The sequence below is a fragment of the Asterias rubens genome, chromosome 6 (assembly GCF_902459465.1).
Source record: "Asterias rubens chromosome 6, eAstRub1.3, whole genome shotgun sequence".
Classification (NCBI taxonomy): domain Eukaryota; kingdom Metazoa; phylum Echinodermata; class Asteroidea; order Forcipulatida; family Asteriidae; genus Asterias; species Asterias rubens.
In genome coordinates this window covers 8167609-8239697 of record NC_047067.1, presented here as the reverse complement: position 1 = coordinate 8239697, position 72089 = coordinate 8167609, and the positions used below count along the sequence as shown (strand labels likewise).

Genomic DNA, 72089 nt, shown 5'->3' with positions numbered 1-72089 from the left:
TGGAAATTATGGAGAACTCTTCAAGAAAGAAAGTTCAGTCAACTCCGTGAAGAAGAAAACCATATGGAACACATTAAGAACCCCAAAAGGTCCCGTCAGTCAAAAATGAAGTTGTGTGTGTATATATACATATAGTAGGGCCATTTATATAGCATTGTTGACAATCGTTCAGTGTTGAGGCATTGAGGACTGTCATACCGAAAAGGTTCTGAAATTGTCCCAGAGCGACTTGCGTTATTATTGCAACACATGAAGGGAAATATTAATACCGTAAAATATGAGTTTACCTGAGAGACATGACAGCTGATGATATATATAACAGCCCCAGTTGGAATTTGAAAAGGGTTATTTTTCAGCAACTGTTTTGTTGGTAAATCCTAGGAAGCCATTGATATCCAAACAACTCCACTGAACCATCGACAGAGAAACTGCTTGCGGAACTGAAGCATGCGACAGTCGAACTATACATAGAAAGTAAGCTTATTTCCATGACGAAAAAAAAGTTGTTTGTTAAGAACATGCGAAGTATGTGTGCGCTTTTGATTTTGTGTTACCTTTTGCACTTTTGATTGTGTATTGATCAATTCTCATATTGAAGTATTTTCCCAAAAGAGTATGGAAGTATTTTTCCCAAAAGAGCATGGAATAAACGTCACATTGAATTGAATTGAATGTACAATGATGTATGGAGTGACACCTTGAATCGGTTGGTAGCAAGGCTTGTGGCAAACGTTTGAAGTACCCTATCAGTTCTGCATGACGTAATTTATTCACTCAAGTTAAATTGACTTGCAGTATGATAATGCCACTATCCATCCATAACTGTATCCACCCGTCTGCACCCCAAAAGTTTGCAGTACTTTCTTTTTTTTCCATTTGGGAAAATTACAGTAAAGTGCAACCGCTGGGAAAGACATTATCTTCCATTGTCAGAAACACTTAAAATGACAGTTTTTACGGGGAGAAATGCCTTTTGTGAAAATGTCAAACCCTACGGGCAGACAGAGTGTGCTTGATTTTCACGAACAAAGTGTGAAGCTTTTTCTGCTTGCACTTTTGAAAGAGGAGATTCTTAGAAAACCTATAAGATAATTTCCCCTGCTGCTCACTGGTACCATGTCTCAAAGGACACGACTAACTTAGATTCGCAGCCGCAATTCTTTTGAAGGTTCATTATACCCTTGTACTGCGCCGCATTCAATAAACCCGAGTGATAATTAGGATGGGGGCTGTATCAACCATCTAGCAACTACAATCAAAGACATGACAATTGGTATCTCAGAAATCTTCCCTTAAAGAAAGAGGAATGTTTTCCTTAACAAGTCTCTAATCCTCATTGAGGACTGGTGCGGGAGACAGCCTCTCCAACAACTGTGTTTGTTACAATAATAGAGACGTGACTTCTTGGTCCCAAAATGACAGTGCTAAGATAAGAGGTATCATGGGGAGCTGAGTGGATAAAGAGGAGGGTGGGTACAATCATGGAGGTAGAAGGTACAATCGTCCAATCTTCCATATCAAAGAAGACGGAGACATGATATAGGGGTGGCTTATATCCTTGATTAAGGACCACCAAGAAGTCTATAGAAAAACACTTTCTCAGTGAGATTTCAGAACTTCTTTGAGCAGGACTTTGCATGGTGGAAGTATCATTACTACTTATATTTCTTAGAACTTGTTTAGATTTGATTGAGGATTGTAGGGCGTGACAATTTTGTTTTAACTTCTAGTTCTATTCCAGCTAAAACGAGGGCCATAATGATTTCACTGTGACTGCTACCACGGAGGAAAGAACTCAGTATTTCAGAACTTGTTTAAAAGGTTTGATTGAGGGTTTTAGGAACTGGTGAATTTAACTTGTATTTCAAGTCCAACAACAAATGAGAACCATCATTAGTCCATGTGATGAAGGAACTCCTTCTCCATGCTTTTACTAAAGTTGACACCTATTGGCGAGTATACATATAATTCACCAGCTTTCCATCGGGTTAAACTGTATTACCGATTTACACAATGGATCATCCCATGCAAAGTGGCCAACTATTTGTACGTAACAGGTCAACTAATATGACTTTGATTGTTCCCAATTGTTCGTGTGGTACAGCAGAAGCGAAGGCACATCTTTACATTATTGACATAAAAAGGACACAGTGTTGGTCCACCATGGTATGACTGACACATTGAAACTCATCACAAGGCCATCTCTGTATTTACATTTCGGACGTATCGCCAATTTATCACACCTAATCATTCGTATACCCACAAGTATAACACCCGTCGTTATCTTCTGTCCTTAAATGTAATAACCAAAGCTTGATAACCTTTAGACAATGCAGTGTAAAAATCAACAAGGCCACATGTCATTTTAACAAAAAATGTCTGGCTTGAATTTCTGCATACTTTGAAGTAAATGGAAACGCTGACGTAAAGCACTCGGTGTCAAATGTGTGAGTTTTAGTTTCACAACGTAGTTATATTTGTATATAGTCAATATTTTTGCAAAAATATCAACAGCAAAAATATCCTGACATGTGCCTATTCTTAAAGTCTTGAAATGACAAAAATAATTTAACAAACAAATAGTCCAGTTTCCTTAATAGGAATATTGGTTTCTTCAGGAACAAATAGTTGTCACGAGTAATGAGGAAAGTTCCTTGCACAATCATTATGCAAACAACTTTTTGAACCCCCATTAAAAATCCGAATTTTCTTTAAATATATACGCGGTTGTTCATGTAAGACATATAGAAACTTGACACGAAAACTTCGGATACCATATGTTATACTCTTTAACTTTAAAACTGTGGATTGGAGAGCATTACTTCAGCAGTCAAGACCAACATAAGGTTCCACTCTCCCTTTCATAATCTTAACCCCTTGCTTTGTTATGTTCATGCAAACCCTCTGAGATTTACAGACATATGTTTGTGGTTTTTGTGTATTTTGACCATTCTTGTAAGGATACTGCACCTAAAACTCTCAGGAAAGATCAAGGACCCACTCAGATACTCGTCAAGACCTGTCCCATTATATTGCCCATCAAAAGATCCGGGATTCGCACGGCTTCGGGCCATTACAGCAAGCTCAACCACTCTCTTCCAAGAGTCCGCCCCAAAAAAGTTATAACATTTGGTTGTTATTTAGGGACCGTTTTTTTGTTGTGCCGCGGCCGGCCATGGAAAGATAATTGTGAGGTTGGCTTATTGACATCAGTGTTACCTCAAGGATGCGAAGTTGAAGTTTATGGTGACGATTTGCACTTGTGTTGTTGTTGGTGAAGGACTATAAACTCTACATACCGACTCCATAGTTTACGAAATGAAGTTTTTTTGCTAGCCATCGTGTGGTGGCACATTTCTTCTCTTCAAAACTGTACTCAAATTTAAGCGTCAGGAGTAGGCCCTAACCAATGAATTCGTGTGATGGGTATATACATATATAGATATCTTGCTTTCATGTCTTTTGATTTTTTTGTGACCATGAAAAAGTACGATTTATCCATTACTTGTTATGGTTTTGGTATAGCACAGGGGGGTTGACACATCCTGGAGTTGAATAGGGTTCGATTGAAACCACAGATGCGTGCTTGAATCGGGTGCAGATTTATTTGTGGCGTACTTTTTTTGTTAAACTTCAATGAATATAATATACCAACTGTCAAAGCCAACTATTTTCAAACTGAACAAATTATTTCAGACATGTGTTTCTATAGGTTTTAATAACAAACGAAGTTTTCATGTTGCCCATTCATCCATTTTCAGCAGAAAATTCAAGCACACTAAACTATTTTGTTTGACTGGTCTCAGCTTTTCAAGTACAGAAAACATCTTCTAGACGTGAGGTTACAAGTTGGAGTAAACCAATATATAAAGTAAAAGTAACAATCGCTGTCGTTGATGAATCAGCAATTCGTTTGCTCAACCGCAGTTCATCTTCTCTCCCATCCCCCACCCTATCCATTCCTGCTTCCTTTTTGACTTATAGACTTTGTATAATTAAAAGGTAAGTTTATACTTGTTCCAAATGTACTGCACTGTATTGAACTGTATTGTACTGAGTGCAAATTGTGAATTAGGGCCCAATATCAAAGAGCTGCTAAGCACAAAAATTTGCTTAGCATGAAATGTTTGCCTTGGTAAAAACAGGATTTCCCAACCAACTTTCTACGTGATTTTCAAGAAAAGCATACAACAGCTGAATACCAGTAACTAGGAAATGCAACAAAATAGAATTCAGTTGGTAATCCTGTTTTTATCAAGGAAGGAATTTCATGCTAAGCAAATTTTCGTGCTTAGCAGCTCGATGAAATTGGGCCCAGATGCAAGTTCTTTTGGGATGAATTCTAGGAATTCTCAACTCTGATTGAGCCACACATCGTCCAGGCTTGATATACCAAGGATGCAATGAAAGCGGTTGCCTTCATGCCCCCCTCTGTCCCATTGAAAGGCTTCAGTAGAAGCTTATAATTTCGACATAGGGTGGTCCCATTTACCAAGGAGAAATACCTTGGTGCCCTTGCCCTTTCAAAACCAAGCGTACACGCATGCCACCGTTTATATGCGGTCCCGCTTCATTTTGACTTAAGACTTCGTATGGCGCGTTTCCTTTACTTGTGTTATTTGTTAAAATGCAATTTAAAACCGACCCTTTGCCGAATAAACAATAATATATTTCAAGTTCGTTGGGATGAATTCCCAAGTATGATTGCGGCACACATCGCCTACCAGCATAGAAGAGCAAGTTTGAGCATTTACATACAATCCCAACTTAACCTTACTAGCTGTACGAGCAGAGGATCGCTAGCAGAGTACGGCACTGAGAGCGCCACGGTCGCCGATACCGGACCGGAACACCTAGTACCCCACCAAAACACTACAGAGATCGATAGCTTGGCATGTTATCCGTGTTGGGACTTGTTGACAAGGTTGTTGCCATTATTAGTTCCCTATACATTAGCATCATATCACTTACTAACGTTCAATCTTGTCAATTTAAAAAAAAAAGGTATTTCAGTCCTATATGAATTGACTGGGTTACAGTAGTGGTAAAAGTTAAGAAAAGCATCTGTCCAGTTTCAAAATGGACAGAGGGAAGTTTTAGCGTACTTGAACTTAAAATGTAAAAACCCGTATACAGTTCCATTCCTTCTATATTTTCGATTGCCAATATAATGATTCTGAAGGACATGGACTGGTGGGCCTATTACACATGGCTCACATCACAGGAGCAGACGTTTATATATTTTCTTTATTTGATGTAGGGTGACATAGGAGAAGAGGAAATAGGCGGATGCGGGTCTCACTCTGGCAAAACTACCTCGTCTGAAAGAAAGGGAATTGTGAAATTTTTTAACTTGACTTACCACCACATTCCTGACGCGTAAACTTGGCCCATTTCAACTGCGAAACTGCACAGCAGCAGACAACACGACAGCCACATTTTTATCTCCATATTGTTCAGAGGTTATTCACGTTGACAAATAAAAGGTAGTTGTTCACGCTGTAAAATGATGAGATTTAAAAACTCTCCTTACACGGGAAGTGAGTTCCGCTTCCAATCCTTCAAAAAACAAGTCCGTCCGATGAAAATAAGAACTGCTTCTAAAGTTTTCCCCCTGTGTGTGCGTACAACAGTAGTCTCCGCTCTTTTACAACAAAGCCCAACGCCGAAATCTATAAAGCCAAAAATATTGTCCTGTGTTGGTGTGTGTGGATCCAATGGACTTAAGGTTTTTTTATATGGTCGGACACGCTTGATGTACCGCCGGCTGATCGGTGATCTAGGCAATTTCAATGGGGAGCAATCGGCTTATTGCTAGCCTGCATTAGAATATCAAAAGCCTACCGAGGTATCGAACTCGGCAAGTCACACGCAGGAACAAAAAAGCAAACAGGGATACTATGTTGGATTGACGGGTAGTGAAGCTCTGCCGTCTGTAATGACTCGCGTCCCCGCTTGTGGTGGTTAAGGGGTACACCCGCTCTGATCAATTCAATAGGTACTGGTTAATATACAGAAGAGAGGGTTTCTTTTTGTTACGCTGGCTGGCATGGGATGGCCATATACCAGTTTACTTCAGTCATAAAAGTTACTAAGCTCGAAATAACAACAGATTAGTTACGATCGTCTTTTATCTAACCAGCGATGCGGCTTCTCTGTCGGGTGGAACTATTCGTTGAATGGTTGAAATAAGTAAAGACACCGACTTCACAGGCAACGAAGCGGCTTCCCAACGCAGGGCTTTGTTTTTAACGCACGTCCAGTGTGAACAGGTAAATCTCTGGGATCCTGGTTTTTCTCCCTTTCCTGGTCAACGGGATATGAAACTGCTTCGGTGTATTTTTTTCCCGCGAAAATCTTAAGGAGTTTGAGCGATATCTTCCAACGTTCTCCCGAGATCATAGAGTTTCTTGTAAAGAAAGTTTGTGTCAATTGGCACAAAGTCTAATAACCACCAAGAGTATATGTTCGGTGACATGCGCACTAAATGCCAAGTCAATGTTTCTGCGCATAAAGTTTCTCGAACCAGCGTCCATGGGAAAACCTGTGTCAATATTCCCAATCGCACGATGATGGATAATAAATTATATCCGACTTTAAAAGTTGTTAAAGCTGTGGTGTAAATGGAAAAGGAGGTCCAGAGATTTGGAACAGTCTTCCTTCTGTCTTTATGGATACATGAGTTTGTCTCTATATGATCTTGATGCACTAGCACCTTGTAACTTAACTTAACTTAACTTAACTTACATGTATTTAACACTGTTTCAAAACGCTGTACAGTCAAGAAAAACATTAAAATGCAGGATTAAAAAACATGAGCAAAATAGCAATATGTTTTTTTTTTAAATACACAACAGTTAAAAAAGTAGCAAGAATTTATTCAAAACATTGCAATACAAACAATCATATTACACAAAATAAAATACAAAATAATAAGCGTCAGGCAGACCCAGAGTAAATCAACCCAATTTCTGATAAAAAGGAGACAAAATAATATTGTAAATTCGACTTGTTATACTGTTGGGTCTGTTGGGTATGTTAACGAGAAAGAAACATTTTGATTTTGATCTGAAAACGATCTTGTGTTGAAATTGTGGTATATGTTTCTTCTACCTTAAAATAGAGGTTACAATTTAACAATTCGTTAATTAGGCAACGGATGCGGTTAATATATTGTCACGTACTGTGTTGATCGGGCTTCACATGCTGTTACACTAGGTATTTTTTTTTAGCTATACATTTTTAGCCGAGGTGCTTCCGTTGTTCTTGATCTCTCTTACGAATCAATTTGGGGGATATCGCACTATAACTGTAAAGTGTTAGAAAGTGTCTTTCGGAATGTTTAAAGGCAGTGGACACTATGGGTAATTACTCAAAATAATTATTAGCATAAAACCTTACTTGGTTACGAGTAATGGGGAACTGTTGATAGTTTAATACACTGTAAGAAACGGCTCCCTCTGAAGTAACGTAGTTTTCGAGAAGGAAGTATTTTTTCACGAATTTGATTTCGAGACCTCAGATTTAGATTTGAGATCTCGAAAAAGCACACAACTTCGTGTGACAAGGGTCACAGCCAGCCCAGCCCACGCATTTTTTTTTCCTTTGTAAAAACAGTCAGATTGTTTTAAAGATAATATATATTTGTCTTTTACTTTCACTTGGAAAATAAATTAGAATAAGCATAGTTAACATTCAGAGATATTGAAATATCTGAAATATAATAGACGTCAAACTTTTTTATTTGAGTAGACTATGCGGATTCGAGCAGTCGGCTCTTTTAAAAGTTCACATTTTGTCGTTTCGTCGATTCCTTTCAACGTTAAAGCACCGACGTGGGAACCCAATTTCGACTTATGCACGTAAGACCCGCATGGTCAATCATAAATAAGCCGCCGAAGTACCATTTCTTGTGAACTTCAAGTGAACTGTTGCTTTAAATTGGGCATACTTCTTTCTCGCAGACGCATTTTTTTTCTCTCCCGCGCATCTGCTTAACTCATCAGCGAAATGTTTGTCAAATGTTGAACTTGATTGGACTGGATGGGATAATTCTTTTTGCAAGCCAGATTCTGCCGAATAAGTTATACCGGACCATAATGTCCCGTTTGTTAACTACGAGGAGCGTCATTCTAGTGGTCATAAGCTTTGATGGTCTGTCGCCAAACATGCCTGGAGCCCATGACCTCTGGGTGACCTCCTTCTACCAGATGGGGACAAGGGGGGTATTTTGAATAATGTATTGGTGTATTCTTTGCTTATGGCTCAACCATGTTCAACCATGAAGAGGAACAACTTTATCAGCAGATAAGCGCATCCAACAGATTAATATTACAATTTCGGAAGCGTTGTTTTATTTGTTTGAATTTTTTTATATTATTAATCAAACCGTTCCTGTTATTCTCAAACTTGTTGTTAATTAATTCATTTATCTGTTCCTGCTACTCAAATCTCTCTTTATTTTTGATAATAGAAATGACTAATAATTAAAGGGCTGAACGTGCGTTCATGTGATCTAACGGAAATTTACGATTTGGCAAGATTAGTGGTGACAGTATACGTTAGACATAAACACATAACGCCATATTTTATGTATATTTTACTGCATTCACTAGTATGTTTATAGACACATCCCTTTATGGTATGACTTGTAATATTGTACATCCAACAACTCATTTCAATTTGACATAAACACGTACATGAACCAGCACAAAATCCATAACACAAATTTAATCTTCAAATTGGTCTATGTTTTCTCGGTACGTGTACACCTTGTTATAAATGCACCACCGAATTGCTCATGGACTGGTTCTAAAGGATGCATATTATTGATTGAACACTTCACCTGGGGACGCTAGGTGGCAGCAGACTTGTTCTTAGAAATATCGTTTAAACCGTTTTCACGAAGTGGTAAATACTAACATATCAAAATACTCACGTTGGCAAATCAAACTTTATTGTAAATTTCTCATAATTATGTTTGACATGATTGTTTCATGTTCTAAAATATCACAGTTTAGTTATACTTTATAGATGGATAGTTATAACCAGACTTGCAGCTTAAAGCCATTATACACTTTCGGTACAGAACAAAAAAAGTTCACAGATTTACAAATAACTTACAGGGTTTACAGAAGGTAATGGTGAAAGACTTCTCTTGAAATATTGTTCCATGAAATGCTTTACTTTTTGAGAAAACATTAAAACAATATCAATTCTCGATAGCGAGAATTACGGATTTATTTTAAACACATGTCATGACACGGCGAAACGTGCGGAAACAAGGGTGGGTTTTCCCGTTATTTTCTCCCGACTCCGATGACCGATTGAGCCTAAATTTCTACAGGTTTGTTATTTTATATATAAGTTGTGATACACGAAGTGTGTGTGGGACTTGGACAATACTGTTAACCGAAAGTGTATTATGGCTTTAACCAGTTAAAATTTGTCTTCCAACATGAAGCTTGACTGCATGGGTCACCATTTTATCGTCACCGTTTTCATGAAGATGCAAATTGACAATTGTAGTCTCTTCATTAAAACGTTGACGGTGGTGTGCATGCCTACTACCCGGTGTCTGTCCTGCCACCTACCATTCATGAGTTTACTGTTATGAATTGAACAGTAGCATTTCAATTTTCTTTTTGTGTGGTAAACCGTTTACGCTGTCATCAAATATACGGCTAATTATAAGGTTCATACGTACGTTCATACCTTGCATTATACGCCACGCCTCCACTTAATGGCTAAACGCTGTTTTTTGCAATAATTATTATAGCATCTTACCATTCACCATTTTCTATAAATAGGCATTTTGATCAGTTTGTCTTTTTGTTTAATTCTGGGTCATTTGCCCTTTTATCTGTGGGGCTTCGTTTCGAGTGTGCAAAAAGCATCTTTGGGAATCTTCTTGTTACGTTGATGGATGTTTTATTATCGAGTGATGATTTATTCATTTTTTTCTTATCGAGTGATGATTTATAGAAGCACGAATTTCCATCTATACTGAGTTTCGGAAATCCCCATTTGGAAATGTATGACAGTTTGCATCACAATAAATTAGTCTCAACATCTATTAGATCAATGTTTTGTTTCCCCTTGCCTATTAAATTTGGCTTCCTTCATAACCACTCATACTCACACCAGTTGTTTTAAGTTTTCGGCGTTTAAGTTTTCTCTTCCTGCCTGAAAAACTGACATGACAACTTTCAGTGTTTTCGACTGCGCCCTCGCATCCCTCTCTCTAAAAGTAACATTATAGTCATTTTTCACGTGGGCCCAATTTCACGAAAATAGCTTGCTTATTTTACACTGGCCAAAATTTCATGCCATATACATTGCTTGTGACTGGTGTTTAGCTATTGTTTACTTTACAATTGAGTGGAGTCTTGGCCGGTAATCTAATTTCACTAAGCAATAATTTTTTTTTTCGCTTAAGGACAGTTTTGTGCTTAAGCAGCTCTATGAAATTGTGCACTGGTCTCCTCCTCATAATTGCACTCACTTAAATCCCTGGTACTTCTCCACCACAGCCCGTCTTTCCAGTGTTACTGCTTTGAGTTTGGTGGTATAACAACCTAGGCCGTATTTCATACAGCTTTGTAAGCACACTAAAATGCATGCTAACCCGGTAACGCACGAAAATTAACGACGTGACAATACAGACACATGGTATCCGCGCAAGATGGCTGCCTAACTTTCTTACTAAGGCCGTGTCCGAAACGGCGACTTCGGCTACAGCTACGGCTAGATCGCCCGCGTCTGCCTATTCTTCAACACTGGTAGACGCGCTGATCTAGACGTAGCTGTAGCCGAAGTCGTAGTTTCGGACACGGCCTAACCTATGAATACATTTACACCTTAGCAAACACCTCTTCTGTTACAGTAAGTAAATTTGCTTACCTTTAAAGTCACCTGGAAATATAATGTTTTTCTTCAAACAGTAAAGTATATGTTTCTGAACAATAAAATAATTCTTTGAGAAACTGTTTTTAACGATTTATATGTTTCAAAAAATAAACAAGGTTGTGTGGGGGTGACTCCGCCTACCCCTTCTGTGACGTCAATCGAGGCAGACTTTGCCTCGATCGAACATCGAACACACGTAAGTGCAAGTACATTCAAGTCCTAGTCGTGATATGAGTTTTACGTTTCGAAAAAGGTTTTGTTCTTGCTTCCGGCAATGTCGACCACGTGTATTGCTGCTGGATGCAGCAAAACAACTAAATATCAGTTTGCAAAGTAGTCCGGTCTGACGTCTTTTCCAGCGCTGTGCAGCAAAAACTTCGAGCCGTCGTGCTTCGAGAATCCGGAATACACTACACATTTTGAAATGAAGAGAAAAGTTCTTTTCTAAAACATGACGCCATCCCAACAATTTTTCCAGCTAGTGGTGAAGTTGAAGAAGGTACCTGAAAGACGTAACGAACCTAAAGGAGCATTTACCTAACGTGAAAAAAATCAGGTATTATTTCAACTTTGAGGGCATGTTTTTAGCTTGCGCCAAGCGTCACTATCTTGTGTTGGCACTGCATGCGATTCATCACGCCTCGATTGACGTCACGAACAGCGCCCTCTCGGGTCGGGCTTATTTTCAAATTTGTAAATAACATGGAAACTAATTTTGTAAAACCTTAGTTAATTGTTTACTCATATTCCACTCATCAAAACACATATTTTATTGACAACAGCTTTATTTTGACAAAATACCACTTCGAGGTGACTTTAAGCAGCTCTATGAACATGGGCACTGACCATTTTCGGATGTTGTCTTGCATCTTTGGTTAGCCCACGGAAAGCTGGTAGGCTCATTAGTTTCTCGTTAATTATCTTCTGGTATTCATGACTTCGATTTAGAACGCTTTGGAGGCGGTTCAAAAATGTCGCTATGTCTTCTCCAGATTGATGTCGTTACCAGCCGTGATTTTTTGATGTCCGTGTGAACAGGGAATAGTCATCGGGCATTGCTTAAAGGCAGTGGAAACTATTGGTAATTACTCAAAAATTGTATTAGCATAAAACCTTTCTTGACTACGAGTAGTAATGAGAGGTTGATAGTATAACACATTGTGAGAAACGGCTCCCTCTGAAGTGACATAGTTTTCGAGAAAGAAGTAATTTTCCACAATTTTGAGGTCTCGAAATCAAGCATCTGAAAGCACCTTCGTGTGACCGTGGTGTGATAAGGGTGTTTTTTCTTTCATTAATATCTCGCAACTTTGACGACCGATTGAGCTCAAATTTGCACAGGTTTGTTATTTTAAGCATATGTTGAGATACACCAAGTGAGAAGACCGGTCTTTGACAATTACCAATAGTATCCATTGTCTTTAAGTTATCTCACATCTTCTTTTTTTTTCGAAAAGAGTGGGCTTTTCCCGTCCCCATAAACAAACCTGTGAGTTTCTTCAATTTCGTCAGTCATTTTTTCTGGAAGAAAAAAACATTTTTTTCGTCATGGATTTGTTTCTCTTCTTCTCGTGAAGACTGCTTTCAAATCAATAAAAAAAACAGCGTAAAAGATCATTGATTATAGGTCGCTTAATTTGTGAAGGTTTGGGCAGGCAGGCTGTGGCTTCGGCTTTGACCACTCAGTGGCTACAGTGTGACATGCTACAATGAATATGAGACAGTCACAGCTGTTATTCGGAAATGGTCTAAGCACTTTTTGTCTGTTTGCTGCTGTTGGTAATTTTTTTGTGTATTTAGTGATTTGTTTCAGTACCTCAATAATGACCATAGTATATCGATTATCGGATACTAAGGGACTGTATAACCCCTTACAAAAATAAAATGAAACAATAAAACAAAGTATTAGGGAGACATGGGAATTATGGGGACTAATTAACATTCCCTGTCACATACCCTTTGTTTTCCCCTCCCACCCCCAAAAAACCATCCACCTTCCCTTATATTATTATTCTTGTTATCCTCTCTTTTATTAGAATGATGCACCAATCAACTGAGCCTGGGGTCGATTTCACTAACGCGTTTTGGTCATCGCAAACGCCGAAATCGATCGCTAAATCTAAAATCCATCGCAACTTAGCGATGGATTTTTAGCCGACGATTTCACTAAAACTTAACGATGAATATACTCGTCGCAAAGTTTTATTTAGCGATGACAATCTTGCGATGACATGTTAGTGGTCGCAAAGTAAAAGTTCATCGCAAACTTATGATACATTGCGCCATTCTGTGCTGATAGCTATAGCGGTGTACGTTTTGACTTTCCGTGATTTAGAGTAAAATGAGTGGCGCTACATTATTTTAGTCTTGCGGTCTTTTACCTGGTAGACTCAGATTGCCGATGACAACTATCAGAGACGCAACTGCAGCAAAGAGCCCCTTAATATCGGTAAAAAAGAGATACTATATAGGTTCGATTATTTTAACCATCATTTTTAGAAAAAATGTGTAATGTATTGGAAATTGACAGTGTGAAGCTTAGTATTATTAGACAGATATGTCAGTATTTTCATCAATCCCACCGTTACAACAGATTTACGAAAACTGTTTATTAAAATCTAAAATTATAATAGAGGCCATAGGCCTATAAATGCTTTAACCCTTTGTAAATGAATGCCTAAACATCGTCCACAATAGTTCGTATGCACCAACATGACAACGATTTACATATAAACTGCACAATGCCATTTCATTTCGAGCGACGACCGACGATTTTGTCGCGGGATGCCAAAGGTCACTACTTTTAGCCTCGTACAAACACTTTATTTCCCTTTTAACGTCATCGCAATTGCGATGACTTTAGTGAAACGCAGAATTAGCGACATCGCAATTGCGATGGATTTGAGGTTTGCGATCTCATCGCAAGTGTGTTAGCGATGATCGCAAACATAGACGTTAGTGAAATCGGCCCCTGGGTGCACAATAGTCGGATCCCCAAGATGGCTACCATCATACACGGGATCATACTGAAGACCTCCTCACCGAAAGATGGGTAACCACTCTTTGTTATAACTTGAGTTTCAGAGCAAATCTAGAACTGGGACACGTTTGGTAATTGTCAAAAATCATTATTCTCATACTTGGTGTATCAAAACATTTAGGCATACAATAACAAATTAACCTGTGAAAGATTTGACTCGATTTGTTAACGAAGTTGCAAGAGAATGTTGAAAGAAAGAACGCCCTTGTCGCACAAATTGTGTTATTTCAGATCCCCAGTAAAAGGCGTCGGGCATGAAGTACTTTAGTGTTTGAGTGAGAAATTACATCTTTCTCAAAAACTACGTTACTTTAGGGGGAGCCAATTCTCACAATGTTTTTTTTTTAAACTATCAACAGCTCTCCTCTGCTCGTTACCAAGTAACTTTTTATGCTAACAATTATTAATTGAGTAATTACCAACCGTGTCCGGTGCCCTTTAATTTTCTTCCTCCATGATCTGAAGAAGGCTGAAACGTGTTCAACAATTTAAAGGCAGTGGACACTATTGGTAATTACTCAAAATAATCATCAGCAGAAAACCTCACTTGGTAACGAGTAATGGGGAGAGGTTGATAGTATAAAACATTGTGAGAAACGGCTCCCTCTGAAGTGACGTAGTTTACGAGATAGATTTTCCACGAATTTGATTTCGAGACCTCAGGTTTAGAACTTGAGGTCTCGAAATCAACCACCTAAACGCACACAACATCGTGTGACAAGGGTGTTTTTTCTTTCATTATTATCTCGTAACTTCGACGACTAATTGAGCTCAAATTTTCACAGGTTCGTTATTTTATGCATATTTTGAGATACCTCAAGTGAGAAGACTGGTCTTTGACAATTTCCAATAGGGTCCACTGCCTTTAACCTGTGGTAAAAACACGACTGTGTGTGGTTAACAAGACCGACCTCGCCGCCGTGATTTCGTCAAGTTCAACCCATGCCCACGAGGGATACAAGACGTAACATGCGTGACCAAGTAACAGTGTTGATTCGGTCGACCTTCTATGGTTAATGAACAGTTAATTCAATTGAAAACAATGAAGACAGCGAATCAACATGTGTTTTCATTAATGAGCAGAGGGTTCACTGACCTGCAAAGAAAATGCCGCTAATGAGGAAATGTTTGAATTTTTCGACGTAGGGTAAAAAATGGAAAGAAAACATCCTTGTATTAATTAAGATAGTCCAGCATGGTACGATCTTAACACCACTGGTTCGAACGAGTTCTACTTCAGGTAATGATACAAGAGTAGGATTTCCAGCTTTGAAATTTCTGGATATCATCTTACGAAGACACTATGTACAAAATAACGAAAATCTCGACTATGATCATCTTCGGGATACACGTTGTCTCCTCAAACCTTTAAAGGAACACGTTGCCTTGGATCGGTCGAGTTGGTCTTTGAAAAGCGTTCTGTAACCGTTTGTTGTAAAATGTATAAGGTTAGAAAGATATTGTAAAAGTAGAATACAATGATCTACACAAATTATGCCTCGAAATTGCGTGGTTTTTTATTTTACCCTGTCGACTAACACGGTCGGCCATTTATGGGAGTCAAAAATTTGACTCACATAAATGGCAGACCGTGATAGTTCGCGACGTAAAAGAAAAAGTGCAATTTCGAGTGATACTTGTGTGGATCATTATATTCTACTTTTAAAACATCGTTCTAACCATATGCATTTCATAACAAACGGTTTCAAACGCTTTTAATAACAACTCGTCTAATCCAAGGCAATGTGTTCCTTTAATTGATTTCAGACCAAAATGGTTGTGGGCCCTTGACAGTACTTCTTTCCTTAAAAAATTCTATTTCAGACAAAACTATGGCAAATCACTCAGTCTAAAGGAAATGGAGTTATTCATTCCCTGACCTTTTCCGTAAACACCATACAGACTTGTGGAAACATTCATCAACGTTACAGTCTTATTCATGAACAATTACTGAAGTTTTTGTCCGGCATTTTTTGTAATACTTTGTTTTCTTATATTAATTTGGCAGCTCAAACATGAACATGGAGTAACGGAGCCACTTCCTCGCACCATAATGACGGTTTGTACGGAAAGCCTTTCTTGGGACGAGTGAGTGGTGATAAGGTACTGACAACAAGTTCATAAAAAGTATACAAATACTGGAACAAAAAATATATGTCTGTATGGTTTTTACCAATACAAACCAGACTTTTAAAATAAACAGTTTCGTTTGTCAATAAACAATGTTTACTGTAAGTTTATGACTGACTATTGCATTGGAAATGCTTTCATTTTTCATGACAGCCGTTCACGTTTCACGGTTTAAGGAGTTGGAAGAATGCCGTCGATGTAAATTCCATTTTCGTCCTGCCCAAGGACGCTTTCACGGCCGCAATTAATTCGCCTTGAACTTTTTTCGTTCTTGGAATGTCAAATAACATGTGACGGGAGTTTAAAACGATCTAGCGTACCGGGCTGAATTCAGCCCCTGACAAATTAGTCTAATCCAGCACGGTTTGGTGTCACCGTCAACAACCGTGAGGTGAAGTCCGCAGAGTAAGCGGCCCCGGTCAGGCGCTGCGCCACCCCCGTGTGTGTGTGCCTCCCAACTTGATGGTGTTTCCGGACAATTTGACTAAGTCTAAAATACTTTATGATAGGAGTGAAGAATTTTCTCCATACATTGTATCAAAGTTCAAAGTTGCTACACGGAGCAGCTGTCATGTGCGACATATCATTCAAAAGTACAGTCACAGTGCACCTACCTCAAGGGAGAAAAATGCGCAACAGACTGTGTGCAAGTCACTAGTGATATTGAACACTAGGACCAACACAAATACTGCAGGCGCAATGTGTGGAACCAAAGTGGCCCGGAAAAAGTTTCGTGCGAGAATTGCACGGTCTGACTAATAATATTTATCTCAGACACTTCGTTTTTCATTGCATAATAATACACATTGTGTCTATGAGACGAACAATAATATTCCGGGTGGGGGGTTGACTGTTTTTTTAATCTGAAAGCTCACTGATTATGCCATTATGACAACACCAGTGCCAATCCTCCAGCCAGATAAATATTTCCGTTTGAAATGCTGTTAACAGTTGGCTTTTAAAGACCGGAGCGCCTATAAACTATTTCTCTTCGTTTCCACTTACTAACATGACCACAGTGCGGCTGTATGATGATGTTACCTAACAATTAATAATGGCAAAATAGACATCATTTCAAAGTTGGTACCCATTTGACTCAAGAGGGCGCACTAACATTGTGGCGCACTAGCCATAGACCTTATCGCAAACACCAATGCGCAAGCGCAGACTGTTGAATGAGGTGCATTGTGGGATATATATGGATCAAATTTGGATACCAGCTAGACCACAATGCACCTAATTCCAAGCTTTACGCGCGCGCCCCGGTATTTGCGAAAAGGTCTATGGGTAGATGGATGGCCGAAGCAAGTACGAAGTGCAATCAGAAGTAGGCAGTCCGAATTGGATCAAGTACGCTGAAACTGACGCAATTGTGTCCAGGGCCCTCAATGTTTCTGCAAAATCATCGCCATAACTCTGAAGGGTTGTTAAATAATAAAGTAATGACTTGATTGAAATTGGTAGTTTCTTTGTATCTAAAATAATATAACGAACGGCTGAAATTATACACGAAAGAGAAAACATGTGTTCAATTGGTTTTCACTTCCGTAATGACAAGCCTGCCATTTCTTCTTTGAAGGGCGAGGCCTTTTTTTTTTGCAGTGGGCATTCCATTGAAACATCTCAAAGTAAGCCTACATGGGAAACTTTTTTAAGGGGCACCAAGGCCAAGCAAGACAAGGGCAACAAAAGCCCTTTGTGGCCTCCGTGTAATTCAGTGCTGTAATTACATTGTGAAAGTTTCAAAAATATCAGCATCAAATTAGTATTTCGCGATATATTACGGTCCTGTTAAGAGGTTTTAAGGTGATCAATAGTCTGGTTCTATCGATTAGCATGCAGACAAAAATTGATCAATGAACTGGCAATTTTGTATCAGTTTTTGTTTTACGGATGAAAAGTACAGCTGAACCATCTGGCTCTATAAAAGTTAGAGGAATAAACGCGGAACTCATTTTTCTGACCGTGAAACATTCATAAACACACACTTCATTAATCTATCCCATGTTTTGGTATCCCATCAAATTACGCGATGAATAACTTTCCAATGGCAACTATGAGAGCAGTGCAGTTTGATAAATGCGGCGGGCCGGAGGAGCTGTATATCGGGGAGATTCCGAGGCCAGAACTGGGTGCCGGGGAGATTCTGGTGAAGGTATTTGCGTGTAGCGTGAACAGGTACGATACTCAACAGGTATGTATAGTGTAAATAATATGTACTCTTGAACCTATTCGTATAAACATAATTGTGTGTATCTTTATGTTTATACAAGTATGTATTGGTATCATCAGAGTGGAAACTTTTAGAAGTGTCTGTATTATGTTTGTATGGCAAAACAAATAACATAAACAAAGTAAACATCTAATTTAACCATGCTTTGGCTAATAAACTATACGCATTTGAGTAACCCTTCGATGTTTTCTTAGACATTGCATTTGTATTGTATAATTCTATATACCACATATTCTGTATTTCTTCTTAGGTTATTGTACACGTGTACATGTTTTTGTTTGATTTTAGCGCCACGAGCACTTTGATGTATGTACGCTTTATAGGTTTTAAATTTTGACGTCACAGCACATCAATGTTTCGCAAGAGTTGCCCACAAGTCAACTGACGCGAATTATTCGTTACAAATTTTGTGACGTCAAGGAAGTATGAACTGGGCTTTATTCTTCCATGACAAAAACATTAGTTATCATAAGATTATAATTGATTGTATCAAATTCTTCATAGTACTATGTATAATCATCTATTATCCAAGTGTTCCTTGTTGTATTCCTTGTGTCGGTCATCTTCATTCAGGACCTGTGCTTTAGAGGTTTTTTGTAGGCCTACAGGTAGCTACGTAAAACATGCTCATTCTATTTTTCCTGTATAGCTAAACTTTTGCCTGCAAGATTGTAACCATACTTTGCGAATATCTGAGAATAAAGCGAGTTTTTGTACGTCTTGTTTGAAGGTGGACGGATCTAGGAAGACCCATGGATGTAAACCTATCATTGGCTTGGATGCAGCAGGAGAAGTAGTCAAAGTCGGGAAGGAATGCTCCAAGTGGAAACCAGGTCAGTGATGCACAAACCATGGAATGCTGTCATTTTCATTTTTAGGCACTGGACACCATTGATCGTAAATGGCAAAGACCAGTATTCTCACCTTGTTTATCCCAATATGCGCATAAAATAACAAACCTGTGGAAGTTTCGGATCAATATTTGTCATCGAATTTGCAAACGAATAATGAAAGAAAAAACACCATTGTTGCATTATTCTCTTTGCTTTCAGGTGCATAATATAAAAGGCTTCAGCTGAAGCATTTTTTCATTTGAGTGAGAAATTACCTCTTTCTCCAAAACTACGTTACTTCAGAGGGAGCCGTTTCTCACTTTGTTTTATACTGTCAACAGCTCTCTATTGCTCGTTGTTAAGTAAGTTTTTACTACAATTATTTTGAGTAATTACCAATAGTGTCCAGAACCTTTAAGAGATATTTTTTGTCCACATGGTCAGATTAAAACTAATACTAACACAACATTTACAAACAAAATGGAGGCTATGTACAAGGTCAAAACTTATAAAGGAACAGAGCCAACACTCCAACAACCAAACAAACACATGGTTGTACCTGCAAGCTTACTGTTTATTTATATTTTCTTCGTATTTATCCACACTCAAACAATTACACATGGTTGTACCTGCAATTTACCATTTATCAAATAGTCTTACAGTCTATATACATAGTTCGCCATATGAGGGTTGGGGGCACAGAATCTCCGGTGGGACAGTATCTCATGCCACACCGGCGCTCACCAACTGAACCATCTTACCCTAATGTTGGCCAGCGATCTCCATGTTATTTGGACAATATTTTTGTTCGGGTACTTCTGAATGGAACACACCAACAAAAAGTAGACTGAGTAAGATTTGAAACTTTCCATGGTGGGAATACGATATAGAAATGTTTGCGATAACATCTTGTATATAATGATAATTTCTAAATGAGTTGGGGAGGTTCTCAACTCTCAAGGGCTACTTAAAAAAAAACCTGTTCAACCAAAACTTGAATTATACCGTGCTAGATACTGGGATATAGGTTTGTTCTTGGAGCATTCTTAAATGTGCAAACAATAGATTAAATGCATCGCTACAACCTGCAAACATTTCTTTTGTTGTAATAGGCGATCGCGTGGCTGTTCTTTTGAAAGCAGGAGGATGTGCAGAATACGTCACTGTTATTGAAGATCACGTGATACCCATACCAAGTCACATGACCATGGAAGAGGCTGCTTCTATACCAGAATCTTGGATCGCTGCTTACCAGTTGCTTCATTTTGTGGGTAATCAGATTGTCTTATTATTTCGAACTTCATTTTGGGCTCCGAAAGCTTCAAGTGTTTATTGATAATTATTAACTGTTAATATGAAGATTGCCATTTACGCTAATTGCACATTTTTTTGGGTGGCATAAATATGCTTATTATAGTGCTCGCCATCCCAACACAGCCTTGGTGTGACCTCCGTTTTTCTCACTCCGGAAAATAACCGAACATTTTCGATCTCTGGCTGATGTGCTTCCGGCCATTATGGGTTGATGTTGATAGCTACCAAAGGCGCCCTTGCATGCATGTAGACTTGCCTCAAGTCCCAATCCCGCGCCATCGCCAGAAAACTAGTGTTTTGTGATGCTCTGCATTCCCCCAAACTGTTCCGCACGCGGGACAGGGACTTGACGATACCGCAGTTGCCTAATATGTATATAATATAATATTCACTTAAATAATGTATATGTAAACATTGCTGTGTGATACGCGTTTTCCAACCAAACGCATTTAAAGACAGTGGACACTATTGGTAATTTTCAAAGACTAGCCTTCACAGTTGGTGTATATCAACATATGCATAAAACAACAAACCTGTGAAAATTTGAGCTCAATCGGTAGTCGAACTTGCGAGATAATAATGAAAGAAAAAATACCCTTGTCACACGAAGTTGTGTGCGTTTAGATGGTTGATTTCGAGACCTCAAGTTCTAAACCTGAGGTCTCGAAATCAAATTCCTGGAAAATTACTTCTTTCTCAAAAACTATGGCACTTCACAGGGAGCCGTTTCTCACAATGTTTTATACCATCAACCTGTCCCCATTACTCGTCACCAAGAAAGGTTCTATACCAATAGTGTCCACTGCCTTTAAAGAGAAGACTCGTTCATTTGTTATTTGTTGGGGTTAAGTACTTAGTTGAGGATTGAAATACATTTTTGAATAACCAATTAATTATAAAAAGAAATCACTGAATGTTCATTTGACGGACTTCAGGGCTTGAATTCAAAGTAAACCTCGTTACCATTTCAACAAGGTCATGTGAAGGAGGGGAACAAGGTTCTCGTGCATGCAGCCGGCAGTGGATTAGGCACTGCTGCTGTTCAACTCGTTCGGCTGGCAGGGGCTGAAGCCATAATAACGGCTGGAACAGAGGCTAAAGTTGCCGTGGCCCTTAATCTTGGTGCAGTGGCTGGCTTCAACTACAAGAAGGTTGATTTTGCGGAGAAAGTCTTGGAATACACAGAGAGTAAGTATTAAGAAAGTGTGAGCCTCTCTGGATCTATTTATGATCGAGTTACCAAACACTACAGTTGTTATCCATGCGAGTTGTCTTTGAAGGCACTGGACACGTTTGGTAATTGTCAAAGATCAGTATTCTCACTTGGTGTATCTCATCTCAACATATGCATAAAATAACAAACCTGTGAAATTTTAGGCTCAATTGGTCATCGAATTTGCAAGAGAACAATGAAAGAGAAAACACCCTTGTTGTATTACTTTGTGTGCTTTACTCTTTCTCAAAATGTACGTTATTTAAAAGGGAGCCGTGTCTCACAATGTTTTATAACTATCAACAGCTCTCCATTGCTCATTAGTAAGTTTTTATACTAAAAATTATTTTGAGAAATTACCTATTTTGAGCAATTACCAATAGTGTCCAGTGCCTTCAAAGGGAAGGTATACGTTTTATAATCACTAATTAATGGCCAGCACAACCTTTGGTTATAGAAGCACATCAGTTTTCGATTGCGATTAAGTATTAAGCATTTTGAGAAACATTTTCTCTTCGAAGTAATGTGGTTGTGTAAATGTATATACCTTTTTATTCCCCAAAATGTGAATTTGAAAAGCGTTACTGTCAGTAACGTATTCCTGTTAGGTAATATTCTTCCACATTATTCGCTCTGGATGTTTGCCGATATCTCAAAGACGCAACCTTTTGAAATGACATTTTCACAAGTTATTGCAAAATTTGTATTAAGGATTAAAATAATTAAAAAAAGGTTCCAAAAACCAAAATAATACTTTTCACTTGAACTTTCCTTTGATTTCTAATTCCAGACGTGGGCGTTGACGTGATCCTGGATTTCGTAGGAGGTTCCTTCTGGAATAAAAACGTGCGTGTCATCAAAGTCGACGGGACATGGGTTGTCTGTGGCGTGCTCGGGGATGAGAAGGTAGAGGGCACTGTTGTTTCGAATATACTCTGGAAGAGGATTCATGTCGTGGGATCCACGCTTCTGTCGAGGAGTAATGATGTGAGTATCTGGGCCCAATTTGCAGCAAATATGTGACATGGTATTTTGGATGGTAACCATGTTCTCGTGAGCTCAATTTTAATGTGCTTTAATAGCTACTTGCTGTGCTTTAGCATCTCTATGTAGTTGGGCCCTGGTTGTGCGATATTTGTGGACTGATTTTTGTGAAGTTTTTCTTTTACCCTTTCTCTAAATTAATGACTTTACTTTGATTTGTTACAGTATAAAAGCAAACTGATAGGAGCATTCAACGAGAATGTTATGCCACATTTTGGAGTCGAGTTGAAACCGGTTATATTCAAAGTGTTCCCGTGGGAAAACGTTGGTGACGCACATAGGATGATAAGAGCAAATCAAAACATTGGCAAGATTGTACTGCGTCTTTGAAAACACTGGGCACCTTTGGTAATTGTTAAAGACCAGAAGAAGAAAAAAAAAATTGAAAATTTGATTCAATTGGTCATCGAAGTTGCGAGATAATAATGGAAGAAAAAATACCCTTGTCACACGAAGTTGTGCTTCAGATGCTTGATTTTTGGACATGGTATCGAAATCAAATTCAAGTATTTTAGTGAAAAAATACTTTTTCTCGAAAACTACGTTTTACTTCAGAGGGAGCCGTTTCTCACAATGCTTTATGCTATCTCCGTTGCTTGTTACCAAGTAAGTTTTTATGCTAACATTTATTTTGAGTAATTACCAAGAGTGTCCAGTGCCTTTAGCCAGGAGCGGGCTTTTGGGGCAACTTACGGGGACCGGGGGAGGGGAACACAATGCCCTTAGTGGCAGGAGATTCTGCCCCCCCCCCCCCCCGGAGATCCTGTCCCCCATACGGCGAACTGTGTACAAACTTCTTCTGATAGCGCCCTCTTTTGAATCGTTCTCCTCCAGCCCATGATTTTTCCAATATTGTGGACATAATTTTCCTATGACACCCTTCCCGTCTGTTTAATTTCAAACCCGACAGGCATTTTCTCTATAAGAATCCTTCAAAGCCACGTTAAAAACGTATTTTGCTTTTATGCTAAGTTTCTTCGTGTTTATGTTTTAAACGAGTTTAAAGCTTGTTAATTTAAATCAAATAAATTGGTTACAAACTCCATTTTCTTTCCAAAACTGGTCATTTATACAGACATCGCTTTGGAAAAAGTGCCCCGACACTGTTCATTAAAAATGGGAAATATTTTAGAGGGGATGGGGGGGGGGGGGGACTGGTATACTCCACAATACCCGGGTTGAGGGGCACATTAAAAGCCACGACTCCTTCAAGTTGTTGATTTACATAAAATGATGTGGTTTTACATTGATGCCATGAAGCTTAGCCCATGATTTTGTCTATGTAATAAAACAAGATGGATTGAATAATGCTAGTGTCTTGTTGTGACTAGCTCATGCGTTCTGTCTCACGCGTTTTCAACAGTGTGATCCGTTACACTTTGTTACCTTTACGTTACAAGTAGAAAACAAAAATGTTGGAAGGCTCGCACTGTATACTGTTATATTGGCAAGTCAAACATTAAGTTATGACTGTTAACAGTTTCGATGGGCTGGGGTAGGGGCTGATGAATATACTCAGGGTATTCACGCAGAATGCACTTAAAAAACATCAACCGAAACGACAGCTTGCTGAATCTTACGTCTGGATGTAGTCTTGGTTCCAAGACAATTGGTGTTGCGCGGTCACACACACAACCAACGTTCCGATCTATGGTTTCTGTATTATACAGAAATCAGAGAAACAGAGCGCCCGCTACGTCCTTCATTACAACCGTGCACAGTTTTTGAACGTCGGTTGTGTGTGTGACCGGGCCGCGCAACACCAATGGTCTTGGAAACGAAGACTAGTCTGGATGTCGAGATCGTTCCCATAGAGGTCGATCAGCATGGAGTCGAGGAAGGAGTTCAACATCCGAAACAATGCAAAGGTCACACTGTGCTGGCAGCTTTCAGGCTTTAGAATTTCCTGCAGAATGCAAACAATATGAATTTTCTGGTTGAATGCTAGTTGCGATAACCTAACCCTCCTGCCGACGGCGTAGCAGGAGGGTTACGTTATCGCAGCTAGTTGAATGCAGCTAGTTGAATGCAGTACTTAAGCATTGCACTTCGTTTGTTGTTGACACATTATAACTTGTACAACTGTTTGTGTTGAGTGAGTTGGGTCTACTGAGTTTGGTGCCATGGCGAGTTTGATCTTCAAAGCTGTCCTCTTCGCATTTGTTGCACTTTTGTTTCATCGAATCCTAAAAGTTGTGTAAGTCTACAGTGTTTTTACCGAACTCTAAATTTGAACTAGATGTCATAATCAGTATAATTTGTTTATGATTGCATGTGAAGAGTCGACAAGAGACATTCGTGACATAGGCCTAGCTTAAAGTTTAAACATACATTCATGAATACCTCAGACAGTATCGCTATTGGTGGAGAGCGCGTCACGTGGGTGTGTATAAACCGTTTATGACCAGTAAAAAGTGTTGAAACATGGGCCTGACTTGCACCTGTGCTTTTTAAGACGGTTTCTTCATTCATATTGGTCGAGAGCAACGGCTGAAACAGTTGTGCCACATCACGCGATACGCGCGACGCGCACAGCATTCCCTTATAAGGAGTTGTTTACCCTAGGGCCTTACCATTTCATAGCTGGAAGGGTGTTGGGTTGGAAGAAATCATTTAACAATTATAATTTTTGCATTTATTTTACTTTTTGACCATATAAGTGTTGATGTTTTTTGACCGAAAATGTATATGAATGGGAATCAAAGTGTGTTGAATCGGTTTTCAACTAGTGGTTTAAATCCACCGAGGCCTGGTTCTTGATAATTTACCTTGACTTCGTCTCGGTAAAATTATCAAGAACCAGGCCTCGTTGGGATTAAATCACTAGTTGAAAACCTTTTCACCACACATTGATTCCCTTAATTACGGTGTCAACATTATTGTGTCAAACTGCATTACGTTGGTACTCTCCCTCTGTAGTTAGGCCTATCTATATCTACAAATTGAAAAAAAAAATGTATGTATATGAGTAGGTCTACATGCGAAGTACAATTCTACAGACCGAAGCGTCAACTTGTTTTGTTGACCTATTGGACTCAATCAGGCGTTGGGCCGACACAAGGCAATAGGAGACTTTCCAACGCTAGGTGGCAGCAGACATACCGGGTAAATTTCCATTGTTTACGTAGTTCTGAACATACGCATAATTCTGAGAACAATGGATTTACCCGGTAAGTCTGCTGCCCTCTATCGTCCCAGAAAGTCTCCCATTCGTATTGATTTTCCCGCCATTAATGGCTCATTTTACAGCCCTCAGGCCCTAAGCTGCTAAGTAGTAAATACTGCCTGGCAAACTTCTTTGCTAAGCAAAACAATGAGTGAGGCACCGGTTGAAACAATGTAAACCCTTTGAAAAACTCGCTGGGAACCAGTTTCTGTTAAGCAAGATTTGTCTGTGTTTACGAAATTTTTAGGTTTCATGAAATTGAGCCCTGCTTCACGTGTGTATAATTCTCGGGAAATGGGTTAATGCATTTTCTGAATGCACTTTGAAGTCTAACTCGACTTTGACATAATATGGCAAAAGTCGAGTCATATAAAAGGAGCAACCTTGTACATTCCAGTGCAAGTATACTGTTCCCCATGCAAATTTGTGGACAGTTATATTTTAAACCTAACCAACCCTTTACGTCCCTCATACAATAAAATGCACCACCTCCCGACCCCCCCACCCCCGCAAAAAAAAACTTAAATAAAGAAGTAATCAAGTGAAGGACCTGTTTAATATTTGTCTTGTGTTTTTTCTTCTGTTTTAGTATTGTGATGGGATTCCACAGGCATATGTTTAATCATTACCCGGGTCCGTGTCGCATCGTTCCTGGCATAGGTGAGCACAACAAAACGTCCGTAGTAAAGCAAAGAAGAATGTTTAAAAACGCTGTAAAAAATATTCTTTCCTCTTGTCGTTTTAGACCAGACTTAGTTCGACAAAGGAAAGCTGTCTGCCTTGGCAACTTTGTTCAACCCAACACCTCGGTCTTTTTTCGAATTCGAATTCGAACGATTTATTGATTTGGTCAAATAAATTTGTTGAACTATCCATATACTGTTCCTCCTATACTTGACTAAAATCGTCTTCTTCTTTGTTTCAATTTTAATAGACGTTGGCTCGGAAGACATCATAACTCTGTCCAATGGATTGGCGATAATAACTTCAGTAAGTATGATCAATCGTAGCGTAAAACATCATAACATTTTAAATGGTAAAACAAAAATATATATTCACCCAATCCACCCTACGTGATTATCATTAACGCAACTATAGTGATTGTGCCAATTGTGATAGTCAATATTTCCAGTTCAACTGCCAAATGGGTGCAAGTCAGAACCGACATTGAAACGACTGCCAATGTTTTTTTAAATAATATTATATGGCCACAAATTGTAAAAACTGCAAAATGAGGTCTAAAACACCCAAGACTCCATTCTTTATGAGACTTTAACCAACGTGTGTGTCCTGAACTTCAAGAATTAATCATTGTTATTTTTTTCAACCAATTCAAAAGGGCATCTCAATGAATGAGGAAGAGGTTTGGTCAATCCAAGGTCGCATTTTCACCTTTGACTTTAAGCAACCAGACATGAATGTAAAGGAGGTGAACATCATTAGTGAGTCTCTCAACAAGACGTTACTGAACCCAATAGGAATCAGTGTATGGGAGGATCCTGCGACTGGTAAGGAGACTACCGTCTGAAAGTCTTGATTCCAGACGTTACTGCGCTAATGATTTTTTTAAAGACTGCTGTAAGATTCATTCTAAGTAATTATTCCCTCAGTCCCCATCTTATCAACATTGGTTGCCTATCTCTCAAGGAATCATCTTCAAAGATCTGCCGTCGATTTCACCAAACTCTTCCTAACTAAGGATTAATCTTAGGACGAGTTCAGTTCTGTATCCAAATACGTAGGACGCCGTTGAACCCATCCTAAGTTTGGACGGTTTACTCGTCCCATCTCGTCCTAACTCGAGTTAGGATTAATCCTAGCGTTTCGTGAAATCGGCTGCAGATGTTTACGGCGCAGCATAAACAAGCCCCTATCATGTTCAAATTAAGATCTCAGCAAAAAATCTTCGACCGTCTACCGCTTTTTTAGCCAATAACTTTTGCAGCGAGATCTGCAGTCTATGTAACAACTGTGTACGTAGGAATTTCTACCTCCATGGGTACAAGGTGGAGAAAGCTTCCTGCACATTATCAGGAATGCCAGCTCACTCACCTCAACACTGCTATAATACGCTCGCTTGTTCCAGCATGCAGGGTTATTATACTACTCAACAGTGCTTCGGCGCCTTACACATTGATTTTGGTGCTTTATAATAATTTCCTAATATATATATTGATTAATTGGCACGGTGTTGGTATTACTCGGTTATAATATATTGCCAGCTCGATATAAAAACAGCGCTTGGACTTGATCAGACATTTCAACAACAAGCCCCCGAGAAGACATTGGCAAAACCGTTATTTACTCGAAAACATGACATCGTGTTTGATGAATGTTTAGAAAGTGTCCATATTGGAATTTTTAGAGGAATGAATGTGCTACAAACCATGCCCAATGATGTTTACAATACCCCTCAGATAAAGTCACTGTCTTTTTGGTGAACCGGGCTCTACCTCCAATGACGTCATCTATCGAAGTTTTTCACTTCGGGCAAAAATCCAACTCACTGCATCACACTAAGACAATCATCAGCGAGAACATATACAGGCAAGTTTCCCTCATTTACGGTTAAATATTTCATGGAATATTATTTCAAAAAATTAAAGATAGTTGTGGCAGTTTATGGCGGTTTAAAGGCCGCCACCACGGGTTTCCAATACTTTTTTTTTTATTAAGTGGAACAGTCGATATTCCTCGACAATTTGATCGGCTAGATTACTTTTTAAAGACAGTGGACACTATTGGTAATTGTCAAAGACTAGCCTTCATAGTTGGTGTATCTCCACATATGCATAACATAACAAAACTTAAAATTTGAGCTCAATCGGTCATCGAACTTGCGAGATATTAATGAAACAAAAAACACCCTTTTCACACGAAGTTTTGTGCGTTAGATGGTTGATTTCAAGACCTCAAGTTCTAAATCTGAGGTCTCGAAATCAAATTCGTGGAAAATTACTTCTTTCTCGAAAACTATGGCACTTCAGAGGAAGCCGTTTCTCACAATGTTTTATACCATCTACCTCTCCCCATTACTCGTTACCATTTTAGGTTATGTGCTAATAATTGTTTTGAGTAATTACCAATAGTGTCCACTGCCTTTAAAAGATAAGCTTAATATTAAGTCGGGGTTTTCTGTGAGTAATAAGTAAACATTAAATGATAATGTGCATTTCAAAGTTCTTCGTCTTGTAGTGTGGAACTTGAATTGTATAAGAATATCAAATATAGGTTTTCTCGGCCAATTTCGGCAAATGAACAGCCAATTTAACCACCAGTCTATTCTATTTCGCACGAAATCGATTGCTACTGAAAAGCGTCATTCGATTTCGTTTTATGATTAGTCAAATGTAATGTTGCGTCATTCGATTTAACAAAATAATCATTCAATTTAACAATTCGTCAAAGCAGCATTCAAATTCGCAGACGCTTCTTGAGGCGTGTGTGTCACGAAAAAGCATGACGCTACGCTAAATTGAACAGAGTGCTAAAGGAATTTGACTCGACTCAAAACGAAATTGAATGGCCGAATTCTGAATTTGAAACGCAGTAACAACTGGAGATGCAAAACAGATTGAATTCGAGCGCATGAAAATGAAATTGACTGCTCATTTGCCGAATTTGACCGAGAAAACCTATAGTACCGTAAGTCGACTGCCTTTTTAGAAAAATGACCCTTTCGGTTAACAATTTGGTGGCGCACTATTTTGTGAATACAAATACCCAAGCAAGCGCTAACTGTTGAATTTCTCACTGGTATCCTGATCATTTCTGCTCAAGCAGAAAAATCTCAAGCAATACTCTGTGCCTAAGCAACTCATGAAAATATGCAAAGGTCTTAAGTGGTGCGAGCCGACTCCCAATAATGTTTTAATAGCTGATATTAATTTGTCTTGAATCTCCACAGCCCTAATAATATCGTAGCCATGAGTGCCGACACATTTTACGTCACCAATGACGTCCGTTTCGGTCGACTGGCAGCGCTTGAGGTCTACCTGAATTTGCCCACTGGGACGGTGGCTTATTACGATGGTAACGAGGCAGCGGTAGTGGCAACTGGTTTCGTAATGTCCAACGGAATCAACCGCTCCCTAAATCGAAAGTATGTGATCACGAAACATGAATGGTCCTTTTCGAAAACACGTCTTTGGCTTGGGCTCTGGTTTAGACTTCTGCGGCTTAGGCTTTAAGGCGTGTTTTCAGCATGGTGCTTCTAATAATAAGAGACAGACGGAGCCTGTACGCTTGAGAACAATCCGAAGCCTGGATTTCGAAAAGGGCTACAGTTTTTGTAAATAAAACATCAACATTCACTACCGGTGGTCGATGGTATTTTTCACGTGCTATGGTATATTGACATGCAACACTATCTATATAATATTATACTAAAACATTGTCACACAGGAATCCGGAGAAGTAAATCCGTGCCTGACCCATTTGTGACCCGGAATCTCTGTCAAAAACGACACAGACATTGGTCAAAAACAAATCCGAGTTCTTACTTGTTGATTTCAAACCACTTTCCGTGTCAGCCTGACTAAGAAATGAGTCTATTCCAGCGTGATCCGGAATCTTAGTGTAGTTTTAGTGTAGTTTATGTATGCAAAATTGCAATGATGCAAACGGGCAGAGTGTAACGGTATATGCTGTGTACGATTCAATTTACTAATTTAATTTCCACTTACTTAAAAAAATAATATATAATTAGACCTTTGTGTTGAGACAATTTACTCTTTTCAGGTACATTTACGTTTCCGGGTTAATGGATACACAGATACATATTCTAAAGCGAATGGAGGATAATTTTCTTCAACCACTGAAGGTAAGTTTATCAATTTAGTTTCTGGTGACTCTTACACATCCGTTTGAATTTCTCTTCAGACCCTTTTCGGCGCTTTTATGCCATTTTCTATTTTTTTTTCATTAGACAGTCTGACGTATAAAAACAAATAAGTTGTTGGCGTGTCAATGGGGCTATAAGTTTAAATTGAAATTATTAATGTAATATTTTACTCTCTGTTAATTTTCAACCGCAAAAGTCCACATTTCAAATAGGGTACCAGGGGAACGGGCACAGACGTTAAGCGCCCACACGCACGCTTATGGGGTGACATTTTTAAAACGTTGAACTTTCCATAATTTCTTTTTCGTTTACAGAAAATTGCTATGTACACATCTGTTGACAACATCAACGTGGACGATAAGGGAAACTTGTGGGTGGGGTGCCACTACCTGCCGTATACCCTCAAGTTAGGAGATCCCAACAGGTCAACAGGAACTACTCAAGTAAGTCTTAAAGACACTATTGGTAATTGTCAAAGATTAGTCTTCACAGTAGCTGTATCTCAACATATGCATCAAATAACAAACCTGTGAACATTAATTGAGCTCAATTGGTCGTCGAAGTTGCGAGATAATAATGAAAGAAAAAGAAAAAAACATTGTCACACGAAGTTGTGTGTTTTCAGATGCTTGATTTCGAGACCTCAAATTCTAATTCTGAGCAAAAACTTATAAGTTACTTCAGAGGGAGCCGCTTCTCACAATGTTTTATACTATCAACCTCTCCCCATTACATCTAATCAAGTAAGGTTTTATGAAAATAATTATTTTGAGTAATTACCAATTGTGTCCACTGCCTTTAATAAATGTTTAATTTGCATCGGGGATAAAGAATATTCATTTGGTTTTACCCATATACAACGATGTGTGATAGCAGTGTATACTCGTAGTACTTTCTCGAGTTCTGCAGAAAAAAAATCAAAGGCATATTACTCGGTTGGGATTCGAACCCACGACCCTTGCAATTCTAGAGCAGTGTCTAATAATAAATGTTTAATTTGCATCGCGGATAAAGAAAAATCATTTGGTTTTACCATATACAACGATGTGTGATAGCACTGTATACTCTTAGTCCTTTCTCGGGTTCTGTGGAAAAAATCGCAGGCATCTCGGTTGGGATTCGAACCCTCGACCTATGCAATTCTAGAGCAGTATGGTATGACACTGCTTCACCCACGCAATATGCCTGTGATTTCTTTTAACAGAACTCGGGGTAAGTATAGTGAGTACCTAACACATTGGTGGATAATAATGGGTAAAATCCAAATGAATATTCAAGTAAGTCTCTTCATTATTGTTTTAGGCCGTATCCGAATCGGTGGTTACAGTTACGGCTACGACTTTTGCTAAGAGTGTTGCTAAGGACGTCCTATACTTCAACGTATGATGACGCAGAGATCCAGCCATAGCAGTGCCGTAGCCACAACTTCCGATTCGGACACGGCTTTATTTACTCAGTTCTCTTCTGGGCCCAATTTTCAAAAATTTGCTTAGCATGAAATTTCGTCCTTGATAAAAAAGGATTACCAACCAAATTTCCATTTGTTGCATATTGCTTGTTACAGGTATTCAGCTGTTGTTTGCTTATCCTGAAAATCACTGGAAATTTGGTTGATAATCCTGTTTTTATTAAAACAATTCATGCTAAGCAATTTTGTGTGCTTAGCAGCTCTATGAAATTGGGCCCTGTATCCCATCTTTTCAGAGTGGACTTTGACGGTGGAGCCGAAGCAAGTTATTTAAGCATAACACCGAAAAGGCGTCGATATTGATTTAATGTTTTATATTCTCTTTCGCGCCCTTACTGTCCATCATCTCATGTCTCAAGAATGAGAACCCTTCACTGAGAAGTACTTCTCAAGATGGTGGTATAGGGGGGGGGGGTACCCTTAAAACTTTATCTGTGACTGTAACTAGCCAGCAGGACCACTTCGATTTTTTATTTCACTGGTCCGTCAACAGCTTTTGCACTTGTCCATATAGGACATAGGACACTTGTCCATAATTATTGTCACAACAAATTTGGAAAAAAAAGGGGGGGGGGTTGTTTCGTTTCCTCAAAGAGGCTGATATAATAATCATATATTTGTTTGCAATTATTGCCTTTGCCCAAAATGCAAGCAGTCTACATTCCAGATTATCTAAGGTGAATATTAATGTGTATATGTATATATGTATATATATATATTGAAAGTGTGTATTCTGACAAATGAGGAGTATGGTGTGTGTGTATAAGGTCAAAAACTATACCCAGTATTTTTGAACAGTCAAAAAGTGGAGGGAGCAAAATCGTAAAAAAATTAAGTCATCCCCGCGACATTTAAAAATGACTGATCCAATCTTATCTCCTTGCAGGTTTTACGGGTGCATCTCGACCAGTATCTGAACCCATCCGTCAGGGAGGTTTTAGCGGATGACGGTGGGGTGCTGAGAGGCTCAAGTGTAGCCAGCGTGTACGGAGAGAAAATGCTCGTTGGGACTGTTACTAGTCAAATGCTGTACTGTGAACTTCAAGCATATTGAATCTTCAAGCATATTGAATGCTCGCAAAGCATTTGTAGTCTTTATTTCAAAACTTTATCCTTCACTTTTCGAGATGAATCTGAAGGTGTCTTCATTTGGCCTTCAACTGACAGCTTTATTTTTTTGACAAACGTCTCTGTAGACTCTTAAGATAAATACAGGGTGTTTTAAAAAAAAAGTATACATTTAGAAAAATTGTATCCCAATTGATCTTTTTATAAGTTTACAAAAATTTGGCACTAAGAATTGGTGGACCAAGGTCATAGCTTTTAAATTTGCTGTTCCGCATGAATGAGCACTAGCTAATTACTTTTGTCAGATTTTAATTGGCTTGCGCACAAAAGTGAAAGGATTTTAACCGAATCAAACACCTTTGTAGGGAAGGTGGGGTATGTGCTTTGCTGCTCACAAATTTTCAATGATGTGACATGACACAATGTCAAGCTTTGGTATACAACTGCCAGTCATCTCTGTGCATTTCAACATTAATGCACTGAATTAAGTACTTTTGTAACATGGTTTGTCCACCGTAGACACACCACAACAGAGATCCTCTCTGGTATCAGAGTACCATTATAATAACAGCGTCTCTACAAACATTCGCTGTTCAACACGAGTAACACTTTACAAAAATGTTGTAAAGTACCAGGCTACTAGGGCAAGTCGGAATCTGACAAAAAACGATCTGGCCGACCAAGGACTGGTCGATCTGCTGCAAACATCCAATGTTGCATTTCTCATGATGATTTCAATTTGGTCTGCGTCCGAACTTGGTAGGCTCATGGAGGACTGAGGGTTCATCCGATTTCTTAGCAAATTTGTGAGCAACAAAGCACATGCCTCACCTTCCCTACTACGGTGTTTGATTCTGTTAAAATCCGCCAATTAAAATCTGACAAAAGTAATTAGCTAGTGCTCATTCATGCGGAACAGCTGAGGATCGATTTGGTAGAAATTAAAAAGCTATGACCTTGATTCACCAATACTTAGTGTCAGATTTTTTGGAAACTTAAAAAAAATCCATTTTGGGACACATTTTTCTAAATGTATTTTTTTTTTAAACACCCTGTATACGTTTTCCCGGTCAATTTCGGAAAATGAATAGCCAATTTAACCACCAAGCTATTCTATTTCGCGCGAAATCGAATGCAACTAAAAAGGCTCATTCGATTTCGTTTTATGATTAGCCAAATGTAATGTTGCGTCATTCGATTTAACAAAATAGTCATTAAATTTAACAATTCATCAAAGCAGCATTCAAATTCGCATACGCTTTTTGATGCGTGTGTGTCACGAAAAAAGAATGACGCATACGCCAAATTGAACAGAGTTGCTAAAGGAATTTGACTCGATTCAAAACGAATTTGAATGGCCGAATTCTGAATTTGAAACGCATTAACAACTGGAGAGGCAAAACAGCTTTAATTCGAACGCATGGAAATAAAACTGACTGCTCATTTGCCGAAATTGACCGAGAAAACCTATACTAAAAGAGAGAAGGGTATAAGAAAAAGTAGGGAGCCTTTTCTCAAAATGTTTTATTCTATCAACTTCTCCCCATTACTCGTTACCAAGTAAGGTTTTATGCTAATAATTATTTTGATTAATTGCCATTAGTGTCCATTTAAAGCCATTGGACACTTTCGGAACAGAAAAATGGTGAAAGACTTGTCTTGAAATATTATTCAATGAAATGTTTTACTTCTTGAGAAAACTTTTAAAACAATATCAATTCGCGATATCGAGAATTACGGATTTATTTGATAACATGACACGGCGAAACGTGCGAAAACAATTTTCCCGTTATTTTCTCCAGACTCCGATGATCGATTGAGCCTAAATTTTCACAGGTTTTTTGTTTTATATATAAGTTGTGAAGCACGAAGTGTGGGCCTTGGATAAAATTGTTTACCGAAAGTGTCCACTGCCTTTAAACACTGCACCGATTTCTTCCATCACAAGAGTCATTATGGCTCTTCGGAACCCCCCAAATAGCTACGGTAGCTCAACACCCAACACCAATTAATTTCTTTGGCTGTACTTCTCCCTCCCCTGAAACCCGTCAACTTCAATCTATGGTAATGTTTGGACTGTCACATTTTGGCCATATTATTTGAACATTAACGTTAATTTTTCCTAACCTCAGTTACATTTTTATTTGAATAGAAGTCAACAACCTCCATGTCACAATTTGGGATTTTTCCCCACTATAGACACAGGGACAAGCGTCGATTGGCTCGTAACACCTAAAATGGATAACTACTGAAATGCAATCGGATATTGGCGACACTCTTCACTGTTTCTCAATCAGCTTGGTGGTGCTTCTTCTTGGAGTGGAGAGGGATTCCACCCTGGGCCGCCAAAAAAATAAATAAAAGAATTGTAGATTTCAAGACTCGTTCACGTGGCTCCCCCTCACACTGTGTTCTGAATTCTGTGAATAATGCTCAAATTAATCTTGACTATAAAATAAATCAGCACCCGAAGTATGTTTGTTTTACTGATGTTTGTTTGGAGTTTGTACATTTCCCAAATATCTTTGGTTCAACTTTCACCGAGTTGTATGCCGGTGGATTTTCATTTTCAGGACTCGGGTAAAGTTTGATGGAGACACTAGACTTGTGGACAAGTCGTTAATGGTCCCACGCGGTGAGACAGTCGAGTTGGAATTGCTGGTTGCCGACTTCTACTCCCCATCGGGCAGCGCGCAGTAGTAGTCGCGCAACCAGCAGTTCGCGCAGAGAGCATGCACCGCTGCAACTCGACTATCTCAGCGCGTGGGACCATAAACGCCTTGTCCACAAGTCTATGGAGACACTAAAACAATAACATTATTTTGTTATCACCGATGACATTGAGAAATCTAACGCTCGAAATGTGACCAAAGGAAATTTTGTTTAGTTTATTTGTTCATTGTTAGTTTTTACCTTACCCTACACCGAAGTGTGGTCAGAATTCTCTGGATAGTTTGACAAGGCTATTTGCATCGCTGCAAGGGTAGAGGGCGAATGATAAAATATCAGTCGCGATTCTGGCATGACCGCAGCTGGATGTCCTGTGGATCCGTCGCAGATTAGAACCGCGGGAATTTGGAATTGTTGTGCAGTACTTGCTAAAATGAAAGAATATTTGCAATGTTTAAAGTTGTACCTGATGAGCGGATGGCTCAAGATTGCTGAAATGAAAGAATATTTGCAATGTTAAAAGTCGTACCTGATGAGCGGATGGCTCATGTAATGTTTGCAATGTTTTAAGTTGTACCTGATGAGCGGATGGCTAAAGGTTGCTGAAAAGAAAGAATGTTTGAATATTTTGCAAAGGTCATAAAAATGACAATGTTTAAAAGTGTACCTGAAGAGCAGATGGCTCAAGGTTCCTGAAATGAAAGAATATTAATTTTGCAATGTTAAAAGTTGTACCTGATGAGCGGATGGCTCAAGGTTGCTGAAATGAAAGAATATTTGCAATGTTAAAAGTTGTACCTGATGAGCTGATGGCTCAAGGTTGCTGAAATGAAAGAATATTTGCAATGTTTAACGTTTTACCTGATGAGCGGATGGCTCAAGGTTGCTCAAATGAAAGAATATTTGAATTTAGTTTGCAACGGTCATAAAAATGACAATGTTTAAAGTTGTACCTGATGAACGGATGTGGCTCAAGGTTGCTAAAATGAAAGAATATTTGCAATGTTTAAAGTTGTACCTGATGAGCGGATGGCTCATGGTTGCTGAAATGAAATAATGTTTGCAATGTTTTAAGTTGGACCTGATGAGCGGATGGCTCAAGGTTGCTTAAATGAAAGAATGTTTTAATATTTTGCAAAGGTCATAAAAAATGACAATGTTTAAAGTTGTACTTAATGAGCGGATGGCTCAAGGTTGCTGAAATGAAAGAATATTTGCAATGTTTAAAGTTGTAAGAGCGGATAATTTGAGCGGAATTTGAGCTAAAATGAAAGAATATTTGAATAATTTGCAAAGGTCATAAAAATGACAATGTTTAAAGTTGTACCTGATGAGCGGACGGCTCATGGTTGGTCAAAATGTAAGAATAATGCATCGCTGCCAGCGTAGAGGGCGACTACTGAAGTTAAGTAGTGACCATGCTAGGAAGGCTTATGAGTAGTTAACATTTAATAAATGAATAAATAAACGGATCTTTGGAGGCGAGAGGGTAAATTGAAACTTCGTCCCTTCCCTCCCGCCCCTGCTTTCCCGTTGGTAGAGTGGTCGGGATTCTACACCAAATCACTTGTAGGCCTACCCATACCTAAACCTATGTGGAATCTGGAGTACTGTGCGATGGCGGCGATGTAATAGTTTACTATAAAATTATTATTAAGTAGGATTTGAAACTTTGCATGGTGGAAATACGATATAGAAAGGTGAACACCCCAATTCATTAGAGATGGTCATTACATGGTGTTACCGCAAACCTCTATAAATTATTCTTGTCCCCGATTTCTTTGTGACATCTAGCGCTCGAAATGTGACCAAATGAGGCGACAAACTACAGCAGTGGACATTTTCCTGAAATTTTGTTAAGTTTGTTCATGGTTAGTTTTTACCCTACCCTACACCTAATTAGTGTGGTCAGTGCTAATCGAATCATCTGGATAGTTTGGCAACCAATTTTGATTGTTTGAAAGTTCAACAACACATAAATGAAAGGGCGACCTCTCGAGGGTGATGTTGAAACACCTGTTGAGAGTTTGGCTTTATAGCTGTTGGTAGAAATGGTCACTCTCCCTCTGTTAAATCTGGTTAGTATTTGCATAGAGTGAATTTTAATCAAAGTAAACCCAATCACAGAGTATTATTTGAACACATGTGGTTGTATTTGATGTTACTTGCAAAATTAATTTGTGAAAATTGTGACCTTCTTCATGCGAATAAGAAATACTATTCCAATTCCAGGGGGTCCAGTTCTTCCCACAACAGCCAATGCGGGCACAGTCCAGCATCAATGGACGTTAGTAGAGCAGACGAACGAAACGGAATTTCTAGTTTTACCAGCTCTAAATCTGCCAACAGAAGATGATGTAGACCTTTTATTTCAGTGCAAAAGCTGCCCAGTGGATTTTTATCAACAGGTATGTTATAGTTTATGGGTGACATGTTGTGGTTGTAAAACATTTTGCTGATTAAAATGCTCTTGAAAGTTGTCTACTTCTGTTTTCACATCAAATTTTGATTCAAAACACATCTACCACTGTGTGTGCGGTCCTACTACTTGCCGTCAACTCCAGTGTGTGTGCATGTGTGAATGGTAGTGGTTGTAATTAATACACTCGCCTCCCTTGTATCAGTCATTTCACACTGCACAGCGTGGCTTCGATCTTGTGTTTTGATGTGACTGTATGCTCAAAAAATGTCCGTATCATGCCACCACCTTTTCATTCGTTTTTTAAATGAACTAGTCGGCCTATTATTTAGTTTATTCAAACTCAGAGTGGTATCTAGTTTATTTTTAATTAAAAGGAATCTTAATGAGATATTACTTTTGGTAAACAAAAAAGTGACTGAAAATATTTGGTGGCAGGAATTTGGAAACAGAAAAAATTTCCCTCAAGAAAAAAAGCTTCGAGACTAGACTGTTGACGGCTCCAATCCAACACTGCACAGCTAGTTCTATCCAGATTCAGTGCTCTCAAAGAGAGAAACAAAGTAGAAGAGGTTGTAGTTGTACTCTCATTGGGATTGGTGTACATGTAGTCGTATTTTTAAAACAGTCTTAAAATTGTTCCATGCTGTTTTAAAAGTAATACCAACTTGTTAAATTTAATTACTATTTAGTCACTTGCAATGACACTACGACATATGCACCACTATTACTATGTTTTGATGAACATGGAAGGTTGGTAGCACTTAATAAGGCAAACTATTAAGTTACATAATTAACTGGGAAAGATTTCCCTATATATATTGTCACCTCTTTTTCAGTTTCACTCATTTAAAAAATTACCGAAAAAGAGGTGGCAATTAGATATATAAAAATACAGAATTTACTAAAATGAATATCTTATTTGATTAAATACTAATTAAAGAATAAAGAAGTGGTGGCAAGATAATGGAAATGTTTCCCTTCCTGAGAATGTGAATGCGAAGCAAATTTTAGAATCACAGTCGTTTTTGCAGTGAATGTTCCACAGGAGTTGAACACAGCTCAACTGTTGGGAATTATTTGTGCGAATTTGTGACCTCAAAATTCATATTGTATAATTTGCATTCGCAGGAAGTATGAGCCAGGCTTCACACAGCTATTTATTTTAGTAATTAGTGAGATGATGAACATAGTTTATTATGAAGGCACTGGACACATTGGTAATTACTCAAAATAATTGTTAGCATAAAAACTTTCTTGGTAACGAGCAAGTGTTTTTTTACCCCAAATTTATTTGCCATGTTGTCGCTTGACTTTTTTTACAATTAAAAATACAATTTTTCCAACAGTTTGAAAATGATTTGGGTGCATATGACTCTTGTGCATATATTAAACGGTTGATTTATGTTCAAATATTCTGTTAAAGTGCATTCATAAATACCTAAGACAGTTTATCCATTCTGATTGGTCAAGAGGGTATCACGAGGGGTTGTTTTACCGGATGATAACACCAGTAAAAAGTGTTGAAACATGGGCGTGACACGCTAGCTTGCACCTGTGCGTATAAGACATTTTCTTCATTCCTATTGGTCGAGAGCAACGGCTGAAACAGTTGTGCAATATCACGCGATACGCGCGACACGCACAGCATCTCCTTATAAGGAGTTGTTTACCAGAGGGCCTTACCATTTCAAAGCTGGAGGGGTGTTGTGTTGAAAGAAATCATTAAACAATTATAATTTTTGCATTTATTTTATTTTGACCAAAAAGTGTTGATGTTTTGTTCGAAAAGGTATTTATGAATGGGAATCAAAGTGTGTTGAATCGGTTTTCAACTAGTGGTTTAAACCCGCCGAGGCCTGGTTCTTGATAATTTACCTCGACTTCGTCTCGGTAAAATTATCAAGTCCAGGCCTCTGCGCGGGTTTAAGCCACTAGTTGAAAACCTCTTCACCACACATTGATTCCCTTATTTAACAATTGTTGTCGTGAGGGGTCGTGAGTTGTCAGTTTTTAGTGCAACCCGGCCTGTGAGTATTTCAAGCTCTGGACTGCAGGGAGCCAAATATTAGCATGCTTCAGGCTTTCTGAGTCCAAAGGCTTTGGTTTTCAGTTACCATATAGAGTGGATTATTCAAGGTACATGGAGCCACATAAAGTTAGGCCTATAAAGTCATTTCCTTGTTGTTCCGGATTTTGTGAGGCTGTAGGTCAATTCAGGTCCATAAAGTTAATGCGTTAAATAGTTTGAAATCAAGGGGGAAAAGTACTTGCTTGTGCCAGGATGTCAGACACTTCGTACCTTTGCCACTTCGTACCCTGGACACTTCGTACCTTCGGGACACTTCGTACCGTACATAATTTCCATTGGACAATAAATAATTATTTTGATTTTCGGCTTTGGATGATGAGGTATTAATGACGTTAAGTATTTTTGTCTGTAAGCCATGGAATAAATCGCTTTTAAAATTAAACGTGGGTGTTGGCTGATTGGTACTTAGTCATTGTGTTGTGCTACAATAATATGCTGAAGTCATCAGGACATGCATGGTTCAACTTTTGGTAGTAAAACATTTCAGTACATATATATAAATCTCACTTTTTTATTTACTTTGTGTTTATTTTAATATACATCCAACAGCCCAAATGTTCAGTTCAAGATGTGGGAGGAAACTTTCCTTTGAACTTAGTATTTTTTATAGCTCCATGGTCACCCTACTACTGGTAGCAACAAATCTATGTGTCTGTTAGCTCATGGAGGTATTTTTACCTCCATGGTTAGCTCAACCCAAAAAAAGCTAAGTTTACATGTAGTTGTGATAATTGTAAACTCAAGTTACTGGGCAGAATGTCATGTAAAACTGTGGTCTGTGCTTTGATCTTTGCTTATTTTTGCTTCAGAGCAAAGAACTTTTTAAAGCAATCTCGACCAGCCGAATGGAATACCGAAAGTGGGACCCGCAGGCCCATGTTGAAGCAGTCTCAGTTACCCAAAGCGTCCCATTGTGTAAACCTAAGTATAAATTTGCATTCGGTTCAATGGTCAGGTATAACAAAAACCATTGACTGCGTATGCATGCTTTTGGTGTGAGGTGGACTACAGCAGTACAAATGCACACCTGATGTAGTTTGTGTTGGCTGTGTTATCTAGGTTGCTTGCTTGTGTACAGGTTTATCTGTCATAGTGGGGTGTGGCAGCGTGGTTTATTCAGTTGATGTTGATAAGCTTACACTAGTTTTATACACTCAATAATCCAAGCGGGATCAATCAGGTAGTCATTTGTACTCGGGAAATCATTAGTGGTGAATTACACCTGTAGAGATCTCAAACCACCCAGAACATCCAATTCCAAAGTAATGTTGTACTTGTACTACTACATGTAGGTAGGCCTGTATCGATGAAAACAATTAGTACACTGCTTAGATTGTATGGTGGACTGTATACATTTTGGTGGACATTTTAAGTAGCCACACACTGAGAATTTCAGAAATGTTGATCATTTCATGAAAAAGTTACGAGTAAGTTACGGTTTATTGAGGTTGGTTTTCTTACAAGTATGAGATAATTACCTATTATTTGAAAACAAGTAAACATTTTTTTTAAAACCACCATTTAAAGTTATTTTTGTGTAGTTAGTATTAAGACATCTGCTCTTACAGCAAGGAGCAAGGATATTAAACAATTTAAATCTTTATCCACCGCCCGAAGCAAAAATAAAAGAATAATAACACACTGACATTTCTACCAGTCATCTGATTTCCCTGTTGTGATCTTAAGTTATAAAATTATAAACTTTTGATTGGTATTTTGATATATTTTTATATTAAATTTTCACATCAGGAAAAAGAATTACTTGTATTTTTTAACATGACTAACAGAATGTTTAATTGAATTGAATTGAAAACTTAATTTATTTATTTATTTTGAATACAGTCGATGTATAGCACTGATGTAGTCCAAGATGGCGGCAAGTCACCATCGGAGGAGCAGGGGGGACCGCTACACCTCTAATATCAGCTCAACATCTGGCATCTTGGAGTACAGCTATGTGCATGATGCAAATACAAATGGTGCCCGTAATGGCAATGGCTTCACTGTACGCAAACGTAAGTAAAAAAAATAAAATGAAAACAGTATTGTTTTATTTTGAGTGTTCTTTATTTGTATCATACTACAGATGTTGATTTGAACCCTTACCTTTTTGTTTGTGGTTTTTATTCTCATATTATAAATATAAAAATAACATTTCACAATCATCAAGTAAATATATTTAGTTAAATTGTTTACTCTCAAAACAGGTTACGCATAAAAAGCACTTCGGCGGTTCTATGTTATGTTTTTGGTGTTTCCTTTTCTCTTTTAGGGATTTCTGTTTGCGTTTCCGTGTATAATTTATAGAAATAAAATGATAAAGTTAAAGGAACACGTTGCCTTGGATCGGACGAGTTGGTCTATAAAAAGTGTTTGTAACCGTTTTTTAAATAAAATGCATATGGTTGGAAAGATGTTGTGAAAGTAAAATACAATGATCTACACAAACATGCCTCGAAATTTCGTGGTTTTCCTTTTACTGTGCGAACTAACACGGTTGACTCTCATAAATGGCCCACCATGTTAGTCGACGAGGTAAAAGGAAAACCGTGCAATTTCGAGGCATGTTTGCGTAGATCATTGTATTCTACTTTTAAAACATCTTTCTACCCATATTCATTTTATAACAAACGGTTACAAACACTTTTCAAAGATCAACTCGACCGATCCAAGGCAACGTGTTCTTTTAATAACAATCCTGAGTAAATAGGGCCATGTCAATAGAGTACTGGATAGAAGGTTTTACTTTTGAGATTTTGGTTTCTGAGAGTAAGAAACTTTCTCTGTTTAATTCCTCATAAAACTAAAAGGTATTTGCTTTGTTAACATCGTTTAAAATTTATGTCATGATTGAATATTCAATCAAATCAATGTCAACACAACAGTTCGTCATCTAGACAGGGTGATTCAGTATGATTCAGATTGGTTCATGATGATTCAGATTGATTCAGGGTGGTTGAGGCTGGTTCAGGATGAATAGGTTTTAAATTTCCACCAATTAGTGATTTGTCCCTTCCTTTATTGTTGTCGGTTTCGTTTATCCAGATCATTATTCATTTATGTATTTATTGCGAATCAATAAGCAAAACAAATGACTGCATAGTTGACAAAACCTTGAAAATACATTATGTTAGGGAAGGATTATTTTGTATAGGAATGTTAACACATTCAGACAAGTAGGCGTCAATTTATTTCTAGAACCAAGCTTGTGCCAATTTGGCTTACAAAAACTCTAAAATATGTCGCAGACACTTTGCTTAAAAGATTATTGAAAGTCTTTTAAATCCAACAAATACTTGTCTAAATTCTATTTTTGTTGCTGGTAATGTTTTTCTAAAAAAAAAAAACAGTGCGGGTGCTTTTGTTTATGACGTTGTATCTGATGGTAGGGCTTAAAAAATGAGTTTTCTTTTTACTTACTTAGTTTGTGGCATGTTTATTTGTTAGTTTTGGCTAATGATTGATATGAAGTGATCATGCTCGTAAGGAATAGAAATAAGTCATCAACATCTCCCACCAAAGTTTAGTTACTATTTTTTAAAGGATTTTTAATAGAGCAAAGAATTCAAACTTAAAAAAAAAAAAAAAATGATGAGGAAGAAATAAAATGTACAGTTTTTCACTTTTCAGAATAAAGATAAATTTGCCAAATCTAAAATAATAAAAAAATCATGGGGTAACGTCAACGAGCACATTATTTTGAACCCACAAGGCCATCTGGTATAAACTTGATAAATGTTTTCTACATGTACATCCCCAAAGATCTTTAAAAAAACTCCTATTAAAAAAAAAAAAAAGACAGAAAAAAACCAACAAGAAAAAACCCCAGAAGAAGTTCAAGATGAGATTCCCCACTTGAAATTTAACGACAAGAAATAAAATACATGGAATGACATTTCACTCAGTCTGTGTGTTTATATTTCTAGTTAGAAATTAACTGACATCCTCTAAACCTCTGTGTTTAAAACACGAGCATTGAAACTTTATTAATCAGACAAGCAATGAATGTGGTTTAGCTTTTATGCACACATTAAATTTTCTTCATAACATCAGGCCAAACGAAAAAATAATTCTGCTTCTACCTACATGTACACATGCAGTTACCCTACCAACCCTGATGCAAGGTTTTTTATTTTGTTATTTACAGACTTGTGTTCAGAAAGGTTGCTTTGATTTTTAACACATACAGCTCGTTTGACAATATTTACTGTTTTCAGGGCTGGAATTACACTTGAGTTCACCGAGGCCATGGCCTCTGTTTCCTTTGGTAGTGGACTTGGTGCCCCTTCAAAACTTTAAAGTTCTCATTGCGAAATGAAAATGGCCTTGCCCTTAGATTACAGCATGTTTCATTTATCGTGCAGTTTACATTGGACGGCGTAGAAAAGATTTTTGTTTGGGGGCCGACCTAATTTTCAGTTTGACCAATTAAAATGTCCTCGTCTTATTAGATGGCTGGCATGTTATCAGAAGTAGATTTGTTTTCTTCTTTGGCTTATAATGCAGATAATGTGCATGAAGCACTTAAACAAAATTAAATAATTCATAAGACTCTATTAATTAATCTGGTCGATGATTACTTGTTTATCACTAAAGCAGAGATTAAAAGGAAAAACTTCCTATCGCAAATATTGACTCAAAAGACTGACAGCTGACACTCCCCTAAATTAATTTTTCATACCTGACGCCCAGAAAAACAACCAAAGTGCAGGTTTTGATTTCCTTGTCTCTGAGAGGTTTTGACCTTCTTAGACATTGATTACAACAAGTCAGACATAATTATTGATGTTCAGCTCCAGGCGAGTGTTTATCCTACCATATACAGCCAGTCACCTTTGGTTCTGACTTATTTCTCACTCCCATCGCCCCTCCGCTGTCGTTATGAATTCTGAGACATGGGCATCTGTTGCTTTTTCTCTTCGACATGGGATATATGTCAACAGCCAGTCGTGTAGGACTGGATTGCATGCCATTCATAGCTGTACGTGGTGGGTGAGAGCTTGGAAAAAAAAAAACTGTCTATCTACTGGAGGCGGGTCCCTTGGCGTTTGGGTCTGGAGTGCAAGTTGGTTCACGGGTCTGGGGCAAAGGATTTCAGACTTCTTCAGAGTGCCACGTGTCTGGCTGTGTTTATTGCTCCATGCTTATCGTCACATCCGAGGCTCTAACCCACTCTCTGACAATGAACACCAGAGCTTGAGTTCGGTGCACTATACTGCTCAGCCATGATACTTCTAAATCAATGTTAAAAGTGGTCGCAATTTCATAAAGCTGTTAAGCAGAAAATACTGCTTAGCAAGTTTCTTTGATGAGCAAAAATTGAGTGGGGCGTCAGTTGCAACAATCCTAACTTGATTGAATTTTGGCTGGTACCCAATTTCTGCTGAGCAAGATTGGTCTGTGCTAAGCATATTTTTGTGCTAACAGGCTTTATGAAATGTTGCCCAGGTCTTATTGGTTCCATTTGGACACCCTGATGTTTATTAGTTAGCACATTTCCGCCGTGTCCCCCTCCCCCTCCCACTAGATGGTATTGTTCTGCTGAATATGGGACATACAAGACAACAAATCAAATAATAATGCTGCATTTGCCAGCATTTGCTTAACGCAGGGAGGTCCGTTGGCCAAATGCCAGTAGAAATCGCGGCGGACCAGCTGAAACACCTTGCCAACTGGTCCGGCTGACCAGTCAAAAATGTCGGCAGCGGTACTACAGAACTATGACTATTTTTTGTACTATTTTCAGGCTCGAATAAAACGTAAAAACATTCACTCAAGGAGTCAAGGTTTGGGTAAAACGTAATAAAAATTACTCGAAGTGCCGCTGAACGCTGGCAGACTTCCGACGATCACGCATATACACAGCGCAAAATCCCATCATGCAACGCAAAGGCTTGTAGTCTTCGCATTAGTTCACGTGTGGCAGAAAGTGTAAGAAATACTGAACGCTAGAGGGCGTTTCAGAATATTCGATAGCGTGGGAATAGACGCCCTCTATTGGTGAAAGTACGCGATAGCTTACAAAACTAGCTTCAATCGCCTTGACAGAAGACCACAAAGCAAAACACATTCTGTCAGCAGCATGGTCGTCAATGGAGCAGATTTGCGTGTGGGAATAAAAGAGTCTAGCGTGTTTACGAAAAACGAGCGAGACGGTGAGGCTTCATTCAACACAAATTACCAAGTTAGGATACTCTGGATGAGCAAAAAGGAGTATTTAATTGTGTTTAGTAAAGTTCTTCCGTCCTGATTTTTGGTAATTTTGTTGGGCGATCTTGTTTATTGTTCCAATCCATTGTTTTTTTTTGGTCACATATAATGCGCGGTTGTTTGGGGTTTTTTGCGGGTTGATTTCAAGAAAGACCTGGGTTCTAGAATGCAATCATGTGTTAAACAAAGGCGCAGCTGTTTTTGCTGCTTTTAAAAATGTTTTTTAAATGAACATTTTGTTCACAAAACAGACGCCGGCACCGACCATTCCATACACATAATTGAAAAAAAATATTGTCTAACTAGTATGCTTCATCATGGATGTTGCAACTTTTTTGATGTTTACTTTTTGTTGGGGGTTTTTCTGGACGAAAGTGGGAAGATTTTGGGAACTTTGGTACGATGTATTATGTTTATGAATACTTATTAAAACTACAATAATAGGCAATGTTTATACATGATAAAATAACTCGAGCGATCGCACGTAACCCTCCCCCACAGTAGATTTGAAGGCAGTACATAAAAAGTTAATGATATTTTAACAGTCGGTTTTAAAGTGTGTTATAGTAAAAACACTATTTTTTTTCTTCATAAAAAAGTTCTTCTTACTTAGGAATACTTTTATGTCGAGTGCTTACAATAAACTGTGGACTAAAAAAAACTACTTAAATAAAGACATTTTAAATTTTGCTCTGACAAATAATTTGACCTGTTTTTAAATTAATTTTAATAACATTGTTATTACATTTTTAAGGATAAAATACTCTAACATTAATGAGCCCTCTTACGAACACAATAACTTGGTACACATAAATAAAGTATGGCTTCCAGTGCAGTTAAGTTTACGTTGCAATTCATGTTGAATTTTGAAATAGCGACGATCGGAAATCGAGCAGTTGGTATACAACAGTATACTATTAGTTAAAAAAAAAAATAACATAAAAAAATTGATGGACCAGTCAAAAACCTGGCGGACCAGTGAAAAATCAAGCCAACTGGTCCTGCTGGCCAGTTGAAAAAAAAGTTGAGGGCAACCCCTGTTTGCTCTGCAAAGCAGTTAACACGGACAGTTTGGTGAAAAGTTTTGTGACTGTTATGAATCTCCCTGTCAAAATTCTTTTGTTTTAGGTGTTGTGATCTTGCTCATAAGTATTGATATATCGATTACTGTTACAGGGCCTTAGCTCAATTGCTATGCGCCAAGCAGAGCAATCACTCAGCGGAGAGCATTGGGGTATATCTACGTAAAGTGAAGCAAGCTATCTCCACAACGGCAGCTCGATTCTCTGGATTTATGCAACACGTAAGTTATCAAATCTGCATTATGTTAATGGTGCTGCTTCAGAGAAAATCAAGCTGACCTGGGTTATTGTACAATCAATCAATCAATCAATCAATCAGCCAATCATTCAATCAATCAGTCAATCAGTCAATCAATCAATCAAGCTCTATCAGGTTCCACCTACTTTGTATAATCCAGATTAGCCGGCAAGGTTATTGAAGAGCAGATATAGTCCAACCTTGTCCATTTTTTATTAATAAGGTATATGAATTCCACTCCCACTTGTATTGTTTTTTTGTAAAGGTTGCTTATGAAAGGCTAATATTAAAGAGCCATTAATATTGCTGAGTATTACATTGTTTCTTGCTAGAGTGTTGTTAATATCTCAGAGTACATTTGGTTGCCGGAGTGTCGATACAAATATCAGAGTAAAACACCTTTTCGCAAATACTGGGGTGCGTGCGTAAAGCTTGGAATTAGGTGCATAGTGGTCTAGCTGGTGATCAAATTTTATCCATATCTATCCCACAATGCACCTCATTCAACAGTCTGCGCTTGCGCAGTGGTATTTGCGAAATGCATCTTGCCATATTGTTGTTAAATGAGCAGTGGTGCCATACTTAACTGCCTCAAAACTTCTGCGTGACAATAGAATATTGTCAAAAGGAAATGCACTACAACAAAGTAATCCAACTAACTCTTAAAGGCAGTGGACACTATTGGTAATTACTCCAAATAATTATCAGCATATAACCTCACTTGCTAAAGAGTAATGGGGAGAGGTTGATAGTATAAAACATTGTGAGGAACGGCTCCCTTTGAAGTGACGTAGTTTTCGAGGAAAGAAGTAATTTTCCACGAATTTGATTTCGAGACCTCAAGTTTAGAATTTGAGGGCTTGAAATCAAGCATCTGAAAGCACACAACTACGTATGGCAGGGGTGTTTTGTTCTTTCATAGTTATCTCGCAACTCCGACGACCAATCAAGCTCAAATTTTCGCAGGTTTGTTATTTTATCCATATGTTGAGATACACCAAGTGAGAAGACTGGTCTTTGACAATTACCAATAGTGTCCATTGTCTTTAAACCTCTGTATTTCTAGGATGCGCAAGAGTTTCTCTGTCAGTGCCTGGATCTTATTCTTATTCTTATTCTTATTCTTTATTCGGCCAATAAACAATTACAAATACAAGCAGACAGTATGACAAATAGATAATATTATAAGTACATGTATCAAGGTAAATACAAAGCAAGAAAAACAATAAGGGCACAGGAAATTATAAAACGACCCTAATGTGATGGCCAGGATCAACAAAGTATAATTAAACACTGTAGCTCGAAAGCCTGTTAATCCAGTCACATAGGGAAGCAAACACACTATATTAAATACTCTCTTTGGAAAATAATAAAAATTTGAAATAAATATTAATATAAATAATCTGTTTACACAAAGCACAAATTAAAATAACAAAACCAAAACCAGAAATTAGACAAGCAAATAGCAAATAAATAAATAAACAAATACATGTAAATAGTTAATTAAAACAAATAAATAAAAAGTATTAACAAATGAATTAATAAATAATTAGAAAAGTACATTTAAAAAGGAGATAAAGCAACAAATAATTCAATAAAGGGATGGATTTAACAAAAAATAGGTCAATCAACGAAAAAGTTAATCAAGCAATCACCTTTTCCACTTAAACTCTTACATCAATAAACAGAGGTTTGAATATGAATAAAACAACAAAACAACAAAACAACAACAAAAATTCAATATATGGCTAAACAAATAGGTGAATCAGTAAATGAATAAATAACAAAAAAATAAAATAACAACAAACGCAACGGAAATGAGCTCTTTTCCAACATAAATATATCCAAAAAAATAAATAATGGATTAATAAATATAAATAAATAAATATAAATAGATAAATATATCAAACAATAAATAAATAAATAAATAAATAAATAAATAAATAAATAAATAAATAAATAAATAAATAAATAAATAAATAAATAAATAAATAAATAAATAAATAAATAAATAAATAAATAAATAAATAAATAAATAAATAAATAAATAAATAAATAAATAAATAAATAAATAAATAAATAATAAATAAATAATAAATAAATAAATAATAAATAAATAAATAAATAAATAAATAAATAATAAATAAATAAATAAATAAATAAATAAATAAATAAATAAATAAATAAATAAATAAATAATAAATAAATAAATAAATAAATAAATAAATAAATAAATAAATAAATAAATAAATGAACAAATAAAAACCAAATTTATATAAACAAGATGAAAGGAAAATAAAGGATCTAAAAACAAAAACAAAAACAAACAAAAAACTAGTAGGTTTGTTGGGATTGAAGGTCATGATAGTAAATAGATAATTTGTTACAAAAAACATTCAAAGTATCCAGGATAAGTGAGTCTTTTAAGTACGACGGCAAGTTGCTCCATAACCGAGGAAATGAATGAATTGGCGTGTACTTAAGAGCTTGAGTTCTGGCATAGTGGTGGTGAAATGTGGTCAAGTCTAAATGGCGGGTGTTGATTATAGTGTTACACTTTATGGCATCACAGTCAATAAGTCCAAACAAAGACTTAATGGTGAAAACAATAATGTGCTGCTGTCTCCTGTAAGGAAGGCTCATCCAGTTGAGTGATTTTAACCGTTGCTCATAAGGCATGTCACCTCGCCGTTGCTTCAAACACATTCTGCTTGCCCTACGTTGTACCCCTTCTAACTTTGCTGATAAAGTGGCAGTGTATGGGTACCAGGCTGGTAATCCATACTGTAAGATAGGCAGAACTAGCGATATGTAAAGGCACCGAAGAGCATGTGAAGATGACCCACCAGCAATCTGCCAAATGAAACCAAGAGTTTTGTTTGCTTTTGATACAATAGTATTGACATGATCGTTCCAGTTCAACTTGTTGTTAACAGTTATCCCGAGGTATTTATATGAAGATACAACACCAAGAGCACTACCTTGGAGTGTGTAAAGAGGAAGATGCTCGTCGTTGGGAGTTCTGCAGCGAGACATATGCATTACTTTTGATTTGTCTTTGTTGATCCTCATACCATTTTCTGTGCTCCATTGATTGAGCATAGAAAGGTCAGACTGTAGAGATTGTTCATCAGCTGGAGTTTTGATTGGCCGGTAAATGAGGGTGTCATCAGCAAAAAGAAGAGAGGTTGCAGATAGGTTTTTCGAGATGTCACTTATGAAAAGGTTGAAGAGAAGCGGACCGAGGACACTCCCCTGAGGAACTCCAGATGCTACTGGTGCCCAAGAAGAGACGCTTCCACGGTAGGTAACTCGTTGTTGTCGATTAGTGAGAAAGGACTTCAGCCAGTTCCACGTGGGGCCACGAATGTTAAAGTTACGAGCCAGCTTGTTAAGAAGAATGTGGTGAGGCATGAGGTCGAAAGCCTTGCTGAAGTCTAGGAAGATGATGTCAAGTCGAGGTGGATGTGGCTTGTCGAGAATACTTGCCCAGTCATGAGTTGCATTGATGAGTTGGGTAACACATGATTTCTTAGATGTGAAACCATGCTGCTTCTCATTAACCAGACATAAAGAGTTCACATGTTTATTAATATTTTCTGCTATTGCTCTTTCCAATACCTTGCAAACTACTGATGTTAATGCAACGGGTCGATAGTTAGTAACGCAGTTGCGACTGCCGGCCTTGAATACTGCGGTGATTTGTGAGAGTTTCCAATCCTTAGGAACGGAGCCTTTCATAAGAGATGAATTCATCACTCGCAGTAATGGTGGTACAAGTGGGGTCTTTGCAGCTCGAAGAATTGATGATGAGATTGTGTCTGGACCAGGTGCCTTGTGAGATGACAATGAAGATAGGGCCTTAGTCAGCCATTCAAAGGTAACTGTAAATTCAGGCAGCTCGGGTATTGGCAGGGAACACGACGGAGGGGTCTCTGTGCATGTTACAGCTGGAGAATGGACAGAGGTAAAAAAGTCATTGAAGGCTTGGGCGATTTCATCCGGCTTATGGATGAGTTTACCGGCAGACTGAAAAGCAGCGAGGCAGTTGGACTTTCTTTGATCCCGAACAAAGCACCAGAAGCTTCTCTTGTTGTCGGATGCAGCAAATAAGCGATTGACATAACACCAATATGAAGATTTTGTCAAGTTCTTCACTTTGTTCCTACCTTGTTTGTAGTTCAGCCAGGCAGATGGAGAGTTTACTCGTTTTGCTTTGGTAAACAGGGTGTGTTTTAATGAGATGAGTTTTTTCAGTTCTGCTGTTATCCAAGGGGATGATTTGAAGTCATGCACTCTACGATCTCTCGCTGGACATGCCCAGAAGGAGCAATTATTTTTTTGGCAATTATTTTTTCTCTCTTGAGAATACTCTTTTTTTTTTTTTACTTTCGGCTCTGGCTCAACAAAGTTCTAAAATATTTTTTCCGTTTTGTATTCCTCCCCGTTTTGTGGCCACATAACATTCAGTTGGGAGGGTTCTGATTTTATGCTATATGATATTATTCTAGAACTCTTGTATATAAGATACTCTCGTATCTTGTAAAAAAACCTTTATTTTATTCCTGAGACGATGTGATTTGTTGGGCTGCTTCTAGTGCGGGTGTTGTGCTGACATTTGTTTCCTTTAGTCTTTAAGTGACTGTTTTATTGTGTCCTGTATTGTGCATTGTATTTTTATAATTGTGTGCTATGTTACTGGAGTGTTAAAAACAGTACAGGAGATCTTGTTAATGTCATAATGTATTCCCTAATTTTGAACGATATATTGTGTATTTTGAATATCTTTTTAAGCACGAGATCCAAGGCAATATCTATTGTAATCTGTACATGTATTGAGAATGTTCTCCTTTTTGGAGTACTTTCGGCTCTTCCTCAAAGTTCTCAAATGTCAGAATTTTTTTCCCACATACAAGGTAGACTGGACTTCACTCAGACTCGACTGCACCTCAATAATTCTGTGTTAGCGAATGCATTTATATATCTTATCTATCACTTTTTCTATAATTTTTAATTGTTAATGACTATGTTTTATCTTTAAATTATTCTAATATACATCATAAACTCTTGATGTCACTTTTTGTAAACTTAATAATTGTTACCGGACTTGTTGTTTGGTATTTTTTAATAAAACCAAAAAGAAACAAAAATAATGTGATTTTTGGAGAAGTTTCCTTCTCTATAAAAGTAAATTCATTGCCATACTTTTTCAATTTTAAAATGTTAATTGTCACAATTCAATATTTGTATCAATTGTTTTAAACTTTTCCATATTTCAGTATTTCTAACCCTATCGGGTCGATCCAGGTTGAGGTATAATGCCGTGTCCAAATTGGAGACTTTGGCTACAGCTACGGCTAGATCAGCGCGTCTGTCAGTGTTGAAGAATGGCCGTAGCTGTAGCCGAAGTCGCCAATTCGAACACGGCCTAACTTAGAGAGGTTTGCGGTGACAACATGTGAATATCTCTATGTGACTAGTGTTGGTTCCGAAAAGAACCGGTGGTTAGGGACTCCTATTAACGATTGTTATAATTTGTCCATGTTTCAGTCATTCTAACCCGATCGGGTCGATCCAGACGGCGCTGGAGCAGTTCTTCAGAGAGGAGGGTATAGAGTATGCCTGCGGAGAATGTGACTGCAAGCAGGCTATAGTCACGCATAAGTTCACTAAGCTACCAAGGTAATAGAAGTTTTTGTTGGGATGTGTTTTTTGTGATGCTGATTGGAAGCTGTTTGTTGCTGTTTTCTTAGCAACTAGGCAGTGCATTCAGCTGAACTTTTACATGTGACTTATAATGTATATTAATTATTTCTTTATAATTTTGCCTATAAATCAGCATTTAATGGACAAAACCCAATATGAGTGCCAGTGTCTTTAAAGATTGATAATATTGAAGAATTATTTATTTTTGTCATTTACAAAATATTGTTTTTATATTGGGTTATAGTAGCCCTATTTTGTACCTAGATTGAGGATTTATGTATATATATGTCTTGCCTTTTTAAATACCTTTGTTCATTGGTGTTTGTGCATGTTTTTTCATGCCCTGATGTCCATCTGTGTACTGTTTTTTTTTCACCAACTGTTACCACTGTGCAATTATCCTAGTATAATCCTAGGTAATCGAAGTAACAGAACAGCAAACCCTGTTTTTTTTACCTTCATTTTCCTCCTTGCTGAGAATTTCATGTTGTCAATAGTAATGATAAATTGGTATAAGAGTTGTCTTCAGAAAACCTTTTTCAATTTATCATCAATTGCAAAGCTTTTGATGGCAAATTGGTCCAATGGTGCTCAATCAAAGGTAGTGCTGTCTTTCATTTTCACTTTTTTTTTCTAAAGAATTGATAAATTTGTCTTCGTAAACCTGTTTAAATTCATCATTGTCACTTACAAAGCTTTCGAATGCAAATTGGTCCAATGGTTTTCAATCAGACATGTTATGTCTTTCATTCTCGCCTTTCCAAAAACCGCAACCTTACAAGCGGACACTGAAGATCGCAAGAACTATGTCTCGAGTCATTCTTAATTTCTGCAACCGTTATAAATTATAAGTGGTGACTGATTGTTTTCCAATAAATCGCAGAGCAAACCAATCAGCTTACAGAAAACATTTTCCCAACATGTATTCTCCTGTCCTTGTTTGATTATTTGATCATTCATCACCTCTGTCCGACCTGTCAAACCAAATGAGTTTTCTGTACTTGATAGTGGGGCAATTTATCTTGTTCTTTCAGGGTAATTATCATTCATCTTAAGCGCTACAAATTTGACGCCTGACGCCTTCCAGTACTCCAAGCTCCGTCGCCGCATCCTCATACCCAGGTACTTGTCTGTCCACTACCACTGCACCAAGGAAACCCAGAGTCCAACCTCTCTCCTAAAGTCATTAGTCAACGGGACGTCATCTCCAAGGCCACAACAACTCAATGCCGAGAGAACTCAAAGGTTGTCCCTCACAGCCCCGTCGACGAGGGAATCTAATTGGTCTGCAAGGAGCGAGTCGTTTAAGCCCTCGCGCTTCAGTTTTGCGCCCTCAAGGAAGAGGCTGAACTATGACGACAACAGGTACTTAAATATTTTCTCATCATCGATGTGATTTCATGTCACTCAATAACTATTTATCTACCAGCCTAATCAAGTCAATGAGGTTAGGTTGGGTTTTTGTTTTTGGTGTTGCCATGCAAAGTTCAGAATGTAACTTTTGCACTGACCGTATGCGAAGCGTGATACATTGACACTCACAATACTCAGAGTGCAATATGAAAACTGTGATTGGGTTATCGCCTGATATCACACTCTGGTTTGATTGGATTATTAGTGCATACTGGAAAGTAATATAGTAGAAACAATAATACATGGCACCCTGAACTAAGATATTGACAAAATGGAGAGCCCACCAACACAGGGTTAGCAGGCCTGTATGCTTTGTTTGTGAAAGGGCACCGGCACCAAGGCATTTTTCCCTTGGTAATGGTGCACCTTATGTGGAAATTGTAAATTACTTGAGCATTTCAAAGGCAATGACCAGAGGGGCAATCGCCCTCGTTACCTTTCGTGAAGTATAAGGCCTTGAGTGCTGGCACGTTAATTTGGAGTTCGTTGGTTCAAATCCTGCTCCCGGAATCATTAAAAAATATACCTGATCGGTTTCCCTTGTGGTTTATTATTTGATATTATACATGTACATTACAAGACTTAAAATTGTGGTTTTAATTGATCGTTGTTCATATTGTATACTTTTGTTTGAATATTGTTGAACGTTGATAAGGCATTAATTTATGTAAAATGCCTGTCACATGTCATTTGATTTCTTGTTTATGAAATGTTTCTTATTTTGGTTTGTAAATTTATAAACATATTTTTCCCTCAATACTATTTAAATGGATGCTTTTATCTGTCACCCTCATATTGAAATATGCTTTTTTCATTCATTGTTTTCTTCCAGGTTATTTTGTTAAAATTCAAAACCCATTGCAGACTTCTAAGTTTTGTTTGTTTTTATCTGTCATCCTCATATTGAAACATGTATGCATTTTTCATTTATTGTTATCTTCCAGATGATTTGTATAATTCAAAACCCATTGCAGACTTCTTATATGTTTAAGTTTTGTCCTTTCAGATGACTTCCTCTTTTTGGATTTTGATTTTCCTCCTTTATATTTCACTTTCTGTGTACAAAAGTACAGGAATATTATCTTTTCCTCTGTTTTTCTTGCCTGGTTTTCTCTTTTCCTCATTTTTGTCATGGATAGTTAATACTAACATGCCTGGGGTTGATTTCACAAAGAGTTAGGACTCGTCTTATCTCGAGTTAGTACGAAACTCGTCCTAACTTAGGATAAATGTAAAGGTCTGCATGCTACAGTGCAGGTTTGGGACTCGTCCTAAGTCCTAGGATTAGTCTTAAGTTAGGAAGAGTTTTGTGAAATCGACGGTTGGTATGTCTTGTGCTTCTTTATCAATGTTGTTTTGAGACTCGTATACGTAGCTTGCTTTCTATTGTAACAATCGCTTTGTGTATATTTGTTTATTGTTTTATGTTTTGAGTTGCGCAAATGTTGCCATATAAATGTCTCGTATTATTATTGATACTATAGTTTGGGTGTATTAGCTCATCAATTAGATTAGAATAGGAGCTTTTACATCATTATCCCCCAATTAGGCCTAGTTAGAGTGTAAGGTTAGACGTCACATTACATTGATACCACTGCTTATTAAGTTTTCTTCACTTTTAATACCTTTATACTATATCCGATTTTTGTTTTTGGCCTGTGGTGTCACTGTTGGTGAATTTATTGCCGCTTTGTAAATGATAAATAGGTTAAATATGTATATAATGGAGGTTAATATATTTGTTTTCAACCCTTACCTGACAATATGCAAACAATTGCGATAGTAGAATATATATCAAGACAAGTTCTCAACTTAATGTAATCATGTAACCAGTAAGTAGATTATACACATGGTGTTACGGTAAACCAAATATAAATTGAGAACAAAACATGTGACAATTTGTTAATTGATTTTTTTTCTCCTCACTTTTTGTGGCAGTAAACAACCAAGGCAAACCATTCTCCTGGAAAGTAACACAGACTCAGACGATGACGAGACCAAAAAAGTCTTAGAGATGAGTAAAAAAGAGTCAGAGAGAAAAAAGCGAGAGGCAGATGAGAGGTTGCGGCTTGAGGAAGAAGAATTGAAAAAGGTTTGATGTCCCCCCACCCCCTTCCAAGTTTATTTTTTGTGTTAGCAAGGCAGGTTTAATACCTTGAATAGGAAGAAAGTATCTGTTTTAGAAAGTCAGAATGTTTTTATGTGGACATTAATTTTTTGCCAGCAACCCGCTTGGGCTTGGGATAAGGCTCTGTTACTTGAAAAACATTTTACTAATATTTGAGATTGCCAAAAATTTCAACTAATTTTAGTAATGAAAATGAGTATTTGACCCACTGCATCATTGTCAGTTAAGGCTGCTGATTGCAGCATTTGCCATTATGGGAGTAAAATTGCATATGAATTTTATGGTAGGCATTTAAAAATCTGTTTTTAATGGATTGAGTGTCACCTAATATGTTCACTAACTGCACAATCATGGAGGAATTCATTGTACAACACTCTCAAAATGGCGCAACAAAGATTTTCCTGATCATCAAATTTAAGTTCTGGTGGTTAGGTCATCGAAGTGTGTATTCAAATTCCGGTCGGGACACTATAAGTGGGTACCAGCTAGGGTAGAGGTTGATACTGTGTATGAAAAGCCCTTAGAGCATAGGGTTGCCCAGGTTGTATACCCCCAAGGGAGCTGAGACAGATTAAAAGAATGTTATGGCCAATTGACCAATGCAATAATGTAAAGCGCCTTGAGAGGGTTATTGTGAAATGTGCTCTATAGAAGAACTAGTTATTACTACAAATATTATTATGACATGTGTTGTATTCTTTATTTATTTTACTTATCAAATAATAAACCTCAAGGTAAACAGACAGGGCATTTTTTTCTTTGCTCAATCCCAATATTTTTTTTGTTTTACTGGTAGGAATCCTTGAGAAGATGACACTCTGAGATGTGCAGGAAGATGTGTGGGGAGGCAGCCCACCTGCAAGGCCTCCCCTGAAATGGCTGCTGAAGAGACACGAGTACATAAAGTGCCATAGAAGCTTTACTGAAATTAGTGAAATATGCCATCATCCTGCAATACACACATGGTAAGTTGCAGTCAAGTTTGTTGTTATTCTATCTTTAAATATATTAGCTTACGACAGGGCCCAATTTTATGGCTCTGCTTACCGTAAGGACAGAATCAAGGTTACGGAGGTTACGACACGCGTATTTCACGGGTTAGCGGTGAATTTTGGCTTCTGCGCGTGCGTACTCCCTGTTACTAGGCATTCTACACTTACAAGGCTAGGGCAGAAACTCGGCGCTTGCTCGTAAGCAGAGATTCGTGATCGTTAGCACAGAATTCTGCAGTAAGTAGAGCCATGAAATTGGGCCCAGTACCGCTAACAAAAAAGTTTTACTGAACTCCTGTATTTGAGATTTGCGTCCAGAATTAAAACAGTTTTCATTTTAATGATTTTGTTGTGGCATGTTATGGCCACGTTTCTGCGACTGCCTAGCGCCAACTTTATGGTGTGTGCCAACCAATAATGTCTGTAGGTATGCATGAATATATTCAGGGTGTTTCATTGTCACCAATTGAATGATTTCACTGTTTTTCTTTATCAGAATGCCTCGTGCGATCATAACCCCAGCGGTGCGTTTTGGCGGTTGTAACCAATAATTTTTTTGGTTGAATTAGCCAACGGTTAATCACAGGCCAATAATCAAAATTTGTATTGGTTACTGTCGCCAAAACACACCTCTTGAAGTGTAACTTTGAAATATCCTATATTGCTTTTTTAAGTTAATCCTGTGATTGATCCATCTTATGGTGAAGACTATACAGAGCGTACTGTAAAAAGAAGCATCAAGATAGAGCTACTGGTCCCCTCTCAATGTTTTTTGATCTTGCGGAATGCTAATTGCATACAGTTTTAGGTCATCATATAAAAGCATGATTCATTTGAAATGTTTTGCATCGAAACACAGGCAATTTGACACCCATGTACTTTAAACATAAATGTTTTTAATAAATGGATTAAAGGAGCACGTTGCCTTGGATCGGTCGAGCTGGTTTTTGAAAAGTGTTGTAACCGTTTGTTATAAAATGCATTGATCAGAAAGATGTTTTAAAAGTAGAATATAATGATCCACACAAAGTTGCCTCGAAATTTCGTAGTTTTCTTCATACCTTGTCGACAAACACCATCGGCCATTTATGGGAGTCAAATTTTGGACTCCCATAAATGGCCGACCGTGTAAGTTCACAAAGTAAAAGGAAAACCATGCTACTTCGACGCAAATATGTGTGGATCATTGTATTCTACTTTTAAAACATCTTTCCAACAATATGCATTTTATAACAAATGGTTACAAACGCTTTTTATAGACCCACTCGTCCGATCCAAGGCAACGTGTTCCTTTAATGTGTCAGCACTCTATACCAACTGAGCTATCTAGACCTATGTCGGTGTCCCTATTTTGTACATACATCGTTTTAAACTGTCGTGTAGCCAGGGATCATATATGACACAGTTGGTAGAAATGTCTACACGTTAATCTGGAGGTGGTTAGTTCGAGTCCCACTCTAGTCAATTTTGTTTTTCAACCCAAAATTGTTTTCTTTACAGGTCTAAAAGAGAAATGACAAGACAAGCACATAAGAAAATGAGATGATGGAAAACCTCTTTAGTTGTTTGTGTTCTGCTCAGATGTTGCCTAGCGACAAGGGATGCTCAGGTAATACTGCTCAGAATTATTATCACAACAAATCCTTATGTAAAAGATAAATCGAACATTGAAAGGGGCAGCAGTGTAGACCGACTCATGAGCAGGCCTGGAATTTCATGTTGGAAGGGCAAGGTCATTTGCATTTTGCAAAGGGCACTTCAGTGGGAAACTTTTGAAGGCACCAAGGCCAATACATGTACATGGGGCAAGGGAGACCGATGGTCTCCGTAGCAAGCATGTTATTCCAGGCCTGAGTGCAGATGCTATAGGGAAGGTATTTTGATGGTGTTTATATAAAACCTTTGATCAAAGTTAATTGCATCAGAACAACCATGTCAAATCTGCATGTAGATCCTGCAAATATTACGAAAGTGCCCCATGCGAAAACTGTGCAATTTGGTCCATACATTCTCGTTATTTTAACCATGTCTGATGGTGTATACAAAAAAAAGTAAAATCTTATTCAAACTAGCTTATGTTGGCCAACTTACAAACGCTCGGAACAACTCAGAGTATCCATTTTTTTTATGGTCAGTTGGCCATATTATTTGAACCGGGAAATCTATTGTGCTGCATGCACAGGCTAGGCAGGCACCTATCCTGTGCGATGCTTTGAATCCCTCATGAAAAAATATGGAGGGTACTTTAATCTCCCTTTCTGGGGGATATTGTGTAATTCCGGATTCCAGACCTTTTGTCCTTAATTTACAAATGATGGAGCAGGTTGCCATCACTGTATTTGGCTCAATGAGAGGTTGTCCGAATGGTAAATTATTAGTATTAGATTATCACCCTTAGCCTTGGCCAAGGTTTTGCGATTAAGAGTGAACTCATACCTTTTTTTTAAAACACAAAACAGAAGTAAGTTCATTATGTTTCCATAATAAAGCTGAGGGGGTGGAAAGTCTTGATTACCTACAGAGGTGAGGTAACCAACAATTATTTCTACTAGTTATTTGTTTTTCTTTGATTTTTTTATTATCTTGCAGTACTTTGATAACATCTTCTCCACATTGGGAGAGATTGAAAGAGAACAGGTGATGAGGAGGGTGACTCCAGGAATGCGGCCCCATTACAATGTGAGCATGAGGCGACCACGGACACATGTTTATGCCAGACTGCAACACTGTACTAATGAAACTCAATGCATGCATCAAGGACATTCACCAAAGAGCCACTGCAAACAAGATGATGCTTAATGCTGCAAAGCATTGGTTCTTCATTTTACATCAAGATTTTCACAACAGCCACTTCCAGTCATTTCCATCACGGTTGGTGATGTGAAACCACTCAACGAAAGCCAGAAATCTCTGTGCAGTCATGGATGAACATCTACATGTATCACCGAAGGCCCATGTCTCTACCCTATATGCCGCTCTTAAATTACTGTCATCCAAAGATGTTTTAAATTTAGAAAATAATGATCCACACAAATACACCTGGAAATTGTTTAGTTTTCCTTGGCCGTCTTGAACTAACATGATCTGCCATTTTGTTGAAGCAGTAGTTTGACTCCCCAAAATGGCAGACCATCATAGTTCACAAAGTATTTGGAAAATTTCACAGTTTTTAGGATCACTTCTTCCCTGACATGTAAAAAATTCCGAGATTAAATTTTGAATAGTCTACCAACTAGTAGTTTCAAAACTAGCTAAACTTAAAACGTGGTTTTCTCGAAAAAGACATATTTTGCTGCTTTTTTGGCCCTTCGTGAAATTGCTGACAATATTATTGAAATTAGAAAATAATTTTCCACAAAAATATACCTGGAAATCGTTTGTATTTTCTTGTAACCCTCTTGAACTATAACACAACCTGCCATTTTTGTTGAAGCAAATTCATGACTCCTCAAAATGGCAGACTATTTTAGTGCACAGTATAAGTATTATGGAATTTTTGACTCCACAAAACACAAAGTAAAAGGAAAACCACACAGTTTTGAGGCACCTTGGTGTTGATAATTACACACAAATCTAAAAGCAATGTGTCTCTTGAAGAAGGTTTTGATGACTATGTGATTGAAATTGTTGAAATTTGAGATGTGATGAATTTTCAACAAGGTTTGATAAAAAGTACCGAGTACGACTTTTTATTGTTGAATTATCCCCCATGCCTAAAGGGGACACGTCGCTTTCGAGTTGGGTGTTACTGTTTTGGGCTTCAGAAAGTGCTTGCTGTGAAATGGATATGGTTGAAAATATGTTTTAAAATAAATAAATAAATGATCCACACAGATAAACATGTACCTGGAAATTGTTTGGTTTTCTTTTTATACTCTCTTTAAGTAACATAGTCTGTCATTCTGTTGAAGCAAATTATGGACTCCTAAAAATGGCGGACTATTTTAGTTCACAAATTAAAAAGAATTTTTGACTCCACAAAACACAAAGTATAAGGAAAACCACACAGATTTGACGCACCTTTTAGTGTTGATAATTATACACTACTTCCAAAACATATTTCCAACCAAGGCCCTATTTCATAAAGCTGTTAGGCATGCAGAAAACACCTCTTGACAAATTTATTTGCTATGTTATTTTGGGTGGAAACCTGTTTCTGTTAAGCAATACTTTTCTGTGCTGAGCAAGTTGTTTTGCTTTTATGCTTTATTTAACTGGGCCCATATTCATATCATACATGTGGGCAATTCCACACTAATGGACCAAAGGGATAACTTTGTAAGACAGGCATCTTTTTTTGTTAACCACAATCCTCATCTGCTTCTGAATGTACACAGACCAAAATACATGACAACAAACTTAATTTTGTGACTATCCAACATTCCCTTTCCATGTCGCACTTTTTTGCCCATTAGTGTGGATATAATTGCCCATGTACATGTAACAAATAATGTCATAGTCCAAAGCGTTAAATCTAACAGCAATGTTTCTCTTGGAGAAGGTTTTGATGACAATGTGATCGAAATTTGAGATGTGATGAATTTTCAACAAGGTTTGATAATAAGTACTGAGCCTGACTTTTTAATGTTGAATTACCTCACATGCTTAAAGGGACATGTTGCATTTGGGTTTGGTGTTTTGTGCTATAGGAAGTTCTTGCTATGGAAAGAATAGGCCTACATGGTTGGAAAGATTTTTCGATTTTTGAAAAAAAATGACCCACACATAAATATACCTTAAAATTGTTTGGTTTTCTTGTTATACCTTTCTTGAGCTAACAGTACAGTCTGCCATTTTGTTGAAGATTATTCTGGACTCCTCAAATTAGCAGACATTTTAGTTCACAAAGTAAATGGAAAACTTTGCAGTTTTGAGGCAAATAGTGTGAATGATAATTTTAAAACATGTTTCCCAATTAGATTTATGTCCACAAACACTTCACAGTCCAAAGAGCCAAATATAAAAGCAATGTGTTTCTTAAAGGTTTTAATAAATAATATTATTGTTGAAAATTGAGATGTGATGAATTTTTACAAAGACAAATTTTGATTTGTGTACTGAGCCTGACCTTCTAATTGAATTGGGTACATTATACAGTTGTTGCAAGCTGTGACGGGTCCTGGCGTTTTGTACACCCGAGGGGGGAAATGGAATCCGAGGCGAAGCCAATCAAGTAAAGCAATACTTATAATGAGAAATATTTCATAAAAATTAAGAACCATAATTATATTTGAAAAAGAGGTATGATAAGATACAAGTAAAATTCCCCTATAATAAATAGTAGAAATTTTCTTACACAAACTGCAAAGGAAAGTTCATTTTCTAACATTTTGTTTCAGTTCACCTGAATTATGCTTTAGAAAGATGTCTTTTTTAAACGGTGATTATTATTAACTTCTGAGATAATGTCAAAAAATCATTCTCATTGTTATTTTAGTTTTGCACTTAGAAACTCATTATTAAGCTTTCCACCAAGTATCCACTATAGAAACAGTTAGTCTACGATTTGTTGTAAAATGTTACATCTGTAATTCAGTAATTGCTATTTAGCCTATTAATATTATTTGTTAAAAAAACCAAAATAGATTAAGTATTTGTTTGGTGTTAAAATTTAAATTGAGCGACGTTAATAAAATCATTTACCAAAAATTTGAACTTTGTGCATGGAGTTTATTATTATTGATGACTTTTTTCCTCAAGCAGACTTTAACTTATATTCTTTCCAATACAATAATTAAGCCATTACCGAAAGAATATTTAATTTCCACAAAGTATCCACCATAGAAACAGTTAATTATTTTCTGGGGGCGACTTCGTAAGGGGGCGACATTGGCCGGGGGCGACATTGTCAGTAGGCTCTACTTTATATTCTTTCCAATACAATATTAATTGAATACACATTGTACTACCGCAAGAATCCTTACTTATTTTCTGGGGAGACTTTGCCAGGGGGCGACATTGTTTGGGGCGACATTGTCAGGGGGCAACTTTGTAACGACCCGTGCGATGCGCCGGTTAGGGGGAGACTTTGCAGGGGGCGGTGGCGAGCTTGCTGGGTGGCGAGATGATGACCAGCATTCCTGAAGGTATACCTGCAGTCTACACAGTATCAAATCCATGACAAACCATAATACACCATTTTTTATTTGCTTTTGAATTAATTGTGGCCATGGATTTGATGAAGTTTTAATCAATAATGATGAATAAATACAATGTCAAAGATTTTATTTATGATGTGCTTATTCATAGAGCTGAGTCAGCAGAAAATAATATTGCTTCAAAATTTACTGCTTAGCAAAACTGAACAGGGTCAGTACTTGTCACAAATTGTACACGTCTTTGGCATACAATTTTAGCTGGTAACCTTGTCTAGTAAGCTTATTTGTTTGTGCTTGGCTACTTTTTGTGCTTATCAGCTGCTTCAAGAAATTGGGCCGGGGTCAAACCAACAGAAGCAAACAGGCACCGCAGTCTACCCGCTGTACATTAATAAGTCTCCTTTGTGACTTTTCTGCGCGAGTTGGCGTGATTTTTCATGCGTGACCTCGGTTTGAATACTAATTAGTCCAAAGGGCTTCTGAAATTCAGTCTTTTTCGGCCTTATCTGAAAATTATTGACATAAATAATGTAGAAGTACACTGAAATGGAAAGCATATCTGTCGTGTTGTATGAACAAATATCTTGTTGCGTTTGAGTTGAACCGCTTGTTTTTATACATGACGACAGATATGCTCTTCGTTTCAATTTACTGGTACATTTAAATATTTTGGTTGAGACTTTTCAGAAAAGGCTGAAAATGACCGAATTCCACAAGCCCTTTTGACTAATTAGTATACACATGATAGAGGTCACGCATGAAAAAACGATGCATATCCCTGCAGATAAATAACAAAGGAGATTAGTGTACTCCTGCGGGTAGTACTGACCGACAAGACTTAATTCTTCGACGACCGACTTACTTGTTTGTCTCCCTCAACGTTCATTTACAAATAGCAATTTCGCGCCAATTCAGAAAGGCTGACCAAGCACTGAAGTAAAGGATTTATCGTTAGCGGTGGAGACGGAACTTTAACTCGTTGTAATTGATGAAAACAAGGTTTATACGGAAACGTTTCCATATCATATGTGGTAACCCTTCTTCTCAGGTAAGAAAACAATTCAGTGGTTTTGGAGTTACTTAACGCTAGATAAATTGGTGGCGACATGCGGAAAATTATCATGAGGGTAAAATTTAATAAGTGCTGGCACAAGTTGTGGCAGTTGCACTGGCACTATACACAAAAGTTTCCGTATGGTGCCACCACTTTTTCATTCGATATGAAATATGCCGCAATGGAATGTGAATCTGTTGAAATAAATGGCTTGTTGCAGGTAAGATTTTTAGTTATGAAGCTTTGAAAATTTTCCGCCCCAGAAACGGGCCTTAATAATTAGGACTCTGTATCTGTGTACAGAGGCAGAGTCCTAATTAGGGCTATGGTGCCCTGTGCTTTTGTTGTGATGCCCTCACTCTTCAAGATTTCGCCGCCAACAATACAAATTGCCCAGTCTGTCATTGAACCATCTGAATTTGCCCGTAACCTCGGTGTTATTATGGATTCATCATTGTGCATGAGTAGACATTGTGATAATGTTTGCAAAGGAGCTCTCATGGCTATTAGGAAAATATCACAAATTCGCCGCTACCTGGATGAAGCAACTACTCTTCGTCTTGTTCATGCTTTCGTCACTACTAGACTTGATTCCTGCAATTCACTTCTGTATGGACTCCCCGATAAAGATCTTGCTAAAATTCAACGTGTACAGAACACTGCTGCTCGCCTCGTTTCTTGTCTGCCTCGTTCTCACCATATTACACCTGTACTAATGCAATTGCATTGGCTCCCAGTTAAGTTTCGAACAGTTTACAAAATTCTTCTGTTAACTTTCAAGGCTCAAACATGTCAATCTCCTGCTTATTTATCTGAACTTGTTCATCATTATTCCCCTACTCGGACTTTACGTTCATCTCAACAGTCATTTCTTTCTGCTACTAGAGCTTCTTCCATTTTTTATGGCCACAGATCTTTTTCTTACGCAGCACCGTTTCTTTGGAATAGTCTTCCAGTGCATATTCGCCAAGCTAATACTTTACAATGTTTTAAGTCCTTGTTGAAATCTCATTTGTTTAAAGCTTCTTTTTTGTAATTTGCCTATTTGTATCTTGTATCTTTCTCTAATTGTTTATTTTATTGTTTCTTTAATGCGCTTAGAGGCTTTTGCATTAGGCGCTTTACAAATGTCTTATTATTATTATTATTAATACAAAAGTACATTTTCCCCATAGAAGTGACCCTTACCAGACCAGGGCCCAATTTCATAGAGAGAGCTGCTTAAGCAGAAAATATTGCTGAACAATTTTTCTGCTAAGGGGCTAAGCAGAAATGAGCAGGAAACCAGTCACAATTTGTTCGTGTGACATGGTATTTTAGCTGGTAACCAGAGTCCAGTTAGCATAATAATTTGTGCTTAAAGACCATACAAAATACCCCCCTTCAGCCATCTACATTTAAAAGATCTGTATTTTAGTACCTTACCTTATTCCTAGATTTTTACACTCATCTTGTATTTGAGAAAAAAACAAAATTCGCAACATAAGGGCTTCCCCAAACACGAGCACCTTTCACCGATGGTGGCAGCAAACATATTGCCAAAAATAGTGACGTGTCTGGACGTGTGGTTTCTTCGGGTTTATTCGCTGCCGCCTGCACACGACCCGCTAGTGCACAGCAATGGTCTGGTTGCCAAGCAATGCCCCTTCATGTACTTAGTTCATCTCTCCATCTTTTGTTTTGTCTTGCTCTTTTTCGTAAAGGATTCCAAAGTACAGTGAACGGCAAAAGAGCGCCTTCCAGATGCGCAAGGAGGAAGGGGGGTCGGTCTTCATGGCCTCATTCCAAGAGAAACAACTGCTACTTGAGGAGAGGAAAAAAAACAGTAAGTAGAGACCCGCATCATACTGCCATCATATCGGTCATGTTCAATGTATCCAATAACAGTATTGAATGCTAATACTCATTGTACAAAAAGGAACCAGACCATACATCTTCCAGCCTTGGTTTGGTTACATTGATTTCCATGGAAGAAAATCAAGATGGCCACACCATAATAAAAGTCTGTTGTATCTTACAATTTCATTATTGGCCTGTGGACATCCATTTCAATTTGAAACTGTGTGGAAATATTTGAGGTTTCTTATAAGTCTGTTCAATGAGAGGTGTCCTTGGGTCTCATATTTCAAACATAGCGCTCCAGGCATGCAACTCTTCCGCCGGTCCGCGGTTTACGCATTTTAGCGCTTTGCATCCTTTGGAAGAGGCGCTTTATAAATTTGGTTATTATTATTATTATTATGAATTATTATGAATTATTATTATTTATTACAGCTGTTGCTGTTGCTGTTGCTGTTGCTGTTGTAGTATCAGTTGTGGCATCAGTTGTGGCATCAGTTGTGGCATCAGTTGTGGCATCAGTTGTGGCATCAGTTGTGGCATCAGTTGTGGCATCAGTTGTGGCATCAGTTGTGGCATCAGTTGTGGCATCAGTTGTGGCATCAGTTGTGGCATCAGTTGTGGCATCAGTTGTGGCATCAGTTGTGGCATCAGTTGTGGCATCAGTTGTGGCATCAGTTGTGGCATCAGTTGTGGCATCAGTTGTGGCATCAGTTGTGGCATCAGTTGTGGCATCAGTTGTGGCATCAGTTGTGGCATCAGTTGTGGCATCAGTTGTGGCATCAGTTGTGGCAGCAGTTGTGGCAGCAGTTGTGGCAGCAGTTGTGGCAGCAGTTGTGGCAGCAGTTGTGGCAGCAGTTGTGGCAGCAGTTGTGGCAGCAGTTGTGGCAGCAGTTGTGGCAGCAGTTGTGGCAGCAGTTGTGGCATCAGTTGTGGCATCAGTTGTGGCATCAGTTGTGGCATCAGTTGTGGCATCAGTTGTGGCATCAGTTGTGGCATCAGTTGTGGCAGCAGTTGTGGCAGCAGTTGTGGCATCAGTTGTGGCAGCAGTTGTGGCAGCAGTTGTGGGCATCAGTTGTGGCATCAGTTGTAGCATCAGTTGTAGCAGCAGTTGTAGCAGCAGTTGTGGCAGCAGTTGTAGCAGCAGTTGTGGCATCAGTTGTGGCACCAGTTGTAGCATCAGTTGTAGCATCAGTTGTAGCATCAGTTGTAGCATCAGTTGTAGCATCAGTTGTAGCATCAGTTGTAGCATCAGTTGTAGCATCAGTTGTAGCATCAGTTGTAGCATCAGTTGTAGCACCAGTTGTAGCACCAGTTGTAGCACCAGTTGTAGCACCAGTTGTAGCACCAGTTGTAGCACCAGTTGTAGCATCAGTTGTAGCATCAGTTGTAGCATCAGTTGTAGCATCAGTTGTAGCATCAGTTGTAGCATCAGTTGTAGCATCAGTTGTAGCATCAGTTGTAGCATCAGTTGTAGCATCAGTTGTAGCATCAGTTGTAGCATCAGTTGTAGCATCAGTTGTAGCATCAGTTGTAGCATCAGTTGTAGCATCAGTTGTAGCATCAGTTGTAGTACCAGTTGTAGTATCAGATGTAGTATCAGTTGTAGTATCAGTTGTAGTATCAGTTGTAGTATCAGTTGTAGCATCAGTTGTAGCATCAGTTGTAGCATCAGTTGTTAGCATCAGTTGTAGCATCAGTTGTAGCATCAGTTGTAGTATCAGTTGTAGTATCAGTTGTAGTATCAGTTGTAGTATCAGTTGTAGTATCAGTTGTAGTATCAGTTGTAGTATCAGTTGTAGTATCAGTTGTAGCATCAGTTGTAGCATCAGTTGTAGCATCAGTTGTAGCATCAGTTGTAGCATCAGTTGTAGCATCAGTTGTAGCATCAGTTGTAGCATCAGTTGTAGCATCAGTTGTAGCATCAGTTGTAGCATCAGTTGTAGCATCAGTTGTAGCATCAGTTGTAGCATCAGTTGTAGCATCAGTTGTAGCATCAGTTGTAGCATCAGTTGTAGTATCAGTTGTAGCATCAGTTGTAGTATCAGTTGTAGTATCAGTTGTAGCATCAGTTGTAGCATCAGTTGTAGCATCAGTTGTAGCATCAGTTGTAGTATCAGTTGTAGTATCAGTTGTAGTATCAGTTGTAGTATCAGTTGTAGTATCAGTTGTAGTATCAGTTGTAGCATCAGTTGTAGCATCAGTTGTTAGCATCAGTTGTAGCATCAGTTGTAGCATCAGTTGTAGTATCAGTTGTAGTATCAGTTGTAGTATCAGTTGTAGTATCAGTTGTAGTATCAGTTGTAGTATCAGTTGTAGTATCAGTTGTAGCATCAGTTGTAGTATCAGTTGTAGCATCAGTTGTAGCATCAGTTGTAGCATCAGTTGTAGCATCAGTTGTAGCATCAGTTGTAGCATCAGTTGTAGCATCAGTTGTAGCATCAGTTGTAGCATCAGTTGTAGCATCAGTTGTAGCATCAGTTGTAGCATCAGTTGTAGCATCAGTTGTAGCATCAGTTGTAGCATCAGTTGTAGCATCAGTTGTAGCATCAGTTGTAGCATCAGTTGTAGCATCAGTTGTAGCATCAGTTGTAGCATCAGTTGTAGCATCAGTTGTAGCATCAGTTGTAGCATCAGTTGTAGCATCAGTTGTAGCATCAGTTGTAGCATCAGTTGTAGCATCAGTTGTAGCATCAGTTGTAGCATCAGTTGTAGCATCAGTTGTAGCATCAGTTGTAGCATCAGTTGTAGCATCAGTTGTAGCATCAGTTGTAGCATCAGTTGTAGCATCAGTTGTAGCATCAGTTGTAGCATCAGTTGTAGCATCAGTTGTAGCATCAGTTGTAGCATCAGTTGTAGCATCAGTTGTAGCATCAGTTGTAGCATCAGTTGTAGCATCAGTTGTAGCATCAGTTGTAGCATCAGTTGTAGCATCAGTTGTAGCATCAGTTGTAGCATCAGTTGTAGCATCAGTTGTAGCATCAGTTGTAGCATCAGTTGTAGCATCAGTTGTAGCATCAGTTGTAGCATCAGTTGTAGCATCAGTTGTAGCATCAGTTGTAGCATCAGTTGTAGCATCAGTTGTAGCATCAGTTGTAGCATCAGTTGTAGCATCAGTTGTAGCATCAGTTGTAGCATCAGTTGTAGCATCAGTTGTAGCATCAGTTGTAGCATCAGTTGTAGCATCAGTTGTAGCATCAGTTGTAGCATCAGTTGTAGCATCAGTTGTAGCATCAGTTGTAGCATCAGTTGTAGCATCAGTTGTAGCATCAGTTGTAGCATCAGTTGTAGCATCAGTTGTAGCATCAGTTGTAGCATCAGTTGTAGCATCAGTTGTAGCATCAGTTGTAGCATCAGTTGTAGCATCAGTTGTAGCATCAGTTGTAGCATCAGTTGTAGCATCAGTTGTAGCATCAGTTGTAGCATCAGTTGTAGCATCAGTTGTAGCATCAGTTGTAGCATCAGTTGTAGCATCAGTTGTAGCATCAGTTGTAGCATCAGTTGTAGCATCAGTTGTAGCATCAGTTGTAGCATCAGTTGTAGCATCAGTTGTAGCATCAGTTGTAGCATCAGTTGTAGCATCAGTTGTAGCATCAGTTGTAGCATCAGTTGTAGCATCAGTTGTAGCATCAGTTGTAGCATCAGTTGTAGCATCAGTTGTAGCATCAGTTGTAGCATCAGTTGTAGCATCAGTTGTAGCATCAGTTGTAGCATCAGTTGTAGCATCAGTTGTAGCATCAGTTGTAGCATCAGTTGTAGCATCAGTTGTAGCATCAGTTGTAGCATCAGTTGTAGCATCAGTTGTAGCATCAGTTGTAGCATCAGTTGTAGCATCAGTTGTAGCATCAGTTGTAGCATCAGTTGTAGCATCAGTTGTAGCATCAGTTGTAGCATCAGTTGTAGCATCAGTTGTAGCATCAGTTGTAGCATCAGTTGTAGCATCAGTTGTAGCATCAGTTGTAGCATCAGTTGTAGCATCAGTTGTAGCATCAGTTGTAGCATCAGTTGTAGCATCAGTTGTAGCATCAGTTGTAGCATCAGTTGTAGCATCAGTTGTAGCATCAGTTGTAGCATCAGTTGTAGCATCAGTTGTAGCATCAGTTGTAGCATCAGTTGTAGCATCAGTTGTAGCATCAGTTGTAGCATCAGTTGTAGCATCAGTTGTAGCATCAGTTGTAGCATCAGTTGTAGCATCAGTTGTAGCATCAGTTGTAGCATCAGTTGTAGCATCAGTTGTAGCATCAGTTGTAGCATCAGTTGTAGCATCAGTTGTAGTATCAGTTGTAGTATCAGTTGTAGCATCAGTTGTAGCATCAGTTGTAGTATCAGTTGTAGTATCAGTTGTAGCATCAGTTGTAGCATCAGTTGTAGCATCAGTTGTAGCACCAGTTGTAGCATCAGTTGTAGCATCAGTTGTAGCATCAGTTGTAGCATCAGTTGTAGCATCAGTTGTAGCATCAGTTGTAGCATCAGTTGTAGCATCAGTTGTAGCATCAGTTGTAGCATCAGTTGTAGCATCAGTTGTAGCATCAGTTGTAGCATCAGTTGTAGCATCAGTTGTAGCATCAGTTGTAGCATCAGTTGTAGCATCAGTTGTAGCATCAGTTGTAGCATCAGTTGTAGCATCAGTTGTAGCATCAGTTGTAGCATCAGTTGTAGCATCAGTTGTAGCATCAGTTGTAGCATCAGTTGTAGCATCAGTTGTAGTATCAGTTGTAGCATCAGTTGTAGCATCAGTTGTAGCATCAGTTGTAGCATCAGTTGTAGTATCAGTTGTAGCATCAGTTGTAGCATCAGTTGTAGCATCAGTTGTAGCATCAGTTGTAGCATCAGTTGTAGCATCAGTTGTAGCATCAGTTGTAGTATCAGTTGTAGTATCAGTTGTAGT

General features: G+C 38.1%; 2 protein-coding genes and 1 long non-coding RNA gene across 3 annotated transcripts; all 3 read left to right on the top strand.

Moving 5' to 3' along the window:
* Positions 1 to 18110: 18110 nt before the first annotated feature.
* Positions 18111 to 23045, top strand: LOC117291326 (quinone oxidoreductase PIG3-like). Its single transcript, XM_033772969.1, has 6 exons — positions 18111 to 18272; positions 19042 to 19144; positions 20257 to 20415; positions 21434 to 21646; positions 22462 to 22658; positions 22881 to 23045. The coding sequence occupies exons 1-6, from the start codon at positions 18111 to 18113 to the stop codon at positions 23043 to 23045; spliced, it is 999 nt and encodes a 332-aa protein (XP_033628860.1).
* A 1551-nt stretch (positions 23046 to 24596) lies between these two features.
* Positions 24597 to 34289, top strand: LOC117291899 (serum paraoxonase/arylesterase 2-like). Its single transcript, XM_033773905.1, has 9 exons — positions 24597 to 24912; positions 26471 to 26541; positions 26816 to 26871; positions 27221 to 27389; positions 28299 to 28428; positions 29789 to 29983; positions 30622 to 30703; positions 31039 to 31167; positions 33079 to 34289. Exons 1-9 carry the CDS (start codon positions 24839 to 24841, stop codon positions 33244 to 33246), a joined length of 1074 nt encoding a protein of 357 aa, XP_033629796.1. The 5' UTR covers positions 24597 to 24838; the 3' UTR covers positions 33247 to 34289.
* A 3919-nt stretch (positions 34290 to 38208) lies between these two features.
* LOC117291427 lies at positions 38209 to 49071 on the top strand. Its single transcript, XR_004519151.1, has 4 exons — positions 38209 to 38338; positions 42284 to 42456; positions 47828 to 47954; positions 49038 to 49071. It is a non-coding gene; the product is annotated as an uncharacterized LOC117291427 (long non-coding RNA).
* The last annotated feature ends 23018 nt before the right edge of the window (positions 49072 to 72089 follow it).

Excerpts from the sequence above, each read along its gene's own strand:
- LOC117291326 (XM_033772969.1), top strand. The coding sequence starts at position 18,111 with ATGAATAACTTTCCAATGGCAACTATGAGAGCAGTGCAGTTTGATAAA. Across the intron at positions 18,273-19,041 it reads ACAGGTACGATACTCAACAG|GTGGACGGATCTAGGAAGAC; the intron begins GTATGTATAGTG and ends TCTTGTTTGAAG. Across the intron at positions 19,145-20,256 it reads ATGCTCCAAGTGGAAACCAG|GCGATCGCGTGGCTGTTCTT; the intron begins GTCAGTGATGCA and ends TTGTTGTAATAG.
- LOC117291899 (XM_033773905.1), top strand. The coding sequence starts at position 24,839 with ATGGCGAGTTTGATCTTCAAAGCTGTCCTCTTCGCATTTGTTGCACTT. Across the intron at positions 28,429-29,788 it reads ATCAGCGAGAACATATACAG|CCCTAATAATATCGTAGCCA; the intron begins GCAAGTTTCCCT and ends GAATCTCCACAG. Across the intron at positions 31,168-33,078 it reads GGTCAACAGGAACTACTCAA|GTTTTACGGGTGCATCTCGA; the intron begins GTAAGTCTTAAA and ends ATCTCCTTGCAG.